General features: G+C 40.0%; 1 protein-coding gene across 1 annotated transcript; it reads left to right on the top strand.

Moving 5' to 3' along the window:
* Window positions 1-2,708: 2,708 nt before the first annotated feature.
* Window positions 2,709-42,738, top strand: NDC1 (NDC1 transmembrane nucleoporin). The gene is made up of 18 exons (XM_024571216.4): window positions 2,709-3,093; window positions 4,602-4,722; window positions 5,370-5,471; window positions 7,373-7,547; window positions 9,320-9,458; window positions 13,762-13,870; window positions 16,440-16,491; window positions 18,221-18,356; window positions 19,150-19,242; window positions 20,742-20,823; window positions 23,055-23,213; window positions 25,924-26,169; window positions 26,267-26,376; window positions 28,192-28,242; window positions 30,016-30,079; window positions 31,482-31,582; window positions 39,062-39,222; window positions 42,425-42,738. The coding sequence occupies exons 1-18, from the start codon at window positions 2,728-2,730 to the stop codon at window positions 42,486-42,488; spliced, it is 2,331 nt and encodes a 776-aa protein (XP_024426984.2). The 5' UTR covers window positions 2,709-2,727; the 3' UTR covers window positions 42,489-42,738.
* Window positions 42,739-58,815: the final 16,077 nt, after the last annotated feature.

The raw sequence follows: 58,815 nt of genomic DNA, 5'->3' as shown, positions 1-58,815 counted from the left end.
GGCCCATGCTCACTGCTGAGTGGGGTGGTTTAATAAGGTAACAACATAAACAAAGGTTTTCAAGGACTTTTCAAGCCTTCACGTGGCCACATTTGTTGATTTACTACTTGTATCATACAGGATCAGTTAGGTTATTCCGCAATAACAACTTCAAAACATCAGTAGTTTAAAGTGTTTTATTTCTTGCTCACGTGTCAAGTCTATCACAGGTTGGCAGGGAAACTGTTCATTCTAGTCACTCAAGTCCTGGGGGTCAGTGGAACAATCAACTTTTCAAATATTGTTGGTCACTGTGCCAGAGAAACAGAGCTCTGCAGGGTCTTAACAATGGCAATTAAATCTCTCACCTGCAAGTCACGCTGGCAATTTGTTGGCAGACACAGTCACGTGGCCATACCTAACTTTAAAGAGGGCCATGAAGTGTAATCCTATTATGTCACGAAAGCAGAGAGCTGGAAATACTTGGTGAGCAGTATGAATAACTATCACATTTGAAAGGTTGGTGTTGGGGCCCAATTTAGACAGATGAATAAAAAGACAAAACAGCTCACATTATTGTTCCTCTTTGTACATTTTAGGAAATGTGCACTAAGAGGCTGAGTTACTTACACTAACTTGCCATTAAACAGGGAGCTGGTATTCAAATCTTCATGTGTCTGACTCTCTAAAATCTTTGCCTAATGCCTCCCAGGCACTTAAGTATTCATGTGAAAAACCTTTGATCCTGCCTCCTCCTCATATACTTGGAGATGAGGCACCTAGTACACTCAACTTTGTCCACAGGTTTCATTTTACTGACTATCATGGGCAGAAAGTTAAATTGGGCTTTGTAAGTAACCCAGGCCAGTTTAAAAGGGAGAAAAAGCCATTCCTGAAGCCAGGGTTTCATACTTTGCTTCCACTATGTGGATATTCCCTTAAGGCTCTCTCCTTCTCTCTTCCCTCTGAAGTCTGATCCCCAAGAAACAAGCAGCAGAGGGCAGCCCCACCCAACAGCCAACAAAAGGAAAGCCTGTCTCCAGAGAGGGGGCTTCAAAGGAAGGAGGAGTTTGACCCTTATTTTCAATTTACTGACCCTTTCAAATTCTTCCCCAGGGTGTTTAGAGTTTGGTAAAATAATAATAACAACAACAACAACGACTTGGGTTTATCCTGGGAAATGTGTTCTCCTGCCCCGCACTCCAGGAAATATCCTGGATATCATGTGTTTTGAATTTATTTATTTATTTATGTTTGACTCATCAAAATTCTGTTGCACAAGAGAGTCTGGATCTGTCCAGGTGTTCTATCAAAATAAATGTCTTTTTTGCCTTTGGAAATGACTAATCATATTTTATCAAGAGTTAGCAGCCTTCTCTGTTGGAAGGACTGAATTTGACACTACACAGGTTACAGATGAGGAGAAAGAAGAGTTATTTGCCACTCCCCTCCCTCCCCAATATTTTCCAGGCAGTAAGATATCCAGAACTGTATACTAAGTGAAGGTTTTGAAATTAAAACTTTAGGAAAATGATGACTCATTAACAATATTAGAACAATTTGAGAACAAAAAAAGTAATTCCCATATCCCTGTACAATGTCGGGAGAGTGGTAGTTTAAAATGAGAGTCTAGATTTTTCAGGGACTCCCATTATTTATATGTTAGATCTTTGCCTATCCTCTCTCTCTCTCTTTTTTTTAAAAGGACTTTATTTACTTATTTTTAGAGAGAGGGGAAGGGAGGGAGAAAGAGAGGGAGAGAAACATTCCAGCCAGGGGCCTGACCCACAACCCAGGCCTGTGCCCTGATGAGAATCGCACTGGTGGCCTTTCGCTCTGGGGAGAGATGCCCAACCCACTGAGACACACCAGTCAGGGCACTCGATCTACCTTTGTATTCCCAGTTTGTCCTGCAGTGCTTCAGCATGAGTGATACTAACCCTTTGGAGGTTAATACAATGTAATCTTAAAATAACTCAGGAAACCGTTATTAGCAAAGGTTGCAGAGCAGTATGTGTGATCTCGATTTCTCTCGCTCGACTGAGTAAATCACTGAATCTATGTATGTCTTGTTAGAGTACTGAATGTTGACTGTGGTATGTAATTGGGCATTAAAAGGTGTAGACACTATGCCTCCAGGCATATGCCTCAGGTAACTGAGGCCGAATACAATCAAAGACTTCATTAAGTGGGACTTGGGTTGGTAAAAAGCTATTTTCCTCACTGGCAGGAAATTAATTATAATATTTATATAGCATTATTATATCTTTACAACATCACTGGATTACGTCTTTATTTTCATCCTTATTTTATAGATGAAATAGAGGCTCACAGAGGATCAAGATATTCTCCTTAGCAAGTGGCCGAGCTGGATGGAACTAGAAACCAGATTTTACAACACTAAATAAATGCACCTCAAGGGAAAGAGAATTTTCCATTTCCGTAAAATTAGTGAGCTCCTTTGTGGAGAGGGCCACAATATGCTTTGATTTCACTTTCAGGAGGTGAATAAAGCAAAATCCGGAGAAAGGAGGGCAAATCATTTTGCCAGATCTTTCTAACTGTACAATTCCCATCCGTCAACACTGTGTCTAGCATAGGCCTTATAAAAGACTACGAATCCCAGCAGGCCATACGGTACCTTCGGAAAGACTTCCTTTCCCAATCGGCTGTAGTTTAGACCTCCGGATCCCAGAATGCAACGCTCATCCCTGCTCCCAGAGAGCTTTCGAGCCTACAGTTCCCAGCATGCAGTGGCACCGCCCCCAATTTCTGGCCCCTCGCTGGACCCTGCTTCGGAGAGACATTTTCGATTCCAGAGGGCGAATTCTGGAGTCCCGGGCCACTTTTGGACATGTGTCTCCGGGGCAATTCTGGCCTGTTGGGCCTGTCCTGGAGAAACCTCGAAGGGATCGGTTGGGGCCTGGGCCGGGCTTCGCTCAGGCGGCGTTCGAGGCAGCCCCAACGGGGTCCTCCTGGGGCCTTCCTCCCTTTGAACGGCAGTGGCGGGCGGGCTCCCAGTCTCCTGCACCGCTCAGAGTAGGGGCCGCCATCACCATGGCCACGGTTGCGAGTCAGCCCTGCGCTGGCGGCTCGCGGGACATCTTGTGGCGCGTGAGTGCTGCGCTCAGTGTAGTGTGCGTTTGGCCGCTGTTGGGGTCGGGCTGGACTGACGGGCGCTGACCGCGCGTGCGCGCTGGGCGGGGGAGGGGCCGGCTCGAGTGTGGTGGGGAGCGCGTGGGGAAGGCACTTCTTACGGGGAGGCTCGTTGCCGGGTCGTAGGGGGGCGTTGTGAGCGGAAGCTTGTTACAGGGTGGGAAGTGTGTACTAGGGAAAGCTGGGTAAATGGTGTGTGCGTGCCGTGATGTCCTGAGTGCAGACTTGTTAGGGAGCGAAAGGGGAATTCAGAGTGGAAGCTAGTTAGAGTTGGGGGCTGACCTGCATGGGAATTGGGGCAGGGAATGGAGGAAGAGCCTATGCAGGGGTGGTGTACCTAGTAGGTGCAAATAACTTGTTTATCCCTTGGGATTAGAAGCGCGAAGAGTTGGAAAGAATGTGAATGCGAGGCTTTAGTGGAGGCGGGGGTTAGGGACAAAGTAAGCAGGACAGGTATTCTTTGTTAAGTTAGAGGAATGTGTGCGCTCTGAGACTGAGGTGAGAAGATACTCTCTTGTTGAAGTTGAATCAACAGTTCTGCGTCCATTTTGTGCAGGGCAAAGAGAAATAGGAGTAATAACCCTTTTAGGCTACCACAACGGTACAGTCGGCTACCTTGTATCCCAAGCTAAAAACTTTGGAGTCAAGTCTTACATATCATTTACCACCTATATTATCAATCACCAATGTCGTGTAGATTGTGTCTCACAAATATGGCTGCAATTATTCCCCCTTTTTTCCTTTTCCGTTGCCACTGGCTACTTTCAGACATTCATTATAATCTGTGGTTTGGGCAGTTGCGGTGGACTGCCTCCTGTCGGGGTCTTGTCCCCTCAGTCCCTCTTCATCATAGCCACGTTACATACACAAGGGTGTTTTACCTTCCAAAATATAAATTCGATGGCCACTTTCACGCTTAAAACCCTTCAGTATTCACTTTGTTCTTGTATTCACTTATTCAACTTATTCACTTATTAGAGGTAAATCTTGTGCCTCTAATACGGTAGGCACTGGTGATTCAGGCATGAAAACCATGTGTCCATTGCCCAGTAAGGAGTGTGTATCTAATCATTGTAAACAGTTACAATATACAGATGGTTCTTATAAAATGCATACAACTTTTTAGATAAAAGTTGCATTAAACCTACAGAAAGTGTAAGTTGCTGTAAAAATGCAGTTGTAAAACTTAAAAGATACCTCCTCCTTCCCCACTCCGGTTTTTTAATGTGGCACCTGACTCGACTAATACAACCATCAGTTCACTGATATTACAAGATTCTGTAGTGGTATGTAAATTAAAGTATTAATAGTAATAACCATTGAGGTTTTATATACACCTGCATGGATTATGATCAGGGTGTGAATATCAGTAATTAACATCCTGTATGAAAAGATAGGATTTGCATAACTGAAATAGTTTAACTGACTTCACGAGTGAGTGGTTTTGTTGATTTTGTTTGTTACAGGTTTTGGGCTGGAGGACAGTCGCAAGTGTTGTCTGGTCAGTGCTGCTTCTGCCCGTCTGTACCACAGTCTTTATCATCTTCAGCAGCATTGATTTATTTCATCCTGTACAGTGGCTGTCTGGTAAGCGATATTCAGTTTGGGAAAACACATGTGCAGTGTCTACTTCTTAACATAAAAATTGCATTATGTTTCAAATATATTTTCAATTATTGCTTCTATTGACATGGGAAAACATTCGCTTTGAGGTAATCTTAAGGCATTCCCTTCCTAACTTAAACCACATTTTCATTATTATTATAATAAGATCAGTAAACCCGTTAGACACTTTATTATCACATGAACAAAAAAAATCATGAGAAGAGCACGTAAATGAAAACTTAATTTTTGTTTTTCTCTTTGATAGCTTTATTGAGATTGTCTTTTTTTTTTTTAAGATTTTATTTTTTTATTTTTAGAGAGAGGGGAATGGTGGGACAAAGAGGGAAAGAAACAGCAATGTGTGGTTGCCTTTCATGCACCCCCTACTGGGGACCTGGCCTGCAACCCAGGCATGTGCCTTGACTGGGAATCAAACTGGTGACCCTTTGGTTCTCAGGCTGGCACTCAATCCACTGAGCCACACCAGTCAGGTTACGAGGACACTGTTAAAGAAAAGAGAACTTGTAACGTTAAAATTATATTTGTGATTCAAGCCCCTTTTCTGTTGTATACTGAATATGATTACATGACTGAATGATCTTTACTAATTCCTTTTTCTTGTATTTTAGATTCTTTCAATGATTTATATAGTTCCCGTGTAATCTTTTATCTCCTGCTGCTGTCAGTGGTAGTAATAATAATAAGTATTTTCAATGTGGAGTTTTATACAGGTGAGTTTTCAAATGTTAATTATCTTAAAAATAACTGAATTTATTAAGGGCAGATTCAATGCGTTTTCTGTATGAGTGTGTGTAATAGAGGCTGTGCTCTATGTCAGTTTTACAAATGCATACAGAATCATATGCTTTGAGTATCTTACCTTAAAATTTGAGTGCTAGTTTCTGTGTATGGGACGAACATGATTTTACTTATGAGATACCTGGAGTAGTCAAGTGCATGGAGATAGAACATAGACTGGTGCTTGCCTGGGGCTTCGAGGAGGCGGGTCTGGGGAATGGCTGTTTAACGGGGACAGAGTTTCAGTTGGGGAGACTGGGAGAGTGTGCTCTGATGCTTGCACAACAGTGTACGAGTACTTCTTCCACGGAACTGTACACTTGAAAATGGTTAAAATGATAAACTTTATTTTTAATTTATTGATTTTAGAGAGAGAGAGAGGAAGGGAGAGGGAGGGAAAGAGAAAGAAAAAGAAACTTTGATTCTTTTCCCACTGATTTATGAATTCATTGGTTGATTCTTGTATGTGCACTGACCAGTGATCGAACCTGCAACCTTGGTGAATTGGGACAATGCTGTAACCAACTGAGTTACCCAGTCAGGGCTAAACCAATAAACTCGAAGTATATTTTACCACAAAAAAACTTAGATCTTTTAATGGTTCATATCTTTTAATGGTTCACAGCTTGTGTTCAAGTTGTGGTTTAGCAGATGTAAATATTATAAAAATAATGCCTTTATAGGGTATGAGATTAGGACCAGGTGATTTCTAAGATTTTCCAAAAAAACTTAGAAATGTTGTGTTTTGCTTGGGAGAATCACCTGCTAGATTCCAGACCATTTCCCTCCCCCCCGCCCCTCAGCTTGCCTTTCAGATTCCTTGAGTCTCTCTTTAAGATACAGTAAGGAGTTTTTTTCTGGCACTACTTGTTTTGACTGTAACATCATTCCTCTTTTTAGCTTTTCCAAAGTTTCTTGTTAGATGTGGTATAAAATTTCAAATCTTACTCTGGATTTACAATATGTACCCTTCTCCTTTGTTTTCCTAATCTTACTACTTGTTAATGGACCTTTTTTCTGTTCAAACCATGTACAGAACTCTTTGGCTTATGGCATACGTTCTTTCACACTGCCCTTTGCAGGCTTTTCTAGTGAAGAGGGAGAGGGGATAGCAGCATCTTCCCTGAAGTGCAAAGCACCTAAGCCCTTTCCTTTCACACTTAATTTCCTACCTTCCCCCAGCCTCCCCACTCTGAGTGTATCAACAGAGGAATGCCTACCGAGATAGATTAGGGAACCCTGTTGTAGCTATTTAAATGGCCAGCATCCCTCACCTCATACCCACACTCACCACCCCCAGCTCTTGTCCAGGAAACTTTTTTGGATTATTAGGAAGGTAATAGAAATTCCCATATAAACGTTTATTTTTGTATTCAGTGTTGTCAGTATTTACCTAGTGTGTGGTTTGTTATTCACAGATGGACTATATACTGTTAATTTTCAAATGCTGAAATAGAGATAACTTGCTGGAGGGCAAGCACTGTCTTTTTAAAATTATTTATTTTTATGGCACTTAGGAGATTGCTGGGGTAGGCACCATTTGAGCTATCAAGAATTTTAAAAAGAAATGAAAGATGTTACTCATATTCTCCTTAGATTTCATCTCTCTGGATTCTTTGCTTTTTTTTTATTTTGTGTGTCCTTATATTTCATCTTTTCTCAAATTGTTTTAACTTAGAATTTTTAATTAGAATTTTTCTGTACTGTATTTTATGTTGACTCTGGGTTTCTTCCTGCCCTTTGGAGTATTTGTGCAAGGATGAGAGGGAATCATTTAGGTCCTCTGATGTCGTATGGCAGATTATAGAGTCACACTGATGTGTTCTCTTTGCAGTTGTCCCTTCCATCCCCTGCTCCAGACTGGCACTGATAGGGAAGATCCTCCATCCTCAGCAGCTCATCCACTCGTTTATTCATGCTGCGATGGGAATGCTGGTGGCTTGGTGCGCCGCGGTGATGACCAAGGGCCGATACAGTTTCCTTGTGGTTCTCTGCACTCGTACTGAGAGGTAGTAGTAATTTTTTTTCCCTAAGAAATCTTGTTTAGTTACTAAACCAAGGATGACTTGTATAGTTAACACTAGTTTATGGACATTGTTTGCTTTCTAGGCTTCTGTAAAAGGTGCTTTTCTACATACATCAAATGCTTTTGATGTTTCATGTTTTGAATTCAACAATTTTTTAGAACCAGTTGTTCTATGCACAGTCCTATATTAGCTGCTGTTGGATTTATAAGAGTGATTCACACACAGGCTATATGAACTCCTTGAGAGTTGAGAACAAGAGGGGAATTAAGCTACAGACCCAGATGGATATGATGGAGAAAAAGCAATGTGTGAGAAATAAGCGGTAATAGGAAGAAAGTGAGATGTGCAGCTAAAACCTGTGGAGAGTTCAGAAGGCAGGGAGGCGGCATAGCTCCTTAGAGCAGGTAGCATTTTTTACTTATGAATTTGTCTTTATTGAGGTATACGAGATAGGTTGGGATGGGGAATACCCCACTGGGGAAATGTCTGTTCTAACCTTCCTGGTGTACTTGCTAGAATTTTTTCTTGGAGCTGCTGCTCTTGCCACTCGAAGCTTTTTCAGTTTCACCGCTGATGGGCTTGTCCTTGTAAGAGAAAGTCCTCTTTTTCTTGGACACACTCCTGCTTCGGGATCACTAAATGGTTCGTCTCTGGGGAAAGATTCCTTCCTTTTGGGAAGACTGCCACTGCCAGCTGTTCCTTCACGATCACTACTAACCAGCTCCTCCTTGGAAAAAGATTTTTTTCCCTTTGGTTTGGAGAAAGCACAGACAGATGGGTCTTCTATTTCATTTTTCTGAGGAGCCAAGGAGGTAGCATTTATATCAGAGTTTGAAGGAAGGTTGGTATGGGAAGAATGAAGAAAAAAAAATTTAAATAATTATAACTACCCCTTCCAGTAAAATGCTTTCATTGAAATTTACACAGTTCTTGAACACATGACATTGATAAAAAATTGCAGATCATTCTGTGACTTTAAAAATCAAAAAAGAGGCCTGGCTGCTGTGGCTCAGTGGATTGAGTGCCGGCCTGAGAAGCAAAGGGTCGCCAGTTTGATTCCCAGTCAGGGCACATGCCTGGGTTGCGGGCCAGGTTCCCAGTAGGGGGCTCATGAAAGGCAACCACACTTTGCTGTTTCTCTCCTTCTCTTTCTCCCTTCCTTCCCCTCTCTCTAAAAATAAACAAAACCTTAAAAATCAAATAAGATTACTGAGATAATCTTAAGTTCCATATTTTCCACTGACTGTAAAACAATGTTCATGAGTACTACTGAATATTTGATTTCTTTTTGTGCCCAGCTACTATCATATAAGGCAGTTTCTTTTCCCCTAATGGTGATACATTTCTTTAGTGACAAGGGTCCCCATGAGGGACTGCATAGCTGTAAGAGGTAACCCAGAGAAGCTCGAGTTGTGGCACCTCTGTCAGGTGTACAATACATAGTTTATAGTTTCTCTCCGTGCAGGTGCAGTTTACCAGTTTGGAAGTAGCATTGTTTACTATGGAAGGGACATTCTCAACCTTATCAGATTTCCAGCAGACAGAGCTAAAGAGTTAACTAAAGATCAAATTCCCATGTATCAGGGAAAAGGGTTTTGTTAATCTTTTGCCCACACTTACCTAAAATAAATCGTTTGACTAGAATTTGGGGCATTTCTTAAGTAATTAAGTTAAATCTTTGTGTTAAATATTGAGCCTAAAACTGTGATATGTGTCCTGACTGTTGAATTAATAACCTTACTTTTTCTTTTCAGCTTAGATGGCCCTGCTGCACAAAGCTGCTTAAATGAGTATCACCTTTTTTTCCTACTGGCTGGAGCATTTATGGGCTATAGCTATAGCCTCCTTTATTTTATTAACAACATGAACTATCTTCCCTTTCCAATCATACAGGTAAGCTGTCATTTGAACTTTACCTTACATCAGAATTTGGCATAGTTAAAATTGCCTCGGTGTGTGTATATATAACTGGCCTCATCTGATTAATTCAAGATTTGACCAGCAAAACTTAGGACTTGAAACTTAGATCCTAAAAATGCCATTTGGAGAGGAGAGGGTTTTTTTTCATGAGACTTTAGCATATGTTTGAGAGCTGTAGCCATCTCTCCTGCTGCCACTCTCAGAATACCGCTTTGCTCCACTCTTTCCCTCCCTGCTAGGTAGTGGCAATTGCTGTGACCTAGCAGGGCTGGGGGAGGATGAGGATGGCACTCATGCAAAGTACCTCTGTGCAGCTGCCAGCTTTTTGAGACTAAGAACTTCGTGAGCTTGAGGATGTGCGAGTAAGTATGGAATATGTCAGTTACTGTCTCGAATTCTCTTCAGGACAAAGCATGATGTGTATAAATAAAATAGTTTCTGTTGGTTTGAGTGGGGCAATTCAAACTATCAGTTAGGTGTTTTAAAGTCTACTAATTGGGCAGGAGCTGTCTGGAACTCAGAACCACTTTCTCTGGCAGGGGAGAAGGAGATTGCTGGAGATTGCTCACTGTGGCGTCAAGGCTCTCCCCAGCCTATTCCCAGTTTCCTGACTGTGCTGTTACTTGCTTCATTCCCACTGGCTGGCTGAGGGCTAGGCTTTGGAGCAAACAGATTAGAACCAGCATCTTCCCACTAGAACCCAGTTTGTTGAGGAGGGAGGGGTACGTAAACAAATTAGATGACCTGAGAGCATGAAGATGAGTGTGCTGGATTAGGGTATTCTTGGTTTAACTAACCTTTTAACATGCCTACGCCCATTGCGTTCACTGGGACAATCTATGAACATGCACACCCAGCGAGGAGGTAGGGCACGCAAAACGGGGTCTGGCCCTTACCTCCCTGCAGTCTGGGAGCGTCTGGAGAAAAAGTCCTGTTTAGCAATTCTTCACGTCTCGTGAAAATGATTGAAAGCAGAGTGTCAGCTTTGCCACCTTGAAGTTTCACAAGGAGAAAGACTCCAAAATTCTGTATAGAAATATCTGTGGTAAATTATCTTTGATCCAAACATAATTAAGAATACAGAGAATGGAGAAAAGGAAATGTTAGAGACAAGTAAGGTACCCTAAAATCTGTTGCTCCTCTATGGGCCTTGGTTAGAAGTGGCCACTTATTTAATGTCACAGACGAACAGTGGTGTGGGCATAGGAGTGGTCCAGTGATTGGAAGCTCTGATAAAGCCCTGTTACTACCATGTAGGGTCATGTTTGTAAAATTTGACTACAAAATTTGACTAAATTACAGAGACTACTAAAGTTCTCTGTAATTTGTTTGGCTTCAGGTTCCGCTTTGGCAGAATGTTGATTTTTAACATTTGGCCATTCAGTATTTGGCCAAAATTTGGGGGTGTCTCTTGTAACCATGAGTGTACAGTGGTGCTTAGTCTGCCCAGTTGGGTGCTGCTCCCCAAGAGGTGATGGTTGGTGCTGCAGGGGTTTTGGTGGGTGGGTGCAGTGGAGTAAAGGAGTTAAGATTTTGGTAAGAGTCGTTGAAATGATGGCTTTTGTGCTTGGGACCATGAAGTTTGGATCCATCAAGTTTGTAAGTGTCTTTGCCTACTTGGCTAATTTGGCCTCTTCAGAAGATGAAGGGAGAAGGAGGATACCGTAGCTTCGCATTCTTTCATTGGTCCAAAGAGCATGGCACACAGTGTATGACTGTCCCTTAGGCGTTTTAAGTTGCTAAGGCAAGCAGGGTTGGTTTTCAGGAACTCGCAAGCTTGATGTGAGAGATCAAGCTCATTCCTTCTTCTGAACCTCCACAAAGTGATGTGATCACTATCACCATTTTATTCATTTTTAATAGCTAAGCTGACCAGAGAAAGTTAGACCTTAAAATTTATTATTATTATTACTGTTATTAGCATTGTCATTATCATCCCTATTTTTGGTGTTCCCTGTCATCTAGCTTCTCAGGAGTATAGTGATGTCATTTTTATTATAAACTATTCAGATACTAGAGGTAAAGTGAAAGGTCCTTGGCCACTCTGTGACCAGTCTCCATCCTTGCCTCAGAGATAGTGACTGGTTTAGTATGTATTCTTCCTGACCCCGGACTGTACATTTATGTATAAATATGTATCTGTAACATCATACATTTTGTGGAGTGAGGTTTCCATAAATAGTTTTATATCGTGCATATTATTTAGTAACTACTTTTTAATGTAAAATATAAGAAATTAGATCTTTTAAAAAATAAATTTTAACCAATTTGTACTAACCCATTAGATTTTTTTTTTGGCTTAAATTTGCCTACACTACTAAAAGCAGTTGCATTGCCCTTACAAAATTACTAATGGTAGACAGACTGGGAAAAGTGGATCATTAGCATGAAATAGAGGACAAAGAAATGTGTGTACACCAAGATGGGGTTTGGCAAGCCCTAAGCCAATGAGACTATTTGAAAGTATTAAATGAGATGAGACTGATAGAGCCTGGCACGTACTAAATATTCAGGAAGGGTAGGTCATAACCAAACCACAGAAGAAACCCAGTAGGGAATTGAAAAACACTTCAGTTTAGGAGCATGTCTCCTGAAACATCTACTTGCTTCCCTAGCCTCTGTGCCCTGTGAATAATGGTTAAAGCACACGGTGCAGTAGTACAGAATAGGACAGAAACTGTGCCGGTTTTATTGGGGGGAGAGGTCCAAGGGAAAAGGAGCCAACACCCAGGTACTGCACAGAATAGTGCAATTACACATCTTGCACTTGGAAAATGTTTGACTCAGCCAATGTACTTGAAGTTGTATGGTGAGTGACCAAGTCCTCGTATGGGCTGCTTTTTGTACAGTACTGTAGGAATCTGCAGACATAGCGTGAAGCTACGACTCCCACCTAAGTACTACGAATTTTACTGTTCTTCAGCTTCTGAAAGTCCTCAAAGAAGGATTGGCCCTAATATTATAATAAGCACAAAATAATACATATATCCTTTTACATATTATATATTCATGTATAATATATGTTCTTTTATATGTATAAGAATATCATAAGTACAAAAGACCAGAATTTGGGAAGATTATCTGTTGTTCACTAGGTTTCCTTAGATTCTTTCTAATAATTTAAAAATATTTTTTCATTAGTATTTTAGGGCCAGGGATGGGGAAAGGTCAAACAACTTGTGTTTAATAAGTATAGTTTTTTCAGGAAAAGTTTTATATTTTTCTTATTTGATTCCTTTCTTTTACATCAGTGATTTTCAGTCTTTTTCATCATCTCATGGCACACATAAACTAGTTACTAAAACTCTGCAGCACACCAAAAAATATATTTTTTGCCAACCTGACAAAAAAAAAGTATAATTTTGATTCATTCACACCAGCTGGCTATTTTTGTGTTGGCTATTGTGATTTTTTTTTTTTTTTTGCAATCTAAGTAAGGGAAAAGAGGTCAGTGCCCCTGACTAAATAGTCAGGTATTGCATGTTTTAAAAATTCTTGCGGCACACATGCTGAAAATCACTGACTTAGACTGATAGAATTGGAAGGTATCCGCTAAGGAACCACGTAGCTGGTTCAGCCTTCTCATCTCACAGATAAGCAGAGGAGACGTGACCTGCTCAGTGTTGTACTGAAACAGGAGAGCACTAGAACCGAGGTCCCGTGACTCCTAGGCTAGTGACGTCTTCACTGCCTACTATTTTTCTGAAAATAACGTAAAAAAATTTAATGTGGAGGCAATATATGTTATCTCTAAGATTGTAGGCTCTGAAGCCAGCGTACCTGGATTAGAAATCTCAGATTTGCTTATTTCTAGGTGGTAGTATTTGTTAAGTTTTTTAACCTTTCTCTGCCTCCTTGATTTTCTCATCTGTAAATTGAGGATAATGATAGAACCTCCTTCATAGAATTCTTGTGAAATTTAAATGGATTAATATATGTAAAGTGATTAGAATAGTACCTGGTACATGTTAAGTACCCAAAGAATGTTAGGTGCTATTATTATGATGATGATGATTTTCACACTTTATCTCCACAGTCCTTAGTATAGTTTGATATTGTTACTTTTCTCACTTCTGATCTATATCAATGAGATGTTACATAAATGTTCCTATTTTAACATCAGAAATAGTTGATATTTTGCTTCTACAATAGAATGAACTTTATCTTTTCTGCAATGATTGTAGTTTGTGTGTGAACTGTTACAGTTACATGCTTGCTTTAGAATGGAGTAGAACCTCTGGGTGTGTTACTTGATTCTGTTTTTCTTTTTCCACAGCAATACAAGTTCTTGCGCTTTAGGAGATCTTTGCTCTTACTAGTTAAACACAGTTGTATGGAATCACTGTTCCTGATTAGAAATTTCTGCATTGTGTATTATTTTCTTGGTAAGAATTTATGCTTTTTATAGTATGTGTATAGCTCGGAAAATGTCAGTTACCAAGTCATTTTTTATTGTTTTTGTATGTTTCCTACATTTGTATATGTGTGATTAGCCCAACTGATTCATTATTTAGACCATCAAAGAATATTAAGTTAAGGGAAAATATTGTTAAAGAAAATGTAGAATATACATACAGTGGAGTATCATTCAGCTTTAAAAAAAGAAGGAAATCCTGTCACATGCTACAACATGGCTGAATCTTGAGGACATTATACTACATGAAGTAAGCCAGTCACAAAAAGACATGGTATATGATTCCATTTATATGAGGTGTCTAGAGTAGTCCAGACTTTTAGAAACTAAAAGTAGGATCTGGTGGTTGCGGGGGGTGAGGGGAGGGAGAAAGGGACGATGTTGCTCGGTGGGTAGAGTGTCAGTGTTGCAAGATGAAAAGGCTGGAGATCTGTCGCGCAGCAAGGCACATACAGTGTATGCCCACTTAAAAATGGTTAAGATGATACAATTTTTGTTACGTGTTTTTTACCAAAAAAAAATGTGTTCTTTTAAAAAGAAAATATTGTATGCAATTTGGTCATTACTCTAAATAAACACACTCCTTTTTATGAGTTTATAACTTGGTGCCAGTACAACAGAAATACCATGTTGCTAAGGGAACCTTGTAGAATTTGTTAACATGAATTTAAATATAAAGATATAGCTTCTTTGATGTAATGAACAGTACAAGTTAGATGGAAAACATTAATTTCAGTAGTAACACATAGTAATATAACTAAAATCCAATGTTCTAAAACAATTTTCAGACTATAACTTTTTCTGACCCTATTTTTTTCTATGAGTATAACTTTACAAAATTGTTCTCATTGTGGGTAAGCCATTTTGTTGTGTACTTTTTTAGCTGTAGTTTGTATAATCCATTTGTCTACATAGTTTTCAAACGTGACATTCTAATGTTAACCGTATTAACCTACTACAAACAGCCTGGCTGTTCTCTCATACAGGCATACCTTGTTTTTTAATGTGCTCCACTTTATTGCACTTCACACATGTTGCATTTTTTTACAAAATAAAGGCAAGACCGTCCACTAGCAAACAGATTACGTCTTGCTCTATTGCAGTACTCCGGAGTACGGCAGTATCTCCGAGGCATGCCTGTAGGTGTTTCCATGGTCAGGATTTCCATGGTCAGCTGTTTCTTCCCTTTCTTTCAAATTTTATTTCCAGTGTTACCGCTTTTCATTTTTTTGTTGTACTTTGGCCTTTTTCGGCCATTTTCCTCTTTCAGTTATTCATATTTGTAACATGTTATATGATGATGTGGACTCTGGCCAGCGGGGTCCATGTGTTGTGGCTGTGACGAACAAATTCACATGGACTGCGGAAGTCCTGTGGAGAACAAGGGATGGCATGGCCCCTCTCTGAGTGAGAGAGGGCCCCGACCCCTGGGTAGGCTTTTATTGCTTTTCTGGGTACATTACATCTAGGATCGTCCTCATTTACTATGCACAGGTTCGCTTTAGGTGGTTACTCTTTACAGATAACAAAGGAGAGGAAGTTGCTAATTACTACAAAGAGAAAGGATATTTGCAAATGCAAAGGAAAAAGTGGTTGAACTGGTTGCACTCTATACTTGGGAGGTTTAGCGCAGATTTTAGGAAGTTATTTCAGATATGCAGTAAACATTTGCTGCCTCAATTCAGGGTGAGGGAGTTTTACCAAAAAGCAAGCCTCAAAATAGCCTAGGTACAATGCAGGCCTGATTCCCCACGGGAAAACCTGTTTGTGAGCTTGGGTCCTGTGTGCCGACTCATTCCCCACCAGTTTTCCGAGTCAGGGGCTGGGCTACATTCACCATGCCACGCAGAACAGTTCCCTATAATCTGGGTTTACCATGGGAGACAAGGAGGCAACACAACTCCATGCCTTGTTGTCTGTGCCTGAACTGAATAATGTGAGTGACCAGACTTTGAAAGAAGAGATGTGATTGGTCATCAATCATGGTGTACATTCATTATCTACATACTGATTTGTGTACTGAAAAGCTAGAAGTGCTGTATTGAGTTGCTGACAGTGAATATGCCATGGAAACTGAAATTTGAATTGTTGGATGACTGGTCTTAGTGAACAGACCATGGTAACTGAAATATATTGGAACTGCAAAGCAAGGATTGCCTGTAATTAGAAATTATTCTTTTTTCTTGCCCAATCCCAATCAAACAGTCTAGCATTTAAACTGAGGTCTTGGTGTCTACTTGGCTACTTGGTGTCATCAACCTCATATTTCAAAGCATGATTAAGGCCTGGCTGGTATGGCTCAGTTGGTTGGGCATCAGCCTGCCAACTGAAAGGTTGACAGTTTGATTCCTGGTCAGGGCACATGCCTGGGTTGCAGGTCCAGTCCCTAGTTGGAGTGGGTGCAGAAGGCAGCCAGTTGATGTTTCTCTCTCACATCATTGTTTCTCTCCTCCTCTTCCCTCCTTTCGCCCCTCTCTAAGCATGGCTGAGGTTTGCTTTTATAACTTTTTACACTCATAGCTTTGTATTTTTCCCCTCAGGCCATATTCCCAAAGCTTGGATTAGCACTGCTATGGACCTTCAAATAGATGAGTAAGTTCTCTATGAGATGTCTAATTATAATTCTTCTTAGATGTTTTCATTCTTTTAGATGTTTGCTTCTTTCCAGATGTTTTGGTTGGTTTAGCCTTTAGGATTTTAAAAATTGTATTCATTTTTGAATAAGCGTAGTTCACATAGTCTAAAATTCCAAAGGTATATAAAAGGGTATGTGGTGAAGATTCCTTTTGCCCTGTCTCCAGTCACCCAGTTGCTGGCCCCAGAAGTAAGCAGTAATTCATTTTTTGTTAGATATAGCTCTTACATAAAAGTAGACTTCTTGAGTTGCACGGCATGCCTCTCTCTTGTTTTTCTGCTTAGTAGTAATTCTGTGCTACATTGTGCTGGACAGCTGCAGTGCTGTGGGCATTCTTCTAATTTTGCTTGCGGGGGTATCAAAATTGAGGAGTGTCACGTGACCAGTTGAAGGTCATACGTGGCAATCAGGTGTGTTCCTGATGCACTTTGTATGTAGTTAAAGCTTTGATCTTTATTGTACAAATGTAAACTTCTTTATTAGTGTTTGTTTTTTTAATTATTTTACTGTGAGACTTTCTGTGTCATACAGCGACTGCACTAGTTTTGGGGAGTGGGAACATTGGCATATGTGGGTGTTAATGAGACATTTTGGTTTCTTCAGTGTAGATGTCAATCTCTGACTTTTAAAAATTCCTAGGTAAAATTTAATTTTGTCTTCTGCTAAATTGCTAGATGTGAAACCAAATGCATAGGTCATGTATTATGTTAGCCCAGATTTTAAACTGGGTCAAATAGAAAGAGAAAAATAGTGATAATTGATAGAAATTTAACATAACACTTTTTTCCTCCTTTCACTTAAAAAATGTTTTGTTCGTATGTGACTGGTATTCTGTCCTTAATGTATGCCAGGTCCTCGATAAATGTTTACTTAAAAGCTGAAAATAACTCCATTTATTGTGCCCACCACTCCACAAGTGAATGTCAAATACTATGCTGAGCTCTCCTAACATAAGGTGTTTTAAATCTCATGATAGCTCTAAGAGGTAGAACGAAGAGATTAGGCCTTCCGTACAGGGATGAAGAAACTGAGAGTGGCGTGGGTCAGGAAATGTATGTAATCACAACACGTATGAATGGCTGCGTCAGAGGTTCAGATCCTTTTTTACAGTACTTGTTGTGTGACTGTAGGATTATGATGACCTTGCTAATAGATCTATTCAAGGTTTTGGTAAGAGAGCCTTTGTTTACTTAGTATTCCAATAAGAGTTTCTTAACTTATTTTAAAAGTAAAGATTTTTTAGTTAATACCATATGCATTTAACTAGTAAGAAATTCTTCATAGGGTACACAGATAGAGCTAAAATGTGGTCCAGGAGAGGTGCTAGTTATGTCAAATGATTTTTAAGTATCAAACTACAAAAGCGACAATAATTAAATTTTACTCAGCCTCCAGGGGGGTTGGCTTATAGGTTTGGCATATTCTCCCTCCATAGTGAATGGCAGTGAAGATTTTGAACGCAAGAAACTGTGTGCCAGTTATTTCCGCTCTTCCCTTTAGGCTCTCTTGATGTTCCTTGTTAGAAGGTATTAGGGAAAGAACTCTATAGGGTACAAAGTAAGAGGAGTCCATTTCCATTATGCTTTACAAATAGGATTTATTTGTTTCTCAGTGTTGAGCCTCAAGTCTCTTAAATGCTTCGGTTGTGTATCACATGGTATTAAACAGTAATTTCTGCTTTCATAGGCGATTTCACAGGCCTCTTGATACTGTGAGTGGCCTCTTGAATCTCTCATTACTCTACCACGTCTGGTTATGTGGAGTCTTTCTCCTGACAACTTGGTACATCTCATGGATACTCTTCAAAATCTATGCTACAGAGGTTAGTACTGAGCTTTTTGTTCCTAAGTTTGCATTTTGGAGTACACAGACTTATTTTTAGTAGAGCACTGATCAGCATGCTATTTTGCCCAAAGCCATTTTGGTAAATTGAGTTTTGGTCTTTCTTCTGAGACTTCATTAGGGATGTATCATTTATAACCATCATTCACTTTATTGTTTTTATGAGGAACAGTGTTAGTATTCTTAATTGTTGGAAACTAAACTGAATGGATTGCTAGTGGTATCTATTTACTATGCTTTATCTACTATCTAATTCTTTTCTGAAGGTTTTCCTTTCTCTCCCATTTTTATGAATACATACTGAATTTTAAAATATTTTTATGTGGTATTGATATAGATACTATTAAAATTTTTAAATGTATAACAAAATACCTTTGAATGAAACTTTAAAAATTTATATTGAAGAAATATTTTTTAATGAATGGAATTTACATTGTTTTTGTCATCCAAGTGTTTGTGTTGGAAAATGAGTGTTTCTGTTTCATTTTACCATTTCTATAAGTTTATATCCTTTAGTGGCTTCAAAGAACCTTTGTTTCTAAAATTTGTTTCTATTATTGGAAGCCAGAGATCTGATAAAACTATGAGAGTAACATTTTAGAAAGTAATGTGTTTGGTTATATATAACTCTAATACAACCTATTTTTTCAAGGAACACTGAAGATGTTAATTTGGTTGTATTGCCTCCTTTTCTAATTAATTTCAATTGGTACTTAATGTAATAACATCATGAAAATACTCATTTTCATAATCCTTTTGATTATATTTGATAGGCTTATCTGTTCCCTGTTCAACCACCATTTGTAGAAGAGTCAGATGAATGCCTCCCAAAAGTTTTAAACAGCAGTCCGCCCCTCATCATAAAGGTACCAGAACTGTTCATCTTGTATCTTTACACAGTCCTGTCTGATTTATCTTATGGAAGGACTTACTGTTTAGTATATTTAGGTATTTAGATATATTTTTTGAGGGCCTAGACTATTCTGGTACTGGTATTACAAAAATCACTTACATGCTACACTGAATGCAGTTTCACTTTTTTACTTTTCTTTCCAGGTGACTGAAATGAAAGTATGTGCTGCAATGTATGTGTGTACGAGTTAAGCTAATTCCATATTCAGGGTAGATATAAAAATATTTCCAAGGGTGACATACGATGATACTCACTAGTTTTTCATAACCTCTTCATGGTAGCAGAACAAACCACTGCTAATTTTTTTATCGTTGGGTCAGTATGTGTTTTACTCCTGTCGTTCGTTGGCCATTATGATCAGAGGTGGTGCTTGGTAGTGTGTAGACATTCAGTGACTCGCTTAAGAAGTGAATAATAATAATGATCCTAAAACAAATTTTAATCAAAGAGTTTAAAGTAGTTGCAATAAGCTTACAAATCAAACTAGGTGAAAATAAATTGTTTTGATTTAAATTGCATTTTGAAGTTTCAAAGTAGATCTACAATGTAAGTGAGCCTGTTAAGAGGTCATAGTAATTTAAAAAGAATTGAAATAGTTAGAACCCACAGTTTGATTACATTTGGAAGTTACAAATCAAAAAGAAATGAACCACTAAGGCTCTGATTACTTTTAAATATCAATTATGATTAATTTAATAGATAAACAAAAGTACCTATCATTCGTTTGGTTATTTAACAAGTCTTTATTTACTGGGCAGGTGTTAGTCATTGCTAGTTACTTAGGGTGTAATGAAGAATAAGATGTGGCACAGCTTAATGGAAAAGGCAGATAGACAAAATAATGAAAACTTACTATGGTAAGTACAGTGGGAACCATGTATTCTGCTTGGGACCAATGTGAGAAAACTTCACAGAAGGGATGGTCTCTTAAATGATGAGTGAAGAGGTTTGCCAGGGAACAAAATGAAAATTTTCGGTGAAAAAGTACAGCAGACATTGCATGTCTGCTGTGTGCTAGACACTACCTTTGAATGTGGTGGCAAGCAAGACTGTTCCTGCCTCACGGTTTGGTGGGTGGAAGCAGATGAGAAGAGTAAACAGGCAGTTACAATAAATTCAGTACCACAGTTGAGAACTGTGTGTGTATGTTGGTGTGGGGGAGGCCAGGGAAGGGTCTGGGAGGAAGTGATGTTTAAGTTTCTTACCACAGAGGTAGGAGAACACAGAGAGCTCTATAGTTTCTTGTAGCTGGAACTTACAGTGGATGGGGTAGCCTATAGGGGGTAGCAGCAAGAAAGTTCTGAAGTCTGAAAAGGAAAGATAAATATTATTTTCTTTATGAAAAATTTCAACTAATTCCCCCTTAGATATATTATGCTGAGCCCAATTCATAAATAAGATTTTATATAAAGATTTAAAAAAGTAAATAATATGTATTTTTTTCCCTTTTAGTATTTGGCCTTACAGGATCTGATGTTGCTTTCTCAATATTCTCCTTCACGAAGACAAGAAGTTTTTAGTCTTAGCCAACCAGGTAATGCTAAAAGTAATATACCTGACCTGGCTGGTGTGGCTCAGTGGATTGAGCGCAGGCCTGCAAACCAAAGGATCACCAGTTCAATTCCCAGTCAGGGCACATGCCTGGGTTGCAGGCCAGGTCCCCAGCGTGGGGCGTTTGAGAGGCAGCCACACGTTGATGTTTCTCCTTTCTCTTTCTCCTTCCCTTCCCCTGTCTCTAAAAATAAATAAGTAAATAATTTAAAAAAACCCAAAACTAAAAGTAATAGACCTGATTTGGCATGAGTGTGTAGAAAGTGTTCCACTTTTGGTGAGATAGGTATGTTTAATAAAATATCACACATGAGTGATCCCATTAAATGAAGCCTTGATTTAAATCTTATAAAACAAAGTGTTGGTGTTGTGGTTAGAAGTTACATCATCAGGAAAGGTATTTTTAAACTTTTACATTATTTGCTTCAGTGTTCTTATTCCCTTAACTTGGTAGGTTGATAGTTTTAGAGCAGGAAAGCAGTTTAAGAATCCTAAAACTTTTAATGCTACAGGTGTCTTAAATATCAGGTGTTCTTACTCTCAGAGAGATTAGTGGCTTAAATAAAGTTAATGTCAGAGTTGGAATAAGAAATTCTGTCATTTGTCTCCAGGTGCAGAGCTCCCTCTTCCTGTCATGTTACTCTGCCTCCCTTGAAACAAAGTAGAAAGGAACTAGATTTGATGGGGACCCAAAGGTGCTCCTGGAGACTCTGTTACTTGCCAGCCTCTTCAAGACTAATTTAATTGTACCAGTGCTCTGCTTTATTCCTAGTGGGGAAAAAATTCCGGCCCCTGCCACTACTGGGGAACAGAGAACTGGTAGCTTTTCATCTTCTGTCTAATGAGCTCTTCATTATTTTGCCAAACTTGCCAATTCCCAGATTGTAAAATAAACCTTACGTATAGTTAAATGTTACATGGAAATAAAATCCAGTTAGATAAAAATATAAATGATCGAAGCCATTCTACTTTTAGTAACATGAAAAATGTGGAGAATAACTGTAGCAATACTTTTCTTTTAAGATTTTATTTATTTATTTTCAGAAAGGGGAAGGGAAGGAGAGAGGGAGCAAAACATTAATGTGTGGGAGAAATATCGATTGGTTGCCTCTTGCATGCATCCCACCTGGGGACCGAACTCGAAACTCAGGCACGTGCTCTGACTGGGAATTGAACCCGGGACCTTTCACATTGCAGGGTGACGCCAAAGCAACTGAGCCACACTGGTCAGGGCTGTAGCAATACTTTTCTATGAGACTTAGTTTTACTTAGGAATTCTCTGTACATTAAATATTTTCACCAGATATTCAAGGAAACTGTAACAGGGTGGCACATTCTGTGCCAGAGAACTAGGGCATATTACTAAAATTTAACTGGACCTTTAACATAGTTCTCTAGTGGTCCTGAGTTACAGCAGTACAAAATATTCTGGGGCCTACTGATGAAGCATTTTGTTTGCAGGTGAAGTGATGTTCCCTTTGAGTTGTAAAAGGGAAATGTTTAAGGAAGGATCTAAGTAAAGAGAATGATTATTTGGCACCCAGGATGGGGAAACCAATTTTCAGTGGATTACTGCTATTCTTAAGTCATAATGAAGCACAGTTGATTTTCACAGACAGCTCTAGGACATAAAAGTCTTAGAAAATCAAAAGATAATGAGAAGGAAGGGAATAAGAGTGTGGGCCATAGTAGTTTAAGTTAAATAATCAGCAGATATGTAAGCTCGTCAAGTATAAAGCATTATCATTACAAAATAATATGTAACTCGGTGGATAGAAGAGCATATAGGGACTGTTGCACAAATGAAAGTATAAGGAAGCACAGTGGATCAGAAACAACAGTTTAGAGGGCCCCGGGGCCATGGTGTGCATCTCCTTAGACGTGCGCGTGTTCATTGTCTCAGTCTGTTCAGTACTGCTCGTAAAGTAACCCTGGCCGTTTGCACTCACACCATACCCTAGTGCTTGGCTTTATTTTAGTGATCAGTTTGAGAGGGTTTTTTTATGGTAAAATAGCAATGCTTGTAGACTTTTGGGAAAATTATTTCTTCCAAATATTTACTGAACTCCTGCTCTGTGTTAGATGGCATGAATATAAATAGTAGCTTAACTGAGAAAAGTGGGCCCTGATACAAAGCATTTCTAATTGGTTTTTCTCCTCATTTGAGAGACTACAATTATCTAAGTTTTAAAATTTGGTGTTTGGCCCTCCTAGGTGGACACCCCCACAATTGGACAGCCATTTCAAGGGAGTGTTTAAATCTTCTAAATGATATGACTCAGAAGCTGGTTCTCCACCAAGAAGCTGCTGCTAACAATGGAAGAGCAATGGCTTCATCATACACGGTGGAGCCCAGGAAAGTGAATTCCCCAGGTAACTGCTTGTGGTACTAAGAGAGGGGAAAGCTTTTGCATTTTATTTCCTAAGAAAGATGATAGTTAATCTAAAGATATGTATGTGAGATAAATATTTTTAGGGAAAATTGATTTAGTATATGATATGTTGTACTGAACCAAGCAAAAGAACTTGGTATCATGGTAGGTAGTAAAAATGAAGTCCAGTGTGGTGGTGGTATTACAAGGATAAAAAAATGTTGGTTATCAAATAGGAGACCTCAGCTTACCCTAATACAAAGCCAGGTAAATCTTTACAAGTAATACTGGATGCTGTTCTAATTGCAGTATCCCAGAGACACAGAAAGTTGCTGGAAAATGTCCAAAGAGCAGCTGAAAATGATGAGTAGTTTGGCAATTCATTGTTTTAAGATACATTCTTATACATAAGAATACCTCTTCATGTTTTAAATACATTCATTATGATAAGATAGCCTAATACAATGTTAGTACTACTTCAGTTTGAAAGATGAAAGAGTTGTGAGGAAGAAATACAGGTGGAGAAACTTAATGCTATTTTATTTTACCAAATCCCTTAAGTAGAAAATGCCTAGGAATGAAAGACTCTTCAGTGCCTTTTGGAGCTAAGCATTTAGTACAAATGGGTGAAACTGACTAGGTGAGGGTGTGGTAAACTTGAGAGAACAGGCATCATCTGAAGGGGGAATCTGAACTCCTGTTGTTTGTTTTTCAGATTTTATTTATATTTTTTTAGTGTGAAGGAAAGGGAGGCAGAAAGACAGGGAGAGAAACATCAGTGTATGGTTGCCTCTTGCACACCCCCAACTGGGGACCTGGTGCAACCCAGGCATGTGCCCTGACTGGGAATCAAACTGGCAACCTTTTGGTTTGCGGTCCAGCACTCAGTCCACTGAGCTACCCAGCTGGGGCAGATTTTCATTATTTTAAATTGTTGTCCTACCCCATCATGCAGACAATTCACCTCTAATTTTGAGGAGTTTTTGTTGAACTTAAAAACCCCAGTATTAATTTAAAAATTAAGTATTCAAAGATTTCTAATTGCTACCAACTCTTTAAAAAGTTATGTAATGAAAATTTTCTACTTTAAATGTTTAATGTCTTATTGTGGTTTTATTAAGAAGATAGAATACTAGTGTATGATCTGTTTGTCTTTATGCCTTGTACTGTAGTGGCAGGGAAAACGTTCCTTTGTTTTTGTACAACAGACACTGTAACTAAGTTGACAGAGTTAATTTGTGAAGAAGCTGTTTGCAGGTGAGATTTGTAGAGTCACATGTGTACATATCCTGGGCAGGTTGGTCTTTGGTGTGACTTCTGTTAATTTGAAAGAACTGGGAAAAATGGGATAAGGTTAGCACTCTTATCTATACATTTTTTTGTACATCTTTGATTTTTATTGTTTATGCTGTTATAGTTGCTCCCACTTTTTCTCCCTCTCCCCAGCTCTGCCCAGCCCCATCCTTGCCCTTCCTGAGCCAGTCCCCATATTCTTACCCATGCCCATGGGTTGTGCATGAATGTTCTTTGGTTAGTCCCTTCACCATCTTTCATCCTGTCCTTGCCACCCCTGCCCCCCCTTGCTGGTCTGTTTTATGTATCTTAGCTTCTGTCACTATATTCTTCATTAGTTTATTGTTCATTCATTAGATTCCACGTAATAAATGAGATCATAAGGTATTTTTCTTTCTGACTGGCTTAATTCACTTAGCATAATTTTCTCCAGGTCCATCCTTGGGGTTGGGAAATGGAAGAGTTTCTTCTCTTTTTACTGCTGTGTAGTGTCCCATTGTGTAAATGTACCACAGCTTTTTTATCCACTCATCTGCTGATGAACACGTAGGCTGTTTCCGAATCTTAGTTAGTGTAACTAGTGCTGCTATAAACATAGGGGTGCATATATTTTTTTTGTGTTGGTGTTTTGGGATCCTTGGGGTGTATTCCCAGAATTGGAATCGCTGGGTCATAAGGGAGCTCCATTTTTAATTTTTTAAGGATACTTCATGTTTCCCACAGTGGCTGCTCCAGACTGCATTCCCACCTACAGTGCACTAGGGTTCCCTCTTCTCTACATCCTCACCAGCATTTGTTTATTGATTTATGGATGGTAGCCATTCTGACAGGTGTAAGGTGATGTCTCATTGAGGTTTTAATTGGCATTTCTCTGATGACTAGTGATGTTGAGCATTTTTTCATATGTCTGCAGTCCCTCTGTATGTCCTCTTTGGAGAAGTTTCTATTCAGGTCTTTTGCCCATTTCATACTTGGGTTTTATCTGTACATTATTATAATATAAATTTGGTTATGTTTAGCCAAGTAATAGTTATAGTAAGAGCATGCCATGCCGTAAAACTGGAAAGATTCTACTGCAGTAATTAAAGTTGTTGCCATATAAAAGTAAAATATAAATTGAGAAGTTTATTCAAAACACTTTAGAGAAACTGACCTTGAAGATGAGGATATACATGAGGGGAAAAAAACAAGAGAGGCCATGTCAATCTGACAGAAAAAGATGTTTAAAGCTTCTTGAGTGGCCATTGAGTTGCCGTAGTAAAAAGTGGATCTTGAGAATGCTAACCTAAGTGGAAACAACCTCCTGGGCCTTCGGACATGCATTAAACAAAAAATTGAGAGGCATAAAATTTGAGAACCCCCATGTTGGCCTGTTTGGATTAGTTTGCCCATTTAGCGCTGGATCTGTTCTTTTGCAGAAGAAACTACCTTTCAGACCCCCAAATCTAGCCAGATGCCTCGGCCTTCGATGCCACCATTAATTAAGACATCACTGTTTTCCTCGAAATTATCGACACCCGGTGTTGCCAGTCCCCTTGGATCTCCATTTGGCTCTAGTGTAATGAATCGGATGGCTGGAATTTTTGATGTGAACACCTGCTATGGCTCACCTCACGGTTCTCAGCTAATAAGAAGAGGGCCACGATTATGGACTTCGGCTTCTGGTGAGGACTGTTTATTTTGTACAATTTGAAATGTCATAGTTGCAGAGAATCAGATAGCCTAAGTTTTCACCTTGTTTGTTTGTTTGTTTTTAAATAGATCAGCAAATGAATGAACTTTCTAATCTTCCATCTACTCTTAGTGCTGAGGGTAAGACAGTGAGACAGCCCAGTGTGATTTATTCATGGATTCATAATAAACATGAACAGGTATGATGATATGGTTATAGGATTTATATTTGCATGTAACACTGAGACCATCAGGGATCTCACATGAGTAAGCTATTAGGAATAAGTAGGACTTTTTTGAAGCTTCGTATATTCAGTTGTCCCATATGAAATTACCAGTTAACAGGTGTTGAGCTGTGCTTGGTTTGTGTGAGGAGCGTGGACACCAGAGTGGCTGGAGCAGAGTGAGTGAGGGGAATGTGGCAGGTAGGTGGGTGATGAGGTCACAGGGGTAGCAGGCACCCAGAGCTTCTTGGGCCCATCAGTGTTGTATAGGACTGACATTTTCTGAGTGAGTTGGAAAGCCACTGTATGGTTTTGTCCTTATAAATTGAAAGTGCTGCTCTGTCTGCTGTGTTGAGACTACATTCTCAGAGGGCAGGAGTAGAAGCAGAGAGCCGGTAGTAAAGCTGTTGAAGTATCCAGTGCAAGATGGTGTATCGGACCCGCATGGGTGTGGGGGACACTGTAAGATGCGGTCAAGGTTTGGATATATTCTGAAGGTAGATGTAGTAGGATTTGCTTATGATTTGTTTGTGGTGTGAAAGGTAGACTAAATGTTGACTCTAAAGTTTTTGGCCCAAGGATCTGAAATAACACAGTTAAAATTTATTGGGTACAATTTGCTAGTGATTCTGGAAGAAGGGATTTGGTGGAGGTAAGGGGGAAAATCTGGAGTTTGATTTCAAACATGTTAATTCAAACAAATGTTGGCAGATAGTCAAGTAAAAACACAGAGTAAGACATTAGACATATATCTGGAGTGTAGGGGAAAGTTCTGGGAAGGAAATGTAAATTTGGAAGTCATCAGAGTACAGACAGCATTTAAAACTATGAGACTCCAAGAAAACTCTTAGGGAGTGTAGATACAGAAGAAAAGAGATGCAAGAATTGGGATCTTCCGGTAACTAAAGGTCTGGGAGATGAGGATTAACAGAGGAGACCAAGTGGACGTTGAGGTGAGAAGAGAACCAAGAGGAAGGTGTTGCAGGGAGTCAAACTGATGATGAGGTGTTGCGGTAGAAAGGTGGAGGCCATCGCGTCCTTGCGGGGGGCTGTTGGGTCGGGTAGTGGGGATGGATGCCTGACTGGCGCGGCGTCAGGAGAGATTGGGAGAGGAATTGGAGGCCATGAGAAAAGCTGGATCTTTCTTGGAGTTTTGCTCTAAGGGGAGCAGAAAAATGGGGTAAAGGCCGGGAGGAGTTGACGGGTCAAGAAAGGGTTTTACCTTTTAAGATGGGAGGAATAATAACATTTGCTGATGGAAGGATTAATTAGTAGAGGGAAGAACTGAAGACATTTTATGGACTTCAGTATATAATATGCTTATATGCCTTAAATACTGTCAGCTTACTAATATATTTTCTCTGTAAGTGTCACCTAGGAGAAATCCACTCCACATCGTAAGATTTGAAGAGGGGGGGAGAAGGAGTAGGCAAAACATGCTCTTTTTTGGTATTAAGAGGTTAAAGGACAAGACAGCTGTGGAGAATTGAGGAAGAGTATGGTCTTAGAAAACATTCCCAGGTCCACCTAGAGTCCTTTCATTACGACAGGTCTTTAATTTGGAGGTTAATGTGTGCCTGCGGGGCAGTTTAGGTTGGATGGCCTGGCTGCCTTGGTTATCTAGCCAACTTTCAGTACGAAGGTGTTTCCTGACATGGCCTATTGTAAATATTGTTCGTTCTCTGTATTTTATTTATTTTAAGTTAATGTCAGGAAGAATCTGAAAATGTATGATATTTGAATAGAATTGAAAACTGTAAATGTGTTAATTCTTTCTTTTTTCCAACTCAGATTAAGAACTTCTTGTCAAAACGGGTGTTAATAATGTATTTTTTCAATAAGGTAAGAATATGTAGTTATAGCATTGGGGATGGGGGGAGAGAAAATGAAATAAGAAATGAAGGAGCAGATAGGATTGGACTTCTAAATATTTAGCTTGAGCCTAGCAAGCCAAACAGCTTTGCATTAGTGCTTCCCCAACCTCCATTTTAACCATAGCTGCCCATTGTCACCTTGCATCTCACCTCAGTGACCTCCTGGGGCTTGACCACTTGCCTCCTGAGTCTCTTGACTGCAGGCAGCTTTGTGCTGATGCAACCACGTCCTGCAAAAGGAGCAAATCCATGACAGTCCTTTGTGGCTCATTGTCCTGCTAACATCTTTGTGGCCAGTTTGCTCTTCAGAAGAGAGATGACGGGGTTAGATCGCACTTGTTAAACTTGTGTTAGATAAAAAGTTGTAATTCAGGCCACAAGCTAAATGACTTTCCAACTTGCTTCTTAGCTGCTTGCTCCCACTGCCACAAAAGAGTAAATCTCAGTTGCAGAAGCTGAAAATTCATTCCTGTTTTCACTGGCTACAGCTGTTGTATGTTAGCTAATCCTTTGATGAGCCAAAACCTTTGTCCATATGTAGGGGAAAGAATTTTTGTTTTGTTTTAGTTTTTTTTTTAAACTAGCTTTTCTCTTTCTGAAGATATTGCAGTATTAGCTAATAGTGCATGCAGTTATGTCTTCAAGTGAAAGTTTGCATTGATAAACATTATTTTTATTCGTTGGGCGTCATACTTTGGTGGGGAGAGATTTGAGTAGCTCTGATAGGGTATACCTATCACATAACAAGAATCAATTGAAGTTTGTGAAACTTTTTTCACTGTGGTGGCAGGGAAGATCACCCCACCCCCCACCCCCAAGCAATTACCTTTATCAAAAATAATCTTACCATAGGCTCTCCAGAGCTTTGGGGAAACTAGTTGACCCCTGAGGAAGGCCTCTTCCACCAAGAGGAGGAGGGGTTGTCCGAAGTTCTACTTAGTGCTTTGTTTTACAAGGGTGCAGAGAACTCACTCTTGCCCTTTTCACTTAAGTTCCCTCATTTATTTCTAACGACATTCCTGTGAGTTGCCTTTTTGTTCTCATTTTACACATAGGGAAACCTGAGGCTCGGAGGGGTCAAGTAGCGAGCCTTAGGGCACATAGCCAGCACGGGGCAGAGCAGACCCGAACAAGATCTCCTTTTTCCTTGGTAGTGAACAGCTACTTTTGATTCTCATTTTGCAAGTGGATCTATTGTATGATAAGGAGTTATGGGCAGTGCCCTTTGATGTTGGGAAGTGTAACATGCTGTTGTACTTAATAGGCTACGTTGGTTGCATTACCAAAGCCAGCATTTGTTTAAATGGGCCAATAGTTGCACCACACTATTCGGCCTTATTAAATTAAAGAAGGTTGGGTGGTTTTTCTTTGGAGTGGGGTTGAGATAGACAATTCAAGAGAGGTTGTATGTATTTAGGTAGGTTTGTGTTTTTTTTAAAGCTTTTATAATCATTCTCCTAAGTGATCTCTATATTAATCCTTCGTGGTGAGTTGAGTGTGTCTCTTATTTTAAATGAGAAACTGAGGCACATAGAGATTTAGAGACTTGGCAAGGGTCATAGTAAGTTAGTGGCAGAATGCTTTATTGCAGTTAAATCATATTGTATAAAAACTTTAGATTTTAATTCTTGAGAGGCAGCTTTGAATATTCTATTGTTATAGTCTGCATAGTTGATTAGGTGAAATAATAAGAGTTTTTGCCCAGGAGAACTTGCTTAAATGTTTTTGTTTGTATTTGTAGCATCCAGAGGCCTCCATTCAGGCTGTTTTTTCAGATGCCCAAATGCATATTTGGGCTTTGGAAGGTAAGCACTTTCAGGGAACTGCAGCTATGATTTTAATTATCAGTTAAATATTGAAGTGTGATCCATGAAAGGTCAGTTTTGGACTTTGATGTCAACCTTTGAATTTTTAGATATATTTTTATATCTTTGTTTTATGTAGATTATTTTTTTTTAATATTTAGATGCACTTTAATCTGGGCAGAAATTTTCCTTGTATATGAGGTCTGTCCAGAAGGTATCCAGCCATGTACTATGAAAAATAGAGACATTTATTGAAGAAGATACAAGATTCAAGAAACATTGTACATAGGACAATGATATCTCAGTCCCCTTCCAAGTAGACATCTTGAGACTTCACACAGGTTCTCCCAATCGCCATCAGCTACCCTGTCATATTTTCCTGAATCTCATCAATGGTCTGAAATCTCTTCCTTTTCAAAGGTGATTTAATGTTGGGAAAAGCCAGAAGTCACAGGGCACCAAATTTGGGCTGAGGAGGGGCTGAGTCACCTGGGTGATTTGATGTTTCACCAAAAAACTCTGCACAAGACATGGTGCATGAGCAGGCGCGTTGTCGTGATGAAGCTGCCAGTCACCAGTTGTCCATAGCTGTGGCCTTCTGAATCATCTGATTAGATTCCGTGGAGGAATGTTCTGGCTTAATGCAAAATTTGATGCAGAGTCATTGCTCTACTCATTCAGTCATTTTGAATGTGACAGCCACACAGTACACATGCTCACTCAATGGCATCTACCGCCACCACTGATTAGTACAGTGAAGTTGTTGTTCACACATGCACATTCCAGCCCACTCCTTGGCTGCCAGGTTATATGATGTCACGCAGTTCTCATCATATTAACAGTTGCGGTACTTATTTTGGATAGACCTCGTGTAAGCAGAGAAACTGAGCCTGGTATTTTTGCATATCTTTCCTTCATAAAAACTGCAATTAATAGAATGTTTTATTGTTTATGTTGATATAACTTATTTAATATATTTTAATATATTTAGCTTAGGTTAAATATGAAAACTTAGTTGTTAAACTATATATTTATGTTATAGATACTTCCTTCTGAAAGCTTAAATGATACTTCTTCGGAGAGGCCTTTTCTGACACCTAATGAAAGTCCCCTCACAACCCTCAGTCTGTAGGGACTTTGTTTTTCTTCCCAGCACTTATCACTACCAAATACAATATTATGTTAAAAAACACTTTTCCTGCTAGAACACAAAGCACATAGACTGTATCTTACGACTGCTACAGTTGAGCCACTTTTGATCTTTGGCCCATATTTCTATTGTATTCTCTTTTATTTAGAAGTTCTTTATGTATTCAGAATACCAATCCTTTATCAAACAAATATATTGCAAATCGATTTGCCTAATTTTAATTCGCTTTTAACTTTTTCTTTTCTCCTTGAGGTCTGTCTCACTTAGTAGCAGCATCATTTACAGAAGATAGGTTTGGAGTCGTCCAGACTACTCTACCAGCAATTCTTAATACTTTGTTGACGCTGCAGGAGGTAGGCAATGTGTAGGTTGGGTGGAAGTAAAGGTCCTTTTCCTCCTCCTCACTCCACCCCACCCCATTTTTTCATTTGTGTTTTATTTTTAATCTATCATGATATTTATTGCAACAAAACATATGTTGGAAGTTAAAGTAATGGTACTATTCTCACCCTCAGGAAATTGCAATCTAAGAGAGACTAGGAAGAGATCATTCTGATTCATGTATAAATAATGATTTCGTAGTTAACTGAAAAAGGAATTACGTATATTAAACCCATAGGTTACACCTCTGGTATGAAACATTATTTAGGAGATCTGTTCACCGATAAAGTTTGGATCCTTACACAATGCGTAGCTACGGAAAGTGACCTATAGTTAAATTACCCATAAAGATGGTAAGTTACCTATTGGCCAGAGGCTGAAATAGATAGAGATGAGGCTGGTGGATTCCTTGTCATCAGGATAGGTGCATAGTTTTAAACTAATAGGTCTTTTTAGTCATAGACTTAAAGGCAGAAAAATAAAATGTATACTTCTTACTTCCAGTTTACTGCTTTTCCTAACTTCATGTTGGGTGCTATGTTTTACACTGCCTAGTGACATTAGGTGTATGTCAGATGTGAGATGTGAACACTTAGTGCTAGAGACATTTAGAGGTAGGGCTGGTGAGTGCAGTAGGTTTTCTGGGGGAGGTGACACTGAACTAGGCTTGAAGGACAACAATGGGTACATCTTTTGGACTTAGGAGGCAATTAAAGATCTGAAGAAAAAACATGCGTCACTGTTCCTTTCTTCATCACAATTCATTTCACCTCTAAGAAAGTGTTACCCATCAAAACCAGTGGGTTTTTTTTGCTTTGAGTCCTCTTTGTGCTCACTTTCTCATGTATGTTACTTGAGACATGTATGTTTCATTATTTGTCCTCTTTTTTTAATTACCTTTCTCTAAAGAACTACAATTTCCTAGTATTTTTCCACAACTGCTAATATTTGGCTTGTCCAGCTACACAATTGGGTAACAATGATTTGGGCATATTTTGGGTACTCATGGCATAGTTTGTTTTTCATCACTCTGGTTTTGTAGTTTCAAATGACAGTAACAATATGCTTTATAGTCAACAAAGCAATTTCGTATTATTTTTGATCCTCGTAACTATCTTGTGAAGAAACGGAGATGGAGGTAATTTAGCTCTCCTGTATGCAAGAGGGGAGCTTGGTAGTACTGTGACTTTCTTACACACAAGTCTTACAGGTGGCAGAGCTGGGACGTGAACCCGAAGCTAATTGAAGGCCATTAACAATGTAGTAGACCCCAGGGAAAGCTACCGGTCCATACCCGTTATTTCTCCTTCAGAGCTTTTCATTTTCACTTGGGGTTCTCTTCAGAGAGAAAGGTTTTACCAGTTCAAACTTTTGGAACCGTGACCTGTAGTACATTTATTTTATATTAGACTCAGAATGTGTTTGTGTGTGTGTAAGTAACAAACAGAAGATTCTTTTTTAATTGAATTTAGTGCGGTGACATTGGTTGATAAATTTATATAGGACTCAGGTGTAATTCTGTAACGCATCTGCATGTCGTATAACACATGTGTACATCTGCATGTGAGTCCACCACCTCAAGTCAAGAACCAGAGACTCTTAGAACAGTGCCTGCCTTTTACGATGTGTATTGCATCCTGATGTTTTCTATTCTATTTCACTTTTCAAAACGCTGGTTACAACAATTGATTTCATAGGGAATCACCGCCCAGAGATATTCTGGACGCAGATTAGTTTCTTCTCACCTCTCCACTGTAAGTATTCCTGATTCTTCTTTGTAGTTGATTGTGGTTGGGTATGACAAGGAAAGCCGTCTGTTTACTGGATTACAGGTATTCATACCATTGGTTGGGGAGGTAGGAATTACAGATTTGACGAAAGGTCAGGCCCTATTTACTTTGCAACAGGAGTTGGAAAGGAGAATACTTTTGAGGGGCAGAGTAGAAGGAGGCAGAGTAAGTTTTTGCAAACTGAAAGAGGTAAAAGGAACAAAGAACAGGCCTGGTGATTTGGTACTGAGTGTAAAACTCTTCCTTGGTGGCAGTGGTGGCATCTCCTCTCCCCTAGGCCACACCTCCGTCAGCCTTGTTATCGTGCTCGGCAGTCACTAGATTTTGCAGACTACCTTACAGTCTTTTCCTGAAAGCAATCCTCAGATTGATTATAATGAGTTATTCAGTGTCCACACGGATGGGTATTTGTCCCACACCTGCGCACCACAGTTCTTTGACTTCTTCCTCTTCGCTACCCTTTTATATACGCTAAGTCTCTTCCCATGGCTATCATCCTTGCCTCATTGTCTCTTGAATTCTCCACCTCCAAAGCATAGAAGTCCAGGATTCTGTCCTCTAGTGAAGGTAAGTATGCAGTTTTCATCCTAAAGTTAGTGCCCCTGAATTTTACCCATCCATCTGTGGGCTCGTGTAAGAGCTCTTGCGCCAAGCACAGGCCCCTCCAGTGTTTTCACCTCCTCTTTCTGCTCCCTCCTGGCTACATCTCTGTCTTTCCTGTCCAGCGTAGACCTTACGTCTGTCATAATCATTTTATTACTGATCTTTCTACACCCTGTCCCCGTGTTCTTCAGCTGCACCCATATGGCAGAACCCCAAGGGATCAATCCCATATTCATCACCTATCCATTCTCTTTGCCCATCTCTCCTGCACGGACCTTACTGCAGGCTCGGGACACTCCTGACCTGAATTATTTCTGCAGCCTCTTTTCCCTGCTAACTCTTGACAGAGATTCTTCATTCTGACTCCAGCCTCCTATTCACCCCTGAGCCCTCTGCTCTAGTAACCACCGTGGACTGTTCGGTTTTTCCTCCCAAATACATTTTTTTAACCTAATTCTAACTCTGTACATGATGTCTTTTCTTTCCTTCTTTGCCTAGAACATGTTTTTCTCCTTTGGTCTGTCTCTGCCCTGTAACCCCCATCTCATACGTTATTCACTGCACTGCATTTTAATTGTCTGTTTACTTTGTTGTCTTTATTAGAGTGGAGGCAGGGACATTGTCTCAGTAGCATCTCACTGGTACTTGGCTATCATCATCACCTAATACTACTTTTATTCTGTAGTAGTGGTTCTCAACCAGGGGCGGTTTTATTCCTCAGGAGACATTTGTCAGTGTCTGAAGACATTTTGATTGTCACAACTAGGGAAGTGCTACTGTCACCATTGTGCAGTGGCCAGGGACACCGCTAAACAGCCTGTGGTGCACAGGAACAGCCCCCATGGTAGTTACCCAGCCCCAAATGTCAGTAGCCCTGAAGCCGAGACACTGCTCTGTAGTCCCAACTTCCAGTAACAGAGTCTGCTCTTATCCTTAGCACTTGTTTGGGACTCAGGCTTTAGTAGAGTAAAACTTCTGCTTTAACTAGTTTATAAGTAGGGTCCTTGAGACCAGGAACTTCCAAGGCTCTGCACAGTGGACGTTTGTTAATGACAGTGGTAGATAAATATTCAGGAGAGAGCAACTGGACTTTTCTCTTTAATTGGCTTTTGTGCATATGCTACTGCAGATAAATATAAATGGGCACAAAGTATCTGTTTTCATCGTACAGCCCTTCTTTAAATTTCTGTTAGGGCCACAGTAAGGCTTTCATGGAATTTTTAATTTTTCCTGAAGAGTATATTGTTCAGTGGTGTGCTGTACTCACTGCTTCCTCTTTTTCATTGTTTGGGATGATTCTTAACTAAGTATTTGAGACCCCAGTGTGTGAACTGCGTCTTCAGTGCAGGAACCATGGGCAGTGCCTAAGCCGAGCCGCAGTAGGTACTTGTTCAGTCGCACAGCTGGTGAAGTACTGCGGTTCTCCTCACCACGGAGCACGCCATTACATGGTATAAGCCAGTAGCTCCTGGGTCGAGCTATTCGTATACTGCCTTCATAGTTTTTGCCATAACTTTATTTTAATCACTATTTTCATAATTTTAGTCATTTAGATAAACCAGAAGATGAATACAAAGAGACAGATAACAGCACTCAGACCACCGCCTCTGTTCATTAGAAACAGTGCAATTCACATATGTAACTGTACATTTTTCACTGGTTACATTAAAAAAACCCAGGTGAGGTTTATTTTAATGTATTTTATTTAACTCAGTATATCTAAATACTATTTTATCCTGTAGTCAGTATAAAATTATTGAGATATCTTATACTCCTTTTTTAATAGTAAGTTTTCAGAGTCCGTGTGTATTTTTACTTGCACAGTCTGAGCTCAGACCAGCCACATTTCTAGTGACCAAGAGCTGCCTGTATCTCACTGGTCACTGCAGTGGGCAGAACAGCTGTGAGCTTTAATGATGGTGAAATTGATCATACAGGAGGGATTTCAGATTAAGTTTTCAAAGGATAATATTCTAGATATATTTTCTAAAGTTCAAGAATTGATGACAGAAGAATATATTTTTAAGGAGAAAAAGGAAATATGTATATGTGGTACTCTCATCTAGTAAGTCATTTAACACGAAGGACTTTGTCCCACAATATAAATAAGAGCCCGAATCATCCCATTTTTGCTGAAAGTACACAATCCCATTTTTGCTGAAAGTACACATGAAAACATTCCTTCATCTTCTGTGATACATGTGCACCAAAATTTACTTCATACAGTTCATCAGTGGATAAATGCTAAAGGTGTGCAAAGGTGATTGGAAGGCATAGAGGATGGCAAAATGAAAAAAGTCACTGGATTAATCTTTTGAATTTGTCTTTACAAACCTAAGAATGAAAACGTTTTGCAATTGTGCTGTAAAGAAAATAGTTGAACTCTTTTCAACAAAATTATAAGCTGTTAAAAGTTTTTAAAAATACTGCATTTTGATTGTACACATTCAAGAAAAAGAACCAGAAGTAATGATAGGCCAGAACCTATTGAAGATATATTTTCAATTTGAAATCAGTATTACAAGGATATGTTCCAGGTTTATGCCTGATAACTGGTGAGTTGCCTTCAGAGTGCATTGCCCATTTCAGATATCTATATGTTCAAAACCTGGAAAATATGTTCATATTCTTATTTAAATGTCTATAAAATTATTTTATATTATCCTGTCATTCTTCTGTAAGTTGTTCGTAAAATAACTTTAAACTGGAAAAAGAGTCCATTGGACCAAGGTAGTAAATGATGGTGACTATTTGTCCTGATATACTGAGAGTTAATCAGAAGGTTTACAAGGAAATTGAAGAGGATGTAACTTTTCCATATGATTCAGTGCTATTTAATGTTGTTTAACATGTCACGGAATACCCCCTCCCTGGTGCCTAAAATTACCTCAAGTATGTCCCAGTCTTGGGAAATATTCTTACAAGTTACTGTTGAAAGAATAAATGATTAGACTTGAAGTTATCATGGCAGACTGAACACATGTATCAAATCTTGTTCCTTCCCCCAAATTCTGCTAAACTATAGTAAAAGAATGTTTAAAAATACATAAATCCCTAAACAGGAGAAGAGACAACAGCAACAAAATTTTCAAAACTGGAAAGCAGATGGTTGAGATAAGTGACTAAGCAGCTCAGAGGCAGATCTGAAGTTGTTAGCGGGGCCCACAAGGATGAAGACACAGGTACCAGAATAAAGAGGTTTAGGTGAGAGCTGTTTCAAAACCAGTTAGATCCCGCCTTGGCTGGTGTGGCACAGTGGGTTAAGCACCGGCCTATGAACCAAAGGGACGCCAGTTTGATTCCCAGTCAGGGCCATACCTGGGTTTTGGGCCAGGTCCCTGGTGGGGGGCGCGCGAGAGGCAACCACACATTGATGTTTCTCTCCCTCTCTTCCCCCTCCCTTCCCCTCTCTCTAAAAATAAATAAATAAAATCTTTTAAAAAAACCCCCAAAAAACAAACAGATCTCTAGACTCTGCTGCTGGTGCTTCCCCACACTCCCATGGTAGTTGAAGTTTATCCCCTAGAGAAGTTTAAACACCAGGTTTCTGGACTGAGAGAGCCCAGACACAGTTCTGGGTGTTGTACTAAAAGCTTAGTAGCTGTGTTTCCCACTTGGCTGCCTGAACACTGGGGACTGGGGGACTGGAAAACTCCTCTCTGGGAACTGAACAATCCAAGAAGAAAGACCTGAAGTTACTGAGTTGGGTGCTCACCCTGCAAAAGTTCACACAGATCACCTGTTGTGAAGGTCGTTGACAATAATCTAAACTTACTCAGAACTTATGGTTAGATAGGAAGTCCCAGTCTGAGTCATGAGCCAGGGGTAACTAGCTTGCTTCCTTCCTTCCTTCCTTCCTTCCTTCCTTCCTTCCCACCCTCCTTCCTTCCTCCCCTCCCTCCTCCCCCCCCTCCCACTGTCTCTTTCTCTTTCTTTAATGCTCCCATGAGTATGTGTTTATTGCCTGGTTTTAGACAGAGGAGGCGGGGAGAGAAACATCCATCAGTTGCCTCCTGTAGGTGCCCTGACCAGCAGTCAGACACAAAACCTGGGTATGTGCCCAGACCAGGAATCAAGCCCACAGCCTTTGGTGTTGGGACAATACTCCAACCAACTGGCCGGGGCAGGGGTCACTAGATTTCTGATAAAGGTCTCTAATGCAGAAGATAAAGACCAAAAGATGGAAAGAGGGGGAAAGTGATGTGGAAGAAGCTATAATAAGCCAAAAAACAAAAACACATTAAAAAATCATCAAAATCCTCAGAAATAAGAGAGGATGTTACATCCTTGAAACAAAAGTAGGATGCTAAAATAAAAAGGATCACCTAGATGACCTAAAAGAGTTCTTGAAATTAAAAATATTATTTTAACTTGTTTTTATTTCTTTTGATGGTTATATTCATTATTATAAATAATAGGCTTTTACTATTCTTGTCCCTTTAGACAGTATATTGCTGTAATAGATGAGTACACTTAGTTCTCTATTTTCACCTGTCATCTCTTATGTAGTTATATCATGTAAAAATGATATTATTTACCTGAGGCCTTTAAAGATATACTTAAATCTCCATTCTGTCAACTATAAATAAAATCAGTTTCACTTTTGAATTTTATCTCTCCCAATCATTCTTGCTCATAGATGCTTTATCATCTAGAATTGAAAAGGAAGATTGGATAGTTAAGTAAATGACTTTTACTTGTGTAAAGTATAAAGTTTTGGCCTTACTTTTGCCAAGCTTTTTAACAAAGGACTCATACTGTTAAACATAAGCAGAGTAGGATATCTGTGTTTCACTTCCCCGCTTTGCATTTTCAAGGATGTGGTGAAGTATAGATTTTTTTTCTTTTTTTATTAGAGGAAAGGACTTTTTTCAGGTAACCACTGAAGTGGCTGGACTTCTAGTATGTTGTTTTTCAAATGGTTTGTGGTCCAAAATAAATATTTTATAGTATGTGTGTCTCTCTGTCTGTCTATCCGAAATAAAATCTCCCTAACCCTTCGGACTAGGTTGGCCTCCATCGTAGCCTGCTCTGATGTGCTTTCTTCCATTGGTCCAGGCAGCCGACAAGTACTTCAAGCTTCCTCACGCGTCCAGTAAACCACCGCGGATTTCAGGAACCCTTGTGGATACTTCTTATAAAACATTAAGATTTGCCTTTAGAGCATCGCTAAAAACTGCCATCTATCGAATAACTACTACATTTGGTGAACATCTAAAGTAAGTTTGCCCGTTTTCATCCCTGATGATAGTTTATTTTCAGGAGTTCTCCTGAGAAATAGGTATGAAAATTATAGAGGCTCACACATTGAAAGTGTTCTTTTGGGAGCTTCATGATTCCCCCTGGAGTGAACAGCTTGGATTGAGACTTTATATTTTAAAGTGTGGCCTGTTGTGTAGGTTTTGGGACCTCCTTTCAAATGGACCAAAGAAAAGGGGAGAGAAAGTTACAAAAGCAGCAAATATAATTATATATTGTTTTTTAAAATTACCACACATCCTTCAGGGAGAAAAAAGGCAGAAAAATAATAATTCTGTTACTACGTCTTGGTCAGCAAACTAAGACTTGGGGTGAACAGAGTCTTCCACAAATGAGTCCTCGGAGCTTTGTAGTCATGCTGGAAACCAGTGACAGACCTTTGGACACAGAGCCAGCGAGAAAACCCTAGATGCCAAACCTATTTATATTTAGTTTCATTGATGTTTACTGCTTTCTTCTCATGAAATAACTTAGCTAAGCAGGATAAGGGATACTAGTTTATTAACTAAACCGTGTTTTATCATAATTATGAATGAACTTTAGAAGATGAGAGATAACTCTGCTTTTTCTATATGCAGTCAATTAATACTTGAGAACTTCCTCATACACCTGCTTTTAGAAACAGTAGTATATTTTCTTTCACTTCCATAGTACTAGGCGGAGGCAGCAAGTATTACGGAACACTTTGGTTCTGAGTGGGAATGCCAAAGAGCTGCAGATAATCCTCTCCTTAGAAGTTACTCACTTGTTTAAAAAGAAACAAAATCTGTTACTGAATGCCTCCTACATCTGCGCTCTCCAAAATTAAATAAAGTTAAATAAAATTTAGAATCCAGTTTTTCATCACACTGGCCTCATTTCAAGTCCTCAATAACTACAATGGCTAGTGGCTACTGTGCTGGACAGCTTTGATACAAACGTTTTCATTGCTGTAGAAGGTTCTGCTGGATAGTGCTGTCCTAGACAATAACTTTGCACCATATATATATATATTTCTTTTTATATGTTCTTTTCAAAGGGCCTGTGAGGTGTACAGAGATTGTCATAACTGTAGAGAAATAGAAACTGAGGCCCAAAGAGATTAAGAACTTGCTTAATTGCACAGTTCAATGGGTATTAGAACATGAACCTGAACTGAGGTCTTTGTTGCTTTTAAAATTCTACCTTCCTTCCCGGTGCACCACTAGACTGCCTACGAGATGTGAACTGCCCTGCCGAATACTCTCAGCAAACACCCAGTGAGCTTAGAGAATGAAAGAGATATACTGATATCCCTATCTGTACAGATGACAGTACAAAAACAGGAGAAAAGGGGAAAATTGAGATTTCTTAGAAAAGAAAGGGAGGGAGATAAACGACTGATAACAAATTATGAGAATGAACCTCTGCCTTAGCTTTTCTCTGAGAAGGGCCAAATTTTATATGTGCATTAAAATTGATGAGGTTAATACAGGCTCTTTTGTACAAATATAGGACAGAATGGTTTAGTGGGAAAAATGTTAAATTTTTTTTTTTTAAGTCTCACCTGAGGACATGCTTATTGATTTTATAAAAGAGAGGTGAAGAGAGGGAGAGAGGGAGAGGGATAGAAACATCATTTGGTTGCCCCTCTCGTGTGCCTGGACCAGGGACCGAACCCACAACTTAGGCATGACTGGGAGTCAAACCCGTGACCTTTTGGTTGATAGGATGACGCTCCAACCAACTGAGCCACACTGGCTAGGGTGAAAAAGTGTTAGATTTAGAGTTAAAACATTTAGATTTATGTCTGGTTACATCATTCACTCTCATGGGTTGTGGGCAAGTTTCCTAATGATTTAAGTAACTTGCTCAAGAATTTGCAGGTAATAAATTGCGGAGCCAGAATTCAGACTCAGAACTTTCTGACCTGAGAGTTCTATCTACAGTGTCTGTACTCTTAACCAGTAGGTTGTTCATCCCACCTTGTTCCATTCGTTGTCAGTAGACTTAAAATGGGACCGGGCATATGTGAAGCCCCCACTGTACATTATGTGTTGTTTGGAAAATAACTTATTACTGCATAATGTCTAATTTATTCATCATCCAGAGCTCTGTCTCTGAGAACCAGGTTTAAATTAAGTAAATTTGATTTACTGATTTTCTAGCCCATAATGTTAAAATTTGAGGGGAAGAGACAGGTATTAAAGTCGAGAGTACTGGTAGTTGTAAGAATGCAGTGCCTGCTAGCAGAGAGAAGATTCATGAAAAAAGCTGCAGACTTGGTGTCTGAGAGAGTTCAGAGCCCTTTACTTGGAGATGACAGCCTCACTAGCACCTCGGTGGGAATCTGCACAGAAAAGCACTTGAAATGGTTCAGTAAGAGGCAGCTACATGGTTTAAGAAAGCAGAGTTGTATGTGTAAGGACTTAAAGGATGATTTGCACCAAAATTGTTACGGTAAGACTCTTTGGTATTTTTAAAACTGGTGACCTTCAGTTACTAGAATTTTATCATTCAGTAATAATATATTACTATTCAACATCTAGAAAGCCAGAATCTTTCTTGTTTGTTTGTTTGTTTTTGCCTACAAGTTTAAAAGGAAGTTTTATGCTAGTTTTAATATATACTTCCCCTAACTTTGTCAAGGTAATGTATTTTTGTGGGGCTGAGGACTGAGAGAGAACTCAATTTCCCCATCCAAGACATAATTTATTTTCAAAGGGAAAAGTAAATCTAAACCACCAAGCTGTTACCTTTGAAAACGATTAGTGGAGTCTATTATGTTTTAACCAAACATTTTAGTTTAAAGGATTTTATATTAAAGGCAATTCAAATACTCCACAACTCAAAGATAATGTTGGAATCTGGTTTAAATAAAATAATAAAATCCAGAAAATCTGTAAGGCCTGGAACTCTGCACAGCAGGTTCCACAGCAGAGCAGGTTAAAATCGATGCCTTTACTTGTCGGTCTTAATTTGCTTTGGTCTTTTAGAAGGTGGAAGCATGCCATTACTGAATGCAAGCCCTCCTCCTCATTAGATTAAGGAGAGTTTTCATCCAACTTTTTCAGAAGTACTAAATAAGTGAGGACTTCTCTTCATTTTTAATTGTTTTGAAAAATATTGACTCTGTGCTCTGTGGTTCACTTAATATGCTTAATGTAAAATAAAGCTTATGCTTTGAATTTATGTTTCATTTAGTGCTGTGCAAGCATCTGCAGAACATCAGAAAAGACTTCAACAGTTCTTGGAGTTCAAAGAATAGTTAAGTAATATAAACTGTGTTCATTACACTGCTGATACAACTGCAGATGGGACAGTAAATGTTCAGCATTCTTGGATCAGAAGAAAATGGACTAATTAGATGCTTCCTTTGTCGTGGTGGTTGCTTTGAAAACTATACTTTAATGGGAGAAATCATGGAAAGAAATTCTCAACAGAATAACCGAAAACGGCCTTTTCTGTACCAGTTCCTCATTGTGTGTGTGGCATAATAAAATACTCGATTTCAGAGATGCGTCTATGGCAGCACAAATGTCTCTAGCTCGTAAAGCTTAATAATAATAATTAGAAAATTTTTAGAATTTGCTTTTGAAAGGAGTAGAGCCAGTTCAGAAGGTAAAATAGGTTGACTTGCTCCAGTCTTCCTTCCTAATTGTTCTGAGAGTTTAGCTCTCTCTCAACTCCAAATACGTACACTTTTTAAGAGTTGTTGCTGTTTACAAAAGGATAAAAATGGTAACACTGGAGAAAAGTTCACAGAAAAAATATTGTCTAAAGGACATATTTTGTTAATATGTTAGGTTGTGTTTTTGTTTCCAGAGACAAATTAAATTTGCATGATTGTCCAAAAAAAGTCTCAATTTACAGATGCTAACTTTATATAAAGGAATGTGGGAAAATTCAGTTCTTAAGTTACAAGGTTAAACATTCGCATTCGGTTTTTGAAAGACAATCGGCTGACATGTATGAATTTATTTTGTATCTTGCTAGTAAACAATAAGTGTATGACCCTTTTCCCATCTAGTTTTACTTTCTTTTTGTGGAACAAAACATTAAGTGATTATAGAGTTTTTCAAGTGAGAGAAAATGTTTTGCAAGAAAAACCAGGAAACTTTCCCTTTTTCCCACCCTTCATCTTCATTTTGTGAAGCTTTTTTGGCCTCACAGAGGGAGCAGTCTTAGCTGTGAAAACTGGCTAATTAAAATACGTTAGGAAAATGTTTGCAGCCAGAAACATCTTAGTCCTCAACTGGCAAGTGAGACTCAAACATCAGAGGAATTGCTTGCTCGCCCGTTGTATGTCCCCAAAGTGAGCGAGGTAATTTTATAATTTATTTGCTTAACTTCTTTGTAAACGAAAGATTGGAAATTCTACTAGTAGATGTTCACTGGACTGGCGTTGGACTGAAATGTTTCCTTGTAATTTTTTTCCTATTAGCTTTCCTCCTAGTGTCCCCCCATTTTTTCTTTAGCACAGTGTTGTATATGAATCTTTAATGTGGTATATAAGTACACAATTAGTCTGACTACTTGATGTATTTTATCTTTGTTCCCTCTGTTTGTTGCCCCTTCAGCCAGCACGTGCCCGATTATAAATGAATCTCGCTAATCCTGCTCTAAGTGTAAAGTGTCTTCATGAGCACTCCCCAGTTGTCAAGCAGTTGTTCGGAGGATTTAGGCCACTGCCATTGCTTTTTCGTCCCTGAGGTGGAGTCGATCTTTTTTTTTAAATGTGAAAGTTGAATTTTGAATGTGGTAGTTACTTACAGATGGCCAGAAAATTGTGACTAGGTTGAGAACTTCTGAGTTTTATGTTTTAAAGCCATCGAGCTTTTAATATTCCATTCTCTGTGTTCCCCCTGGCTGAGGCATTTTGGGAGAAAAGGACTCTTCTTAACCTTCTGTTGCCATGAAGAATTACAGTATTGAACCCAGTTTCTTCCTGAGACTGATGATGGGATGATTCCTTTAAACGCTTAGATGAGATGTCTGGCTGAGACTTTGGGCAAAGGTATGTTTGATGAGCAATGTGAACATTTCTGAGGTGTTCATTCCTGTTTTCTCTCCAGAGAATGTGCTTTGTACAAAATACCGGTCACATAAAGACCGCTTGGTAGGATTTGGAAACTGTCTTCCCAAATCTGGATTGTGTTTAGCAGGGAAGGAAGTCAGTTCCTTTTCCCCATTGTGTGTTGATAATCTCCACACCATCTGTCGGGGCAGGGTGTGGCTCAATCACCTGATATTAAAAAGAGGTCCTTCTACTCTGTAGGAGGAGGAGGACCTCAGGGAGGCCTGGAGGAGAGAAGCATTTCCTTTGATGAAGTCTTACTGTGCCTTGAGCCCCGCTGGTGCTGTAGCATTGGCCTAAAAATTAGTGTTCTTTAAAAGCTTTCTCTGTCAGTATAAAACGTGATTCTGTCACCTCTTGTAATGTTTGCTTGGCCCTTATGGAAGGTATAAATCCATATAACTTCTTTCCCGGAGAACCTTGAAAGTGTCCTAGGATAAACATGGTACGGTTCAGTGGACATGGATCAGCTGCAAATTGTTACTTTGCCGGATTTGTTCTTTGGTAATTGTCTTGTATGTCTTCCTGTAAATGTGGTAATCAGTTTATACCTTTTTGTATATCACTGACACTGAATTGAGTAGAAAAATAAATTGACATTTAAAAAAAATAGGACTGTTAATTGAAATGTACCCTATACAAGGTCAATTACTTAATTTCTCGTGTGTTTCCTTGGCTATTTCAATTCCTTCTCTATTGTCGCTGCTTATAAAACCTGAAAAGAAGTTTAATTTCTTGAAAAATCAGCTTTTGCTCTTAACTAGACTAATTTGGTGGGTGACTAGTATTTAATGGCAACCCTAAGGAGCCTGAATTTAAAAGGTATCTTTTTTCATCGTCTTGGCTCTTTTCAAAACTAAACAAAGGAGGCAGGTGCTGAAAGCCATCTTTTAATAGAAGTTTCTTTTCCTGCCAGAATAGTGTTTCTGAACAGATCATATTCCCCCAGACTGACAGTTTTGTCTGGCGACTTGACTTAGATTAGTCTGAACTTCACCTCAAGCTAGTTGAGGTGCTGTATTAAGGCCCTCAAATCCCTCTTTTGCTCTCCCAATGCAGTCATCTTTCTTTAAAACCAAATAGCTTAGGGTGGCTTTAATTTGTTAGTTGACAATCTAGCTATTCCTAGCGAGCTGCTGACCAGAATCACACTGTGAGAAGGGTTTGTTGCAGATCAGGAGTCACCAAATGGGCATGCGTCGGAATCACTCGGAAAGCTTGTAGAACACTGGGCCGCACCTCCAGATCATGTAAATCGGGGTGGGGCCCGAGGACCTGCATTTCTGATGAGTGTTCAGGTGGTGCTGCTGGTCAGAGAGCACCCTCTGGGAACCACCGCTCTAGTGGATTCTTTTATGTGGGGTGGACTCTCTGGTGAGTGTCTGAAGCCTGTGAGCCATCATTTGCTATAAGGTGCAGTTTTTCCATCTGATTTGCTGACTGGGAAGCTTGAAGGATATGACTAGATCCTCTAAGTACAGACATGCTGAGAGTACTCAGGTGTTTATCTGCTTATCTGGAAACTGCAGCGGGTGGTATGACCTGAGCTGCTCCTTCACACCATTAGGTGCTCATGTTGTTCCTGTCTTGGCAAACTTCTCATTCTTCCCAGGGCGCTTAGCCTTCCCACATACTCCCAGAGATTTCATTTTTTCAATACTCTGCCATTCCTTGTTTTTTGGACCTTCTCACACTGAGTTGTAACTTAACTGATTATAAATCTTTGTCCCCTTATAGGCTATGAGCTCCCCCTCCTTCCAGGATTCCAGTTACATTTTCTCAGTATGTCAACATTTATTTGGTAGCTAAACCTGACCTTAACTCATGTGAGACTGTTTGTAGATTTAATTTATTCCATGTAGTATGACTGCTGACATTTCCTGTAGTGTGTTTGATTATGAGGTGCTGTTCAGACTCCACAGGTCTGGCCTCAGGAGTTTAAGACAAGGTGTTGTAGACTTGCTTTTGTAGAATGCTATTAATTCGTATGTTTACTCATTCAGCTTTCACTCCCTGCCTGCTGTATATACCAGGCTCTGTGATAGGCTCTGCTGGTATAAAGTCACAGCCGTTGGCCTCAAAGCTCACCACGTTGTGTGGATAAAGTGAGTGGAGGAAACCCTTCTTTGCATAGACCTTTTTCCTACTTATTTACAAAATTGATGTGTCTTACTATTACTGTCTCATTGATGATGGAGCATCTGTTCTTAGCCGCACTAAATGCATCTCCTTAAATGCCCTTGTACTAGCTTGCTTTGTCACTCGCATTATTTTGCAGGAGCTGTGTGGCTCTGCCTTGCCCTCAAGTGTTCATGTTCTCCTTGCACACAAATATCTTACCAGACACCGTTGAGTGTGCCCTGCAGGTGAAGCTAGTGGTGAGGTAGTTCTGGGTGATGTGTGGGATTCCTCTGACAGAGAAACGTTGGAAGGTGACCTCTCAATCACAGACCTTTGCTTTGATAGTCTTTTAAAGATGTGTTGACTATTGACTGGTTTATTCTTTTTATCTTTCAATTTATTTTTTTAAAGATTTTATTTATTTATTTTTAGAGAGAGGGGAAAGGAGGGAGAAAGGGAGAAACATCAGTGTGAGAGAGATATATTCATAGGTGGCCTCTCATGCTCCCTGCCCTACTGGGGACCTGGCCTACAACCCAGGCATGTACCCTGACTGGGAATCAAACCAGTGACTTTTTGGTTTGCAGGCCGGCACTCAATCCACTGAGCCACACCAGCCAGGGCTCAACTTAACTAAAAACAGTGTTTTGCAGCTTGAATGAATAGTCCCTCCCTAACTATATAATGACTCTTAGTTGCAAGGACACAATCCCCACCTCAACTTAGTTTGACCATAAAAAGGGGAGTTGACCTGACCCTAAGGGCGCAGGGAAGTCAAGGTGGACACAAAGATAGATTTGCTTCCGGACCCCATGAAGAATTTGTAAACCTCTCAGGGTATCTAAATGGTTCTTCTCTGCTTCTTTGTGCATCAGTGCTTTGGTTCTCTTTCGCCGACTGCTGGCTTTCTTCTGCTTTCCATCCACTCGCTAGCTCCTGAGTTTATAGATAATCGAGACTGCCCAGCTGTTCTGAGTGCCAACCAAATTCTTGATTGGAAGAAATTAGCCCCAATGGATCAACTGTCCAAGGGTCTAATTAGGCTTCAGGAACAAGGACATACAGTGCCAACATGGCTTCTAAGAGACGACCTTTGCTCATCAGGAGAAAGTGGAAGGTAGGGGCAGTTCTCAGAGCCTCCCAAAACAGGGGACAAAATTTAGGGTTCAGGGCCTCCAAAGAGGGACTGGTAAATCCCCTTGCTTTGATTTGAAAACCCAGAGGGCTGCACCCTAGAAGGAAGGTTAAAGAGGAAGTAGATTGCGTGAACTGTATATAGTTGAGTTAGAATCCTCATTAAATTGAATTGCAGTAATCTCTCTTTGCTAGTGTTTCTAGGTCCTGGGAGAAGATATATAGCCTCTCTGGAGGAAAACAATACCCTGGGCCTCAATTATTTCTACAAACAAGTTTTCAAATGCAGTGTCTGCACACAATTAAAAATAATCAGGCACAGAAAGAGGCAAGACAACATGAATGAGAAAAACAAAAGCAACAGACAATAAAATAGACACAGGGATTCCAGATACTAAGAGTTATCAAACAGATTTAAAAATAATTATTACTATCTTCAATAAGATTAAAAATGAAATTCTACTTTATTAGAGAACTAGAAACTAGTGTATTAGAAACTACACATATGTAGTAGAAACTACACACATGTATAAACTACATATATGAACAGTATATATGTAAACAATATACAAAGTCTGTTTGGAAAAAGTCCAGCCATTGTTAATAGAGAATGGTTTGTGCGACACCGATGTAACCTGTCAGCCAAGGAGAGTGGCCTGGAATGAGCATGCATAAACAGTGGAGACTTAATAATGCTATTGAGTGAGCATGTGTACTGTGTGGCCATGGCCACATTCAAAATGGGCGAGTAGAGCAACAATTCTGCATCAAATTTTGTGTTAAGCTTGAACCTTCCTCCGTGGAAACTATTCAGATGATTCAGAAGGTGACAGCTATGGGCAACTGGTGATTGGCAGCTTCATCACGACAACACACCCACTCATGCATCATGTCTCATGGAGAGTTTTTTGGCAAAACATCAAATCACCCAGGTGATTCAGCCCCCCTAGAAGCCAGATTTGGTGCCCTGAAACTTCTGGCTTTTCCCAACACTAAAATCACGTTTGAAAGAGAAGAGATTTCAGACCATTGATGAGATTCAGGAAAATACAACGGGGCAGCTGATGGCGATTAAGAAAACTGTGTGCAGTCCCAAGGTGCCTATTTGAAGGGACCTGAGGCATCATTGTCCTGTGTACAGTGTTTTTTGTATCTTGTATCTTCTTCAATAAATGTCTATTTTTTTGTAGTGCATGGCTGGTTACTTTCTGGACAGATCTCATACATAATTTGAAAAAGCACCACAGAGAAATTCTGGACAAAAATAGAGTAACTAAAATTAAGAAGTCATTGGATAGGTTTATTGCAGATGAGACGTAGGAAGAAAAAAATGACTTGGAAGGTAGGTCAGAAGAAATCCAGAATAAAGCATAGGAAATAAAAAATAATTACAGAAGAAAGCATGAGACAAGATGACATAATGAGAAAGTTCATGAGTGTAACTAGTTGGACTCCTGGAAGGAAATAGAGATCTAATGGTGCAGAAGCAATTTTGAAGATTTAATACCAAATAACTATAAAATTGATGAGACATCAAGCCACAGATTAGAAAAGCTCTGTGTGCCCTAAACAAATAAATGAAAATGTGCGCTGACGTACATCATAGTAAAAGTGCTACAAACTGAAGACAAGTAGCAAGAGGAGGAGAAAGACCACTTTTAAATGAGCAATAACTAGACAGCTAATTTCTCAACAAAAACACTTGAAGACAATGGAATGGAAATTTCAAAAGGCTGAAAGAAATGTACCTACCTAGAATTCCATACCCATTAAACTACAAAAATGGTAGGTGACATTTTCAGACAGACAAAGCTGAGAGATTCCATAAACAGAGGAACTAAAGGAACTTAAGTTATAAAGACAGGTTTTGGGTTTCTTTCCCCCCAGAGAGAAGATGGACAGAGAAGCTGGAGGAAATTAATAACAAGGTAAATATGACTGTTGACTTAGAAACAATGTGTGATGGGGTTTTAACTATACAGAGAAAGTACACAATACAATGACATACAAGTCAGTATTTACGAATTAAAATAGCCTATGGTCTTTACATTGTGCCAACAATAGACTTTGGTATATTGAAGATGTGCATTGTAACTTACGGATAGCCACTAAAAGAATAGTAAAGGTTTCAAGCTGAGGCAGGGGAAGAATGGGATAACAAAAGATAAAGCAAGCAGGAGGGAAAATCTGTAATAGGACAAAGAAAATGCACGTAGTAAGATGGAGATTTAACTTCAAATGTATCGGTAATTACATTAAATATAAATGGACTAAATGTTCTGATAAAAAAAAAAGCAAAGTTCATGAAACCAAATAAAAGAAAGCCAGCTGTTTGCTGTTAATAAGAGTCACATCTAAAACAAGGATAAATTAAAAATAAAAGGATAGGAAAAATTAAACACTAAAAGGTGACAAACACAATTCCCGCAGGCTGAATCCCACCCTCCACCTTGTTTTATCCGGCCCTGCACCTTGTTTCTACCCAGCAGCAGCACTGAGCTCTGGCTTAACTGTTAAGGAGCAGTTACATTTATACAGTCCCAAAAGTACATTCGGCCCTTTGAAGGCAACCGCGAGGCTGATGTGGCCCCCGGTGAAAATGAGTTTGACACCCCTGCACTAAAAGAAAGCTGGTATAAATGTATAAATTTTTGACAAAGTATAATTTAAGGCAAAAAGCCTTACTAGAGATAAAGAGGGGCACTTCAAAATAATAAAAGATGCAATTCATAAGAAAGGTATTTCTAAATGTCAGTGCACCTAATAATATAGCCTCAAAGTACATTATAACAACATGGGCAAAAGATGAACAGACCCTTCAAAAAGGAGGATAGGTATTCGGTACCTACACTTCTTATTAGGGAAATTAATTATTAGGGAAATACAAATTTATCCTGTGATACCACTACACACCCATCAGAAGGGCTAAAAATAAAGACTGACGTGACAGGCGTTGAGAATGTGGAACAACCAAAACTCAGTGGCTGGAATGAACAAACGAACGGTACCTACTAACGCTAAACATGCCTGTCTTAGGGTCTGTCTAGTTCCACTAACTGGTATATGCCCCAGAGAAAGGAGTTCATATGCACACCAAAAGTCATGTTTACAAGGATGCTTATAGCAAGACTGTTCACAATAGCTCCCAAATTGGAGATAATTTAAATGTCTGTCAATAGCATGAGTAAATAAATTGTACCGTGCAATTTGAAATAGCAATCGAAAGAACGAACTGCTCTCTGTAACAATATGAAGCAAGCCCATAGACATAACATTAAGCAAAAGAAGCCAGACACAAAGGAGTATGATTGTGTTTACGTGCATTTCTGGAACAGGTATCCCCCTCAGTCAGGTTGGTGGTAATGGAAAGAGGGGTGGCATATTGACTTAGAAGGACATGAGGAAGCCTGAGGTGCTGGAAATGTTCTAGACCTTGATTGTTCTAGACCTTGTGTGGGTATACACATAAAATTGCATTGAACCGTATATGTAAGATTGATGTACTTTATGAATGTTATACCTTAATAAAATACATGAAGCCAAACCGCACAGAATCACTTACAAGGGGAAATAGAGAAATCCACAGTTACAACACGATATTTTATGCTCAGTAAAGCGATAGAACAAGTAGAGTTTGGAAATCAGTTTAGATATAGAGTAGACCACTTGAATGACACGATCAGCAGACTTGACCTAAATGGACGCGTGCATCACTGCCCCTAACAACTGAAGAACGTCCCTTCGAGCTCTTATCGCACATTTACCGATCTGCTCATGTGTTGGTCCGTAAAGCAAGTCTCAACAAATTTCAGAGGATTAAAATCATTTAGCAGGGCCGTCCAGCCTTTTGGTGTCTCTGGGCCACACTGGAAGAAGATTTGTCTTGGGCTACACATTAAATACACAAACACTAGTGAGAACTGATGAACAACAACAAAAGTTTTAAGTAAATTTGTGTTGGGCCACATTCTTGCCATTCTGGGCTACATGCGCCCATGGGCCACGGGTTGGACACCCCTGATTGAGAGTATGTTTGTAAGGCAATGAAAGATCAGTTAAAAATGATAATTAGAACCTTCTGTATGTTTGGAAATTAAGAAATACATTTAAAATTGCCCACCAGTCAAACGAGTAATCACATGTGTGGGAGTTAGAAAAATGTTTTTAAGGGAGTGATATTAAAAATATACATGGGGAAACTTGTGAGCTATAGCTAATGCTAAGCTTAGAGGTAAATTTATACTCTTAAATGCATATATTAGAAAAAAACCTGAACATCAGTGAGCTGAATATTATCACAAAAAGGTAGAAAGTGAATTGAATTACTTTAGTTTTCACCACTTCTCTGCCTTTTCAATGCACATGTCTTATTATAATAACCAGTTTGCGTGCCCTCACTGGAAATAGTGATCTATGAGTTCTTTGGGTCCAGGGATCATGTTTAATTCTTTTTATCCCCAGTGCCTATTAACGTACCTTGCACACCGTTGATATTTGTTTGAACTGAAGTCAGTTTAGTGCCTTGGGGTTGTTAGAAACCCAGGGTCTCAAACTCAAGTGTGAGTTTGACCCAGTTACAAAAGCCACGCAGGTGACGGGAGTGGGGCCGACCTGCTGGGTACATGGCAAACCAGAGAGGGCACCGGTCCCTCTAAAGGGATGACTGTGCGGCTGCTCGGCCCTGGTTGGTAGTTGCCATGGGACAATGCTTGCCTGGTATGTCTAGATCTCCCCATTTGTTTATCAGAAGGCAAAAATTCAGATTTTGATGTGAAATCTCCATTTTTAAAGTGTTGGAAACTAACTAATTAAAAAAATATAAGTGAGCGCCAAGCCAAATTACATGCTTCTGTGGCTGCCGGTTTGCAACGTCTGTTCTATTTCACACCTTTAAGAAGTGGGGATGTGTTTCATGCCTAACCATCCCAGCCAGTAGACTCTTGAGCAGCCTCTTCCATGAAGCATATTTCTGCCTGAAGAAAAGGGTCATGACTGCTTCCTAATTGGATTTCTGGGTCATATCTGTAAGAGGTTTGCAAGGTTTTTAAAAGCCTTCTTTGTAGTTGGCTGTTTACCCCAGCTGAATTAGACATGTGTTCCCAAAGATTCCCCCCCCCCCTTTTGTTTTAATATTCTTAATGATGCATTCTGACTTTTTCACTCTATTTTCTGCACATTTGTCACCACTTCTGCTTTTGGACCTTCACGCTGGAAAATCTGAGGCTTACATGGAAGATTGATTTTTAATGCCCCTTGTGTTGTTTTTCAGCTGTAACATTTGCATGCAATTATGACATTTTAAAAATAGGAGACTACAGGGTTTGCAAAAAAAAAAATCTTTTGGGCGGATGAGCAAATGGAAAGGCCAGACTTTAATTTTGTTAACATCCCAATTACATCGTGGTAACCCTTGTGACGAGTTCTGTCCCTTGTAATGCAACACCTGGTTTTTGTTCCAGGGACAGGGACCAAGCCTGGCTGACTCGACTCAACCCTCGGTCAGAAAACGTTGGTTGGAAAACTCATGTTTTCCATGGGCCAGCAGAGGTCACTATTTCAAAGTTGTTAGAGGAAAAATTGTCTCCAGTCCACACCTCTTTTGTTTGGGGGAGGTTTTATTCATAGCACTGGTGGGAGACTTTTTTTTTTATTGTACTTTTGGTATCTTCTGGTGTTCTTTAAAAATCGGTTGTTTTTATATGGTGCATATACAAGTGCTGATGGCTTCAGTGGGCTTCTGTAGATCATTGCTCCTGGGAGTGATAACAGCTACCTTTTATTGAGCACCTACTGGGTGCTGGACTCTGTGCTCCACACTCTACACACATTATTTTTAACAGCCACTTCTCTTCCAGGGTTGTTGTGAAGCTTACCTAAGTTTTCCAGAAGGGGAACGGAGGCAGGAGAAGTGAGATGATTTGCCCAAGGACATAGCTAGTAGAGATGGGATTCAGATGCAGGGGAGATCCAGCTTCAAAGCCAGGCTCTTCATTTTTTTGGGAGCTCTGCTTTGTTTTTCCCCCAAAGAAGTAATAGTTTAGCAGCTTGAAGCAACAGTCACTAAGAATGTATGAGAGGAGTATGTATTTTTGAAACAAATCCTAAGAAACAGCTTGCTGTTCTCCCTTTGCAAATTTCAGCCTGTTATTTTCTTGAAGAAGCTAGACTTCTTAGTCTTCTTTGGAGGTAGGAGCTGTGATGTCCTGTCAGGCTTTGCTCCTTCTCCACCCGAAAACAAATATTAGTCATATATTGTCTCTCAAAATGTCTCAAGCTGAAAACCTACTTAGGAGTAAAGTTTACTACAAATTTTTTTTTTCATTTTACAAGTTCAACAGAAAAACCTCCTAACTTTGAAAGAAATGGATTGTTTGTGAATGAAAAGATAAATCTGTTTTAGTGGCCTTTTATTTGTTCATGTTTTAACCAGGATTTTCCATAAAAGCTGGAGAGTTATGAGAGGAGAGCTGTGTTCATCAGCAGATAATGACTGGTCAGTCTGACACCGCCCCCCCCCCCCCCCCTTCTCACTGCGGAGGTCATGTGAGAACGGCAAGAGAAGGCTTTGTGTGTTTTGGGCTGCTCTAAAAGGACATGCGGTTCTGGAAGCAGTCTACAAAGTGGCCTGACGCACTGCTGTCCGCTAACCTTATTTCTAATTTTTTAGTGTTTTGTTGTTGCTATTAACTGTGCTTATTATTATTAGAACAGAAAACCATGTTACCCTTTCAGATCTTCTCAGTTAACTAGTGAGATGGAGTTGGCTTTGTTGTTGTTGTTGTCAGCAAATGTTTAACAAGCTTCCACAGGGGCCGCAGAGTCGCTCAGAGTAGCAAAGCTCGTGGGGGAGACAGACGGTGCACATAAATGAACAGGCCGTGGTGGCGAGCGCTCTGAAGGGCAAGCAGACGGGAGGGTGGGGTCCTTAGAGACGGTGGTCAGCAAAGGCCTTCCCGACAAAGCGATGTTTGGCCAGTGACCGGAGTGAGATAAGAAAGCTGTCTGGGGGCAGCGTTCCCGAAAGCAGAAGGACCCCGAGACCAGAGTGCACCTGACAAGTTCAAAGGATAGTAACGAGGACAGGGTGGCTGGGCACAGTGGGCCAGGGGAGAGTGGTAGGAGGAGTCAGAAATGGGGGAGGGGGGGACCAGATGGGTCAGGCCTGGTAGGCCACAATAAGGACTTTGGTCTTACTCAGAGTCAGAGGCAGCCATTGGAAAGTTCTGAGCAAAGGAGTAACATGGGCCCACTAATGTTTTTATTTTTAATTGAATTTATTGGGGTTACATTGGTTAATAAAATTACATAGGTTTAAGGTGTATAATTCTATAGTACATCATCTGGGCCCACTTGTGTTTTAAGAAATTAAGTCCGGCTGGAAAACAGACTGGGGAGAGGAGGTGGCAGGTAGGCATGAAGCAGGGAGGCCCGTCAGGAGGCTGCTGCTGTCTGCCAGATGAGAGGACAGCGCCTGGGACCAGCACGAGAGCAGAAAGCGATGGAAACAGAGGGGTCTGGGTCTGTTGTGAAGGAAGAGTGGGTGAGATGACCTATTTCCGGGTCTTCTCTTATGTGAAAAATAAACTTCTCCGTTACTTAAGCTGCTGTTATTTTGAGCTTTTCAGTTGTATGCAGTCAAACGTCACTAACCTGTCTTATCCCTGTAGGCCCATTCCTCCCCCATCTCAGTAAATGACTTTTCATGCTGCTAATGGCTCAGGTCAAAAGCCTCGGAGTCAGTACTAATGACTTGTTCCCTTTCATACTCCACAACCATCCCACCAGCAGTTCCTAGGAAGGTTATTGGGGATCCAGGCTCATTTGAAGAAGCTTTCCACGTCCCTACCCCAAGGGTGCTCCTCGTCCTCATGGTCCCACACTCCCGCCAGAACTGGAGTCGTCATATCTGCATTTCAGGCAACAAGAAGGAAGAAGAGGAGGAAGAATGGTGGGTCCTCCTCCCTTTTTAAGGGGCTCCCTAAAAGTTCACACGCTTCCCCTTGTATCTCCTTGGCAGAAGTGTACTCATATGGCTACATCTGTGTGCAAGGGAGTCTAGGAAATGTGTTTTAGAGGTTGTGTGTGACCCCTAAATGAAGTTGGGGTACTGTTACTGGACCTCTGAATCAATATTAAGATAGGCTGCCTGTGTAGTGTCTACCCCAGAGTTTGGGGTTCGATTTCAGAAGAAGTGAGTTCTAGTCTTGTCTCTGGCACTATCTAGCTGAGTGACTTTGAACTAAGATCGCATCACTAAACCTCTGTCTCAACTGCAAAGTAAAAGAATTGGACTGAATGATTTTTAAGTTCCCTTCTAACTGTGACATTGCATGAGCCTGCATTTGTCATATAATAAGGTAAGTATAGTTTTCATAAAAGGTAAAAAGTCTTGAAAAGTTTATGCAAGATGTCGGTTAAATGTCTTAAAACTGATTTTTGTAATTGAAAGATTCATTTCAAACTTATTCGTGGATACAATACCATTCTATTTTTCAGAATGCTTTCTGCATATAGATATAGATGATTTTAACATATGCTGGAAAAGAAACATGAATTGTATAATAGCATGTACTAGGTAAACGATATTTTTTAATAAAAAATTTTAATAAAAATTTGAATAAACAACTATGCCATTTTTTTAAAGATTTTTTAATTTATTTTTAGATAGAGGGGAAGGGAGTGGGAGAAAAATGGGAGAGAAATATTGATGTGAGAGAGAAGCATCTTTTGGTTGCCTCTTGCTCTCACCTCACCCAGGGGCTGAACCCACAACCTAGGCACATGCCCTGGCCAGGAATCCATCTGGCGGCCTTTTGCCTGGCAGAATGACACCTAACCAATGGAGCCACGCGCGCCACGCCGGTCAGACAATTACCCCATTTCTTACTCTATATTACATTTGTTGTAGCCTCATTTCTCAACTTTTGACCTGTTTAAAAAAGGACATATGTTCAAATATACACACTACCGCTTCTCTCCCACACACATTAAAGCCTGTGCCTTCACGGGGTCTGCGGTTTCTTATTGGGAGTGCAGTAATACACAAATAGGTATATAATAAGGCAGAAAATAAGTGCTTTGAGAGGGGCCTTGTGTGTTTGGTGATTGATTGCTTGGGAAGGGAAGCAGGCTACATGGAAGAGAGGCCAATGAGGTGAGCCTTGGAGACTGGCATGGGTCCTGGTAGGAGTGGTCGGGCACAAAGGCATTCTGGATGAAAGAAAAGGAGAGTCAGGTGGCAGAATGTTCCAGTTCAGTTGTAAATGAGGTGTGGTGGCCCAAAGGAAAGATCACGGTATTTAGGGTCTAGTAGACCTGTGACTGAACCCTGAATCTGCCAGTCGTTCGCTGAGACCTTGGGCAAGTCACTTCACCAATCTGGGTCTCATTTTCTCATCTGTCTTCTCACAGAAGACAACACTACCCTGTTCATAGGGTTGTTGTCTGTATTGGATGTATATGTTGTGCCATCTGCAGTAATTAATAGCAAAGAAACTGCTGCAGGACATGGGTCTCTGTGCTTCCATAAATAACGGGCCCCTTCTATATGGATAACTGATGCGGTCCCTCATATCTTTTCAAGTTGCCAAATCTTATTGTCCTCATTGGCAGCATATGACATGCATTTTATATTGTCAGATTCTGTTTTCCCACAAATACAGTGATGTGCTGAAAAACCAATTAATGTTTTTATGGAAAAACAGTTGCATAGTAATGAGATTGAGGAAGGGTTACAAGTTAGTGGCCTAGCAATTGTGGCATTTTTTTGCTTCCAGAAACCACCATTAAGGATGAGGAATGCCTTGGGCCACCCAGGGGAAGTTCCAAACTCAAAAACTGCTAGTCTTCCAGACACCCCGCCTCTTTTTTTCTCTTTATTCCCCTTCATTCCTATCACCCAAACTTGTCAAGTTTACTTCCAAAATAAAGCTGTATTGCAGCCATTTCTCCCCATCGCCACTGATCCCCGGGGGCCCAGGCTCCTCAGCAACTCTCTTTGGGACTTCTCCTGACTGTGCTTCTAGCACCCACACTTGCCCCTTCCTCAATCCGCTTTTCCCCCCATGTAACAGTGAGCGTATTTCCAGAACAGATCTGATCATGTCGGTCTCCACCTACAATCCATTGTGGATTTTGGATCCAGCCCTCTGGCTTTCTGGTATCATTGGGTGCCTTCTCTCCCCTTGCTCTGTGGCTCCAGTCCCCCATCCTCCTTTTGCTGCCTGGGAGGGATCTTAGTTCCTGTCATTCCAGGACGTTGGCGTGTGCTGCTCCACTTGCAGGAATGCTCTTCCTCAACTCTACAACCGGTTGCTTCTTACCCTCTGAGATCTTAATCATCACATCCTCCATCAAGCCTCTGACCCTCCTCCCGCTTCACCTCCTTTCATAACATGGGATATTTCTCCTTCGGGGCCTTTTGTTTGTGAGTATGCATTCATTTGTATGAATACTAAGTGTCTACCCTCAGATGGAAGAACTGTGAATCTCTGGCACCTAGGCCAGTGCCTGGGGCGTGGTAGGTACTCAGTTGGCAATTTTGGATCAGGATGAAGGCTGTTCTGGGCCACAGACCTTGGTGCTTCCTCTTGCCATTTTACCTCTTGGAATGAGTTTCTGGAGGGCTTGCACACCCGTTAACAACTCCTTTATCCACTTTATTAATTTATGCATTTATTCAACCATCTTTTCACCGAGTGCACACTGACACCAGGTACTGTGCTTGGTAGCAGGGCTACAGTGGCAAATAAAACAATAGCTGCCCCCAAAGAGCCAGGGACACTCAGAAGGCTGTAAGCTAGGTGAGCAGCATGGCTGGGTCTAGCTGTAGAGAGGAGGATCGATAGGAGGAGCCAGGCTGGAGGCAGGGAGACCCAGTTGAGAAGCTGGTCGGGTGATTCAGGCAAGAGATGATGAGGCCTGACAAGGGCCACAGCTGTGGAGAGAGAAGGAGCACTTCCAGAAGGATACATAGGTAGGAAGCTTAGGCCTTGAGTCTGAATCTGGGTGAAGAGAGAGAGCGAGGCCCAGGATAACCCCCAGGATCCCAGCTTGGTGGTATCACCATTTAGGTAAGAGAATACATAGCATGCAGAGGGGAGAAAGGAAGGAGAGGCAGAGGAAATGAGTTTGACAGAACTTGGTTTCCCAAGCCATATAACAGTTTCTATTTCTAGAGTGATTAACCTGAAGCTTCATTCAGAAGAGACTCTAATGTTAAAATAATCAACTTGACTCTTTTGTTTGTTAAATTTACATACAG

Source organism: Desmodus rotundus, chromosome 3 (assembly GCF_022682495.2).
Source record: "Desmodus rotundus isolate HL8 chromosome 3, HLdesRot8A.1, whole genome shotgun sequence".
Lineage (NCBI taxonomy): Eukaryota > Metazoa > Chordata > Mammalia > Chiroptera > Phyllostomidae > Desmodus > Desmodus rotundus.
This window is presented reverse-complemented; position numbering and strand designations above follow the sequence as displayed.

Excerpts from the sequence above, each read along its gene's own strand:
- NDC1 (XM_024571216.4), top strand. The coding sequence starts at position 2,728 with ATGCAGTGGCACCGCCCCCAATTTCTGGCCCCTCGCTGGACCCTGCTT. Across the intron at positions 26,170-26,266 it reads ATTATGGACTTCGGCTTCTG|ATCAGCAAATGAATGAACTT; the intron begins GTGAGGACTGTT and ends GTTTTTAAATAG. Across the intron at positions 31,583-39,061 it reads CTTTGTTGACGCTGCAGGAG|GCAGCCGACAAGTACTTCAA; the intron begins GTAGGCAATGTG and ends CCATTGGTCCAG.